This window comes from Petaurus breviceps, unplaced genomic scaffold, assembly GCF_028583685.1.
Source record: "Petaurus breviceps papuanus isolate PSGF00001 unplaced genomic scaffold, PetGlider_PUasm1.0 108, whole genome shotgun sequence".
Classification (NCBI taxonomy): Eukaryota; Metazoa; Chordata; class Mammalia; order Diprotodontia; family Petauridae; genus Petaurus; species Petaurus breviceps.
The window spans coordinates 1,641,686-1,701,243 of NW_027185593.1; the positions used below are offsets into that span (position 1 = coordinate 1,641,686).

Consider the following 59,558-nt stretch of genomic DNA (forward strand, 5'->3'; position numbering starts at 1 on the left):
GCAATTACATACATATTATGTATTATATACAGATGAGATACATTTACATGCATTGTCTAAATGTATAGCTGAGGCTCATGTATCTTATAGATAGATGTGATCTGAGAGCTGACTTCCTTCTGAAGAAAGGAGGAGAAGCAAACTTGAGTCGCCAGCAAGCTAGCGGGAGAAGAAGGGTCAGGTAAGTCCCAAGAGCTCCCCCACCAGGGCTAGTGCCCCAGACTCCAAAAAGGGAGATTGAGTTAGAACTGTAGCTATCTACTTGTATCTCTCAGGGGCAGTTGGGTGATGTAGTAGATAACCTGCTGGCCCCAGAGTCAGGAAGACATGAGTTCAAATCTAATCCCAGACACTTATTAGCTCCACGGTCCTGGGCAAATCACTTAACTTCTGTTTGCCTCAGTTTCTTCATCTGTAAAATGAATATAAAAATAGTTCCTAGCTCCCAGGGGTGTTGTGAGGGTCAGATAAGATAATATTTATAAAGCACTTAGCACAATGCTTGGCACATAGTAAGTGTTATTATTACATTAGCTATTATTGTTGTTGTTACTATCTACCACACCTCAGATACTTTACTAGTCCAGGGGTATGAAGTTCAGAACCAAAAAGTCACTATTTGTAGTCACTCTTAAGAGGGAATGTAGCCCTTAGCTTACTTTCACCAGCTCAGCTCCTTTTTGCCAGATACTGATTACACAAAAGATCATCGCAAATAGCAGATAGCATAGAAACCCATTTATTCGAGCAAACAGAAACTGGAGAAGTTATGCACATTAGATTATGCTAAAGAATACACGAATGTAAATGAGCTCTTCAGCTGGCAGTGAAAAGAGATCTCAGTTCAGATCAGGAAAGAGAATGAATGTTCTCACTCAGAAGATGTCCATCATAGCATCTCTAGAATTTCAAGTAAGTTCAGAGGCATGAGGGAACTGTTTTCCAATGCATGTCTGGTATTCCAAAATCAATCTCTTTATTTCCTGGAGCATCCTCAAGCATTTTCCCCAAGACACACTAGAATCAGCTCAGTAAATTCCTCATGCAGGTACAAAGGACAAAATTCAGCATTCTCTCTGATCAGAAGTCACATCTCCATATGCAGCACCAGACTGCCCCTCCCTTACCCCATTTGAGTGGAACCTGGTTGTAGGTAGAATGTAAGCTTTTTGAGGGCAAAGACTGTTTCTATTTTGTCTGTGTATCTCCAGCGCCTAGAACAGTACCTGGCATTTTTGTTTCTATTGAGTCATTTTTCAGCCATGTCCAACTCTTTGTGACCCCATTTGGGTCTTTCTTAGCAAAGATACCAGTTTGCCATTTTTTTTCTTCAGCTCATTTTACAGATGAGGAAACGGAAGGCAAACAGGGTGAAGTGACTTGCTCTAATGGGAATGTAAATTTTTAAGATCTTCCCTGCCCCTAGGCTTAAGTGCACCTGGAGCCTGTGGTGGGAGGCTTATTTTTCAGGAGATACTTTTTGATTAGGCAGTGGGTCAAGAGAGTTGTTACATTCTCTAACCCAGGAGAAGGCTATATAAACCCTGATATGAGGCTTTGTTTTGGGGCCCACTTTGAGAAGTGTTGTGTGATTTGATCAGATGAGACTCTGAGAAGCCGCTGAGAGCCCCCTGGGCTTTGAAAAACCCAGATGTTGATGTTTCCCTCTCTGGTAACTGTAATTTGGTATGGATGTAATGGTTGGACAGTTTGGAAACCTGTCCTCCTGCTGTTTCTCTGTCTTGATAATTTTGTCTGTATACTCTGAAGTTCGGGGTGCTGACCTTTTTACCCTGAACTAGGTAAACTATATATGTTTGACTGATTAAAGTAAGCTTGTTAATCCATTTTGAGTTCCTTTCCTTTAGCAAAGCAGATCCAAGAACCTGTGTTGGCAGCCACCCTGGGGACGCTGGGGTGCTTGCTGCTACACTTGCCCAGGGTCACACAACTAGTAGGTGTCTGAGGCCAGATTTGAACTCAGAAAGATGAATCTGGTATCTAGTGGGCAACTAAAAGTTTGTAGATTACTCACAATATATTTTTTTAAAATTTTGAGTTTGTAGATTGATTGAATAGTAACTCATATCTCTATTGCTTTAATACATTATCTCATTGACCCTCATCGATGTTGTGTTGGAAGCATGAAGATTATTATTCCCATTTTACAGATGGGGAAATAGAGGGGAATGGCTTTCTTAGTGTGACAATGGTTTTGTCTGTAGTTCTTCCTTCATCTTGAAGAGGACCAATAACATGATGAGGTGATGTCTTGACTTTTGAGCTAATTGGATTTAAATGAGGCAGAGTTGCATAAGGTCATCAGCCTCCCTCTCTCTTCCAGATTCATTGCAGTCTGGTGGCAAAAGAGAAGTCAGGACTGCTGTAATGGCCCTGAATGCAGTGGATGACCTTGGTGTTTTTGATGTCTGACCAAACTCTAAGCTATCCACAGTGCCTGCTTCAGATGTCTTCATGGCCATTGGAACAGATTGTTCTCATTTGCCCATCCTGCCAGGGGAAGTCATCACATGCTTGGGGAAGACACCCCCCAACTCACTGACAGGTGTGAGGTCTTTCAGTTACCCTCAACCAGGTTTAGCCTGTTCATCAGGGCTTTACCAGGGTGTGGCCATTGTGAATGCTGCAGCTTCTTAAAGTCACAGTTGAGAGTTGGGTGAAGGTGCCACATCAAAGGTGAATGAACAGCCCTGAAAAAGACTCAGCCATCCTCACACCAGAGGTGCTAGTACTCTCTGAACACCTCATACTCATAACCACCTTGTGAACAGAAAGATGTAATTATTATCCCTATTTTGCAGATGAAGAAACTGAAACTCAGAGAAATTCACTAAATGTCTGAGGCAGGATTAAAACTCAGGTGTTTTCTACCGAGTTGCCTAATTCTACCTATTTCTTCAGCAGCACGTCCAGAAAACCGGAATCTGTAATCCTGTATACTCAACAGCATAGCCAGCCACATACTCAACACCCCACCCTTTCATTGTCATGGACTTTAGTCCTCCACTCACTTGATCAGCACCGTGGCTAGAAGGTCTCTACCTTTAATTTTGTTCCATTTGCTCCATTAATTTGTTTGCGTCTGTGGTCTGTGACCACCATCTAGGGCCGTCCACCTGTTCAGCACCATGGTCAGAGCTCCTTTTAAAAAACTCTTCTCTTGTCTACACCACTTGAAGTAGCTCTCTACCCACAGCCCCATCTGCCTTTTCATCTACATGGCGGGAAACGCTTACTCATTCTGCCCTGAGCATAGTCAGGACCGTAGCCAGAAGCTAGATTCCTTTATTCCCTTTTAAGGATCATTCCCGTGTCTTCTTTGCCTTATTTCATAAGACTGAGACTTGGAAAGGGCTTCAGAAATCGTTTAACCTCCACACCTCACAAATGAGGACACTTAGTCTGAGACATTGTGAGAGCACACAGGACATTTTCTGTTTCCTTCCCCTTCTCTCCTTTCCTTCTAGTCTTGCTGCCCTCTATTTCTTTTCTTTTCTTTCTTCCCTTTCCCACTTTTATCTCTGTCTCCATACAGCTCTGCCTTTCTCTGTGTGTATATGTGCACGTGTCTAACCGTCTCTGTCTCTCTACCCACTTTCATCCTTCTTTTTAAGAGAGGAAGTACTTCCACACAGGCCATCCCTCTTCCCTGGGGTCAGAAGCAGCTATTTCAAGTTCAAGTTCAATTTTGGGAGTCACAACCAGCATCAAAACCAGTGTCTGAGCTGCTTTTCTGGGCTCTGGGAACAATTGCTCAATGTCTGGCTCCTCCAGGCTAAGACCTAGACAACAGTGGCTGCCTTTGGCGGGAGTGACAGGAATATCAGGGTTGACAGGAAAGTTCTATCAATGACAGAAGACAGGACACAGCAATCAAGAAAGCCCCTGCTACACACCTGGTGCTGTGCTAGGTGATGGAAATCCAAAGACAAAAAAGAAACGATCTTTCTCACATTCTAATGAGGGGGAAATAATTATTTTTTACAGATAAACAAGCACAAAGTACACATAAGATAAAGAGAAAGTAACCTGAAGGCATTGTGGGGGTGGGAATCAGGAAAGGCTTCAGGCATGGGGAGGATTGAGCAGGTCAGTTTTGCTGGAGCAGAATTTATGAAAAGGAAGAGGACTATGAAAGCAGTTTATGAGGGCACGAAATGCCAAGCAAAGGATTGTATTTTATCCTAGCATCAGTAGGAAGCCAGTGCAACTTCCTGTGTAGGGGAATAGCAGGATCAGATTTAGAAATCATGATCTGGGGGCGGCCAGGTGGCTCAGCGAGTAAGAGCACCGGCTCCAGTGTCGGGATGACCTGGATCGAATCCCAGACTCAGATACTCAGCACCACACTCAGAAATAACTGGCCATGTAACCTTGAGCAAGTTACTTAACCCCGATTGCTTATTAAAAAAAAAAGAAATCATGATCTGACAGCTGATGGATTAACAGGAGAGTGACTGGAGGCAGGGAGACCAGTTAGGAGACTACTGTAATAGTTCAGGGAAGAGATGATGAAGGCCTGAACTAGGGAATGGAGAGGAAAGGGAACTGAGAAGAAGCCTCCCATAGTTCTGCACATACTGCACTAACAGTACATCCATATGCTGTTTTTTTTGCCTCTTTCTGTATCACCAGTGCTTAGCATAGTACCCAGCACATAGTAGGTGTTTTTAAAAAAAATTATTGACCGACATTAATGCACTTAATCTCTTCCAGCCTCAGTTTCCTCCTGTAAAATGGGAATAATAATAGCACTTACCCCCCACCAAGTGGTTGTAAAACTCTTTACAAACCTTAAAGCTCTAGATGATGATGATGATGATGATAATGATGATACATTAAAATCTTGAGGTCCTGCCTCCTCCTGGTCACTCTCCTGTGAACATTCTTCAGTTTATCACCATCCTTCCTCAATGCAGTCCTCAGAACTGCCCAGTATTCCAGATTTGGTGTGAACAAAGCAGAGGGAAGAGGGTTGATTACTTCCTTATTTCTGAACACTCCATCTTTCTCAAGGCAGCCTAAGATCACATTTGATGTCTTAGCTGCTATAGCACACTATTATGTAGATAAAATTTTTATTTAGAGAAAGTGTTTACTATGTGACTGGACTGTGCTAAATTCTGGGGATGCAAGTACAAGCAAGTATAACAGCTCCTGCTCTCAGGAAACTTCCATTTGAGCAGGGAAGAACACCACCTATAGAGGAGCTGGAAAACTGAGAGGTGGGGCTTCTGTGGGGGAGAGACAGAAATGATGACTGGAGGAAGGGCAGTCTGGTGGGAAGATAGCTGGAATGTAAAACTGAGGCTAGATTCTGGGAAACAAAAGCAAACACTCATTGCTTAGAAACCAGGATGGTTCCAAGCACAGAGTTCAAGGTTCCCATGAAAGGGTGAGAATGATGGTCAAGGATAAAGGCTGTTGACTCACAATACAATTAAACCCAAGGAGTTCTGTATCACCTCTTCCCCATATCCGTGCACACAACTATAAGGGACAGACACACACACTCAGAAAGTCATATAAATGACAAAGTTTTCCCCTTAAATCTGAGACTTCTGACTCTAGACACCTGGTGCTACCTTAGCTTTGAACACAAAATATCTAAGAAAAAGGCACATTAGAGGTCAAATCTAACTCCCTCATTTTACTGAGGAAGAAACTTGAAACTAGAAAGATTAAATGATTTACCTGGGGTCACACAGCTAGTCTGAGGACAGATTTGAACTAAGTTCTTCCCTATTCCAAGCCCACTCCTCTATTCACTGTACCATGCTGCCTCACAACTCAAAATTCTCTCCTCCAGATCCAAATAAAATTAATCTGATCCCTCTTCCACATGACAGCTTTCAGAGTACTTGAATATAACTGTCATTTGGGGGCTGACCACTCCCCTCAGCCTTTTCTTCTCAAGGATTTCAATTCCCTTCAAGTGATTCTCTTATGGAATGAACTCAAGTAGACTCCTAACTTAGTTTTTGCTCTGTTTTGAGAGACAAAAGTTGAAGAAGGGATAAAGACCTAGGAAGACCTATGGACAGTGGCTCAAAAGAGAATGGAAAAGCTCACCTCAATAAATCATTTCATAATTTCCCATCCAGTCCAATCTAGTCTAATCCAAAGTGTATTTATTAAGTTCCTGCTGCATACAAAGCTCTGTGATAGATTCTGGGACTCTTAGTTCCTACCCTCGTGGAGTTGGCAATCTAATAGCAGCAGAAAACTACTTAATAGACCGAGAAGAGAGATAAACACTAACAACTGTGGCAATCAGGGAAAGATCTTTACTTAAACTAAGTCATAAAGGAAGTTAGGGATTCTAAGAAGTGGGGCTAAGGAGGGAGAGCATTCTGGGCATGAGGAAATAGCCTGTGGGGGAGTAAAGAGTCAAGAGATGGAATTAAGGTTCAGGGAACAACAAGAAGGCCAGCATGGCTAGAATATAAGACACATAAAAGGGATAATGTGAAACAAGCCTAGAATGATGGGTTTGGGACAAGTCTTGAAGTGTTTTGAACAGTGAGCTGAAGACTTTGTATTTGAGCCTAGAGACAATAGGAAACAACTGAAGGTCACACATTTTAGGAAGTTAATTCTGGCAGCTTTGTAGAGAATGGATCGGAGAGAAGAGAAACTAGAAGTCAGGCGATATCCAGTTGAGAAGTGATGAAGGTCTGAATTAGAGAGGTGACCATGTGGGAGAGAAGAAGGAGACAGGATCGAGAGATGTTCTGGAGGTAAAAGTACAAGACTACAAAGGGTTGATTAGAGGTGGTGAGTGAGGAAGAAATTATCTATGTTGTGAACTGAGGTAAAGTTTGGAAGAATAGTGGTGTCTTTGACAGAAATATAGAAGTTTGGAAGATAGCTGGGCTTAGAATAAAAATATAATGAGTTCCATTTTGGACATGTTGAGTTTAGGATGACTAAAATATATCCAGTTAGAGATAGTCAATTAGCAGTTGGAGATGTATGGCTATAGCTCAGGGAAGAGACTATCTGGATATATAGATCTGAGACTTGTCTGCATAGAGACAGCTTTATTTTTTGGAGAGGGGAAGGCAACACAACTGGGGTTAAGTAACTTGCCCAAGGTCACACAGCTAGTGTGTCAAGTGACTGAGGCTGGATTTGAACTCAGTTCCTCCTGACTCCAGGGCCAGTGCTCTATTTGATTTGCCACCTAGCTGCCCCCTGCATAGAGACGATTGAACCCATGGGAGCTGTTGGAATTATTGTGAGAGAGCATAAAGGGTGAATCAGAGAGGGCCCAGAGCAGAATCTTGGGGGACAACCAGACTGAGAACAGAACACAGATGATTATACAGCAAAAGAGCAGGCAAATCAAGTCAACAAGCATTTATTAGGTACCTAGTATGTACAGGCACTGTGCTGAACTCTAGGAATTCAAAGAAGGGCAAAAATAGTTTCTGCCTTCCAGCTCACATTCTAAGGGGGAAAACAAGGTGCAAACAAGGCATGTACAGGGTAAATTGGAGATCATCTCAGAGGGAAAGAACTAGCACTAAGGGGGGCAACTAGGTGGCAAAATGAATACAGCACCGGCGTTGGAGTCAGGAGGCTGAGTTCAGGTCCTTAACAGACACTTAACACTTACTAGCCTTGTGACCTTGGGCAAGTCACTTAACCCCAATTGCCCTACCTTCCCCCCTGGAAGGAAAGAAAGGAAGGAAGGAAGGAAGGAAGGGAAAGAAAGAGAAAGAAAGAAAGAAAGAAAGAAAGAAAGAAAGAAAGAAAGAAAGAGAAAGAAAGAAAGAAAGAAAGAAAGAAAGAAAGAAAGAAAGAAAGAAAGAAAGAAAGAAAGAAAGAAAGAAAGAAAGAAAGAAAGAAAGAAAGAAAGAAAGAAAGAAAGAAAGAAAAAGAAAGAAAGAAAAGTCAATGTTAGCAGTTAAGAGATCCTGGTAACACAGGAGAGAGTGGTTTCAGTGACTGGTAGGTTAGAAAGCCAGACAGGAAGAGATTGAGGAGTGAGTGGGCAGAAAGGAAATGGAAGCAAGTGTGGAGTTTGGCTGTGAAACAAAGAGGAAATGTATAGAATGGTCTTATTTCCACTAATGAGTGCTGCTGCCTGGATGCTAACTATTCCATGCCGATTAATTAAAGATTGGTGTGGGGGAGGACTGACACTCCTTTCCACCCCCCCCCCCATCCTTCCCTCCACACAGGTTTTCAGAGCCTCCCATCCCTCCTTGGTGCTGACGATGGGTGGAGGCCAGGCAGAAAGGGAGTCTGAGGTTGTCATGAGCCCACTTGGGGAAAGCATCTGGCTCAGAGTGTGTGTGCTCGCTGAAGTGAGTGTTCCTCCCTCCAATCCATCTTGCCTCCTAAGCCAGATTGTGTGTTTTTTCCTGAGAATATATAAACCGCCCTTCCCTGTAGCTTATGCAGAGCATACTCAACCACCAGCTGTCTGGTTCCAGTCCAACAATTAGAACTTCAGAAGCCCATTTCCAGTCATGTGAGACTGAGGAGCTGGTACTGTGGACTTTTCCTGATTCATGGGGTTACTTCTATCGCCTGTGCTTCTCTCTGCAAAGGCTGCTTCCCTGGGTATCCCAGGACCCCTATGATCCTCTAAAATTCACAAGAGTTCTTGGAGTGATCCACCTCCAGGACCAGCAAGCACGGAGATAAACAGCGATGTGCCCAGCCAGTGCCTTGTGGGCTCTGCAAGCTCTGGAGAGACCAAAGGGTGGTGGCTAGAGTGCCCTGCCTGACCCAGTCCAGCTGAGCTGCTGTCCAGTGGACTTCACTCTAACTCCAGTTGCCTCTGATGGGACTTAAGGATCTCCCAAACTTCCATGGTTACCTGGGCACTTTCATCTCAAGAATATATTCACCTAAGAGCATGAAAGACTTAAGCAGAAGAAACACAAGAGATGCCATGTGTTTAGAGACACACCAACCAGCTACCCCTCCTGGACCCAGCTCTGGTTTTCCTCCTCACTCACAGCCCTCCACTGAAGGAAAGAAAAAGACCAAGGCAGGGGCCAGTGGCTTCTTTTTGAATGCACATTCAGTTCTAGTTCAGTAACTCCTGAGGGACCTCAAGAAGCTCTGAGTTCAAATTGCATAAGGACTGGTTGAAGGAACTGGGGATGCTTCATCCAAAGTGAAGACTGAGACATGGGGAGGGCATAAGAGCTAGCTTCAAGTATTCAAAGGCATGTCAGGTGACAGGTTCTATCTGGTCCCAGAGGAAAGAACCATAGCTTGGGAAGGAGGGGGCCAGGAGAGAGGAGAAGAGGGCAGTGGCAATGAGACAGATTGAGGCTGCATATCAGGAAACACTTCCCAGCAGCTGGAGCTGTTCCCAGATGTTGTGGAAGGGAAATAGGAGGAGGTAAAGAGTTCCCCATCACCTGATGTCTTTTTCAGAGATTCTATATACTATAGTGGGAATTCCTTTTTGGGAAATGAGTAGGACTAGATTGCCAATGAGGTCTCTTCCAGCTCCAAAATTCTATGTTTTGGTGAGGGTGGTGACTGTTTTGTTTCATTTTGATGAGTGGTCTCAGCACCCAGCTAAGTGCTTGGAATGTAGGACAGAATTCATGCATGTGTGTGTGAAGTGAATCTCTTTCCATGCACTTTTCTCCCTTCATTGCAGAGGTGGGTGACTATGGGTGTGGAACATGGCATACATTGTCAAGCATGGTTAGTTCTGCCAAAGTGCTTTTTTTTTTTTTTTTGCAAAGGAAGTTTTGCAGGGTAGGGAGAGGTACACATTCTGAAACAAATAAAACATAAAAACAAAAGGTAACAATAAGATGAATATAATTTTTAATAAAAATTAAAGTGGATGTCTCTGAACCTGTTTTCTCATCTGTACTAATAACTTGCAATTACATAGATTTTCATGTGAGCTTCACAATAACCAGGTGAAGTGAGGAACGCCAAGTATAATTGCCCTAATTTACAGACGAAGAAACTGAGGTTCAGAAATGTTGGGTGATTTGCTCCAAGTCACACAGCTGATAAATTTCAGAGGAAGATAAATTGAATTTGGTTCTTCTGACCCCATGCTTATCCACTACATTCTACTACATCTCTGTAGGATGAGACCTGTAAGTCCCCATTCTCTCACAAGCTGAATTATTGTAAGGAAAACATTTTGTCAATCTTAAGGCAGCAGAGTCACGAAAGCTGATGGAATGATTAAAGGTGAGTGGAGGGGCGGGGAGCAGTGGGCGGCAGAAGAATGTACATGAAAGGGGCTGCAGCTCTAAGGGAAATGGACAAACATGAAAGGCTGAAAAAAGCAACGAACACTGACATCTAGCGGCTCAAATGCCCTACAACTCTCTTGGGGGATCAGGGAAATCAACTGTAGGAATTAAAGCTGTCCTACAGGAGGAAACACCCCAAGGGGTGAAGTTCCCTACCCAAGGACACTAGGGTAAAATGTTATCCAAACACCCAGGTTCTCTGATTACAAATACACAAGTGCCTATACCCACATCAATCTCATCCAATCCATTCCAATCTGACATACATTCATTTATAGGTACCTACTTTTAAAAAATCAAGCAAGAGACTATTCTAGAACTAATTAAACAAAACAAAACTAAACAAACAAAAACAAACAAACCCAGTCCTTAAGGAGCTTACATTGGTAGAAATACAAAATATAAAAGGGGAAGTATATAATAAGACAACTTAAGGATCCAGCCAACACTAATTGGGTGATAAATAGATATTCATGTATAAAGCATTTACTAAGTGCCATGTACTGTGTTAAGCAGTTTCTGCTCTCAAGGAACTTGTATTCTAATAGGAAAGCCAACACATAAAGGGGAACTAGAAAGTGAAGGGTACAAGATGATGGAAGCCTGGATCCTCACCAATCTGAGCCCAGGTTGGTTCCAGGGTCAGAGGCCAAGGTTCTACAGGAGAGGACTTGGAGATGATGGCCTGCATGTAGAGGAATGCCAGGGAAGTTCCGAGATTTTCAGTAACACAGAAAGGGACCACGCAGGACATCTAATTCAATGGCCTCGTTTTACAGTTGGGTAAACTGAGGCCCGGGAAGATTAAGTGATTTGCCTGAGATTACACAGGGAGTGGCAGAAGTGAAATTCCAAGACAGGTCGTCTGGCTCCAGACCCAGATCTCTTTCTATACCATACTGGAATGCCTTCCTGTAGGAGAGCTGAGCACTAAGGTGAGCTGGGGATTTTTAGAGGTGGCACTGGGGAGAGAGTACATTCCAAGGGAATCTGTACAAAGATATAGAGGTAGGAGATGGAATATTGAGTCTAGGGAACAGCAAGTACACCAATTTGGCCGGGATATGTAGTGAGGGAAGGCAAGTAAGAGGCAGAAGCCTGGAAAGGCAGTCCAAACATTTCCCAATAAATAAGCTGTTAAAGGATGTGAATAGGCAGTTTCCAAAAGAAGAAATGTAAGCTATTCACAACCAGGTAAAAGAATGCTCCAAATCACTAATAATAAAGGGTTGGCAAATTAAAATAACCCTGAGGTCTTATTTCACGCCTATTAGTTTGATGAAGGTGACAAAGAATGAAAACAGTAAATAATGAAGGAGCTATGGGAAAAATAGGTACACTGGTACATTGTTGGTGGAGTTGTGAATTGCTACAACTATTCTGAAAAACAATCTGGAATTATACTCCAAAAGTTACTAAACTTTTGACCCAGAGCTACCAACACTAACTATACAACTCAAGGAGGTCAAAGACAGAGGAGTAAGCCTCATAGATGCAAAAATATTCATGGCAACACTTTTTGTATTAGCAAAGAATCAGAAAGAAAGTGGGTGTCTATCTATTGGGGAGTGCCTGATGAGTGGCTTATGAGTCTAATAGAATATGATTGCGCTGTAAGTGATAGGAAGCCTTATACAAATGGATAGAGAGCAGGATGAGCAGAACAATCCCACAATAATTTTAAGGAAAACAAAAGTGGAAGAATTCGGAAGTCTGATCTTGGCAGAGAGGTCAGGGACTAGGGGTGAGAGATGAGACATACATTTTCAGATGTGGCTAATGTGTTGCTTTGTTTTATTTTATTATATTTATTGTTACAAGAAAGGGCTTCATGGGGGGAGTGGCTTAATATTATTGGGTGGTGAGAGTAATATAAAAAAAAGGAAATGAGCATCAATAAAACATTTTAAATAGAATGGCAAAACACTTTAAATGTCAGGCAGAAGAGTTTGCGTTTTAACCTGGGGTAATAGGGAGCCATGAAATTTTCATAAGCAGGGAAGGTACTTGAGGGTTGTTTTTTTTTAAGCAATTGGGGTTAAGTAACTTGCTCAAGGTTACATGGCCAGGTGTTTCTGGGTGGGTGCTAAGTGTCTGAGCCCGGATTCGATCCCAGGTCATCCCGACTCTGGGACCGGTGCTCTTACTCTCTGTGCTACCTGGCTGCCCTGGGACTTGAGTTTTAAGAATATTAATTTGGAGGCTGTGTGGAAGATGGGTTGGAGAAGGGAAAAACTTGAGGCAGAAAGAGTAATTGCAATATTCTGGGTAGGAGATGTTGAGGACCTGAAATTAGGTCATAAGAAGCTGTGAGAAATATTTTGTGCACCAGTCCTAGAGCCAAGGAGGTCCTGAGTTTGGCCTCAGACACTTACTAGCTGTGTGACCCTGGGCAAGTCACTTATCCCAATTACCTCAAAAAAAAAAAAAGAAAAGAAATATTGTGGAAGTAGAATTGGCAAAACTTGGCATGTGATTGGATATGAGGGTGGGGAAAGTGGTAAAGGAGAAGGAAGAATTAAGAATGACTCTGTTTTCCAGCTTGGGTGACTGGAAGGATGGTGGTGTCCTTAGTAGAAATAGGAAAGTGTAGAGAATGGGTGGGCTTAGGACAGAAGATAATAAGAATATTCAGTTCTATTTTGGACATGCCAAATTAGAGATGCCTACAGAACACCCAGAAGGAAATGTCCAATAGTCAATTGCTGATGGAACTTAGGAGAGAGACTCAGGGTTGGATGTAGACATGTAGGAGTCATCCACATAGAAACAATAATTCAGTCCTGGAGAAGGTTGATGAAATCACCAAGAAAGCATGTAGAGTTAATCTCTCCTTTTAATCTAAAGGTCCCAGGTCAGAACCCTGAGAGGCTCCCACATCTAGAAGGAGGGATATGGATGACGAAGCAGAAAAATAAGACTGGGGGGCGGCCAGGTGGCTCAGTGAGTAAGAGCACCGGCTCCAGAGTCGGGATGACCTGGGGATCAAATCCAGGCTCAGATACTCAGCACCACACCCAGAAATAACTGGCCGTGTAACCTTGAGCAAGTTACTTAACCCCAATTGCTTGTAAAAAAAAAAAAAAGAAGACAGGGGTGGAGGGGTCTGGCAGATAGAGGAGAACCAAAAAACACGTCTAAGACCCCAGTAAGGGGAGAGGGTTGTCAACAGCATCAAATGCTGCAGGGAACTAAAAATAATGAGAAATGAGAAAAAAGTCATCGGATTTAGCAGTTTTGTAACCACAGAGAGTGGGTGAGTGACAAGATAGGAAGACAGACCGCAGAAAGCTGAAGAGAAAATTTTTTCCCTAGGACTCTGGCTGTGAAAGGGAAAACAACAGCTTGAGGGGGTGGCTGGGATCAGGGGAGAGATTTTTTTTAAGGATTAGGAAAACCTGGACATGTTTATAGGTAGCAGGGAATGAGACAGGAGATAGGGGGAGATTAAAAATGAGAGGGACAGAGGGGATAATCGAAGGGGTAAGTAGCTGGAAGAAAATGGAGGGGATGGGATGGAGTATACAAACAGAGGGGTTGGCCTTGGTTAAGGAAAGGGACACTTCATCAGAGCAGAAAAGAAGAAAATAAGGGATGATGTGAAGGGGTTTTTAGATATAGAGTAAGAGAGAAAAGACAATGGCTTTGATCTTTCCAGGGAAGTATGGGATGATGACCTTTCCTGAGCGACTGGGGGCAAGGAAGCATTGTGGGAGACTTGAGGAAAGAAGAGAAGGTTTGGACTGATTGCTGTGGGTAATGGAGATAGGAATCAATTAGGGAGGGAGTGATGTGCCCAGCACTGGGGTCTCCACTATTAGATAATATGATTCATGGTTCAGTAATGTGACTTTTTTCAGTCACATTCAATAGCCCTTGAACAGAAGAGGCAGTGGATGGTAGGGCAATGGTGATGACCTGGGGAAATACTGAGGGATGGAAGGACTGTAGGGTACAGTGAAAATGAAGAAGAGGTTTAGGATTGAGGCACAGGAGAGGATGGAAAGACGAATTATGGCCAGATCAAGGAATTAGAGTGCCTACCCATGGAAGCAGCACACCTATGGGTGGTGGAGAGATTAAGGATGAGACTGAGTGTGACTGGAGCATAGTCAAGGTTTGGATCCAGGGAGTGGTGGAGTTAGATAAACTGAGAAGCCAGGTGCTTGGTGGGGGGGGGGGCATTACCTCTGTATATTTAAGCCTCCACGTAAGTTGGGATGAAGAGGAAGACTGAGTCAGAAGGGAGAACAGAGAGAAAAGAACCTATTGGACAGCAGGCAACTGACAGCAGCATCAGGATAGAGTAACCTGTCTGGATGGTGACAACCTTAATGGAGGGAAGCTTGCCGAGTGATGGAATCTAAGAGTGTTTGGAAGTGACAGTGAGTGACTGCTTCTCCTCTTGGCTGAATGTGTCAAGGAGCATGAGATGAGGTGTATTTAATTTTGGAGAGGAATGCAATGTCTTCTGCTGGTGGGGGAGCCAGGCTTCTCAGGGCACAAAGAGATGAAGGGAGAAAGAGCAGATCCCTAAGGGAAATGTGTTGTCCATAGTGGTCCATGAGAGTGGAAGCTGCTCTCTTGAATCACGAGGTCTTTACTGTGCCCAAGCTTCTTGGGTACCGTCCACAGGACCTATTCAGCCTCACAAAAGGAATGTAACCTACATTTCATGAACCTTAGACTGTATCTACATTCCAGCCTCCCCTTCTGCACGTCCCATCTCCCAGGAGTCCTTTCTCCATTCCTCTCCCCATTGGAAATGAGGTGGATCCAGAGTCCAAACATCCCGTTACAAGAATGGTTTTCACTTTTCAGGACCACTAGGTGGCGCTGATCTCCCAGTAAGTAGTAAGAGTGCACAGAGTGCTGGCCTGGAGTCAGGAACGCTCACATCCCTAAGTTCAAATCTGGCCTCAGACACTCACTATGTGACCCTGGGCAAGTCACTTAACCGTCTTTGCCTCCATTTCCTCATCTGGAAAATGAGAAGGAGAAGGGAATGGCAAACCACTCCAGCATCTCTGCCAAGAAAACCCCATACAAGGTCACAAAGAACTGGACACAACTGAACAACAAACAACCTTCTCATTTTACAGATGAAGAAATTGAGGCTTGGGGAGATTTAAGTGATTAGCCTAAGGCCACACAGCTAGTCAGTGTCTGAGGCTAGATTTGAACTCGGGTCTTCCTGACTCCGTGTTCATCGATCTTTCCCCTGTGCTACCTACTTGGAGATGAGTGCTGGGTTCCCCTAGTTTCTCTCTTAAGTGCAAGGCCTTGGTCATTTCTTCTTGATTTCTGTTTCTGATTCAGTTTCCACCATGACAAGAAGGTGACCCAAGTTCTAGACCTGGTTATGACAACTTGTTGTGTGACTTTGGGCAATCGCTTTTTCTGATTTCATCTTTCCTGTCAGTAACATGAAGGACCTGTCCAGTGGACAAAGTCATTCTTCATAGGGTCCACGAAGGAGAATGTTGAATTTGGAGAGGGAGTCTAGGGTCAGACTGAGGAAAGCTTCTGATACCAAGTTGGGAAGGCTGTTCTTTTTTCTTCGGATAATGGGGAGCCATGGAAAGTGGGAAGGAATCCATCAGGATTGGGTTTAGGGATGGTGACTCTAGAGCAGGGATCTTTACCTGAGGCCCATGAACTTGGAATAATATATATATATGTATATATATATATATATGTTGATAACTGTATTTAAATTTAACTGGTTTCCTTTGTAATTCTATGTATTTAAGTTTTTGCATTTATAAATGTTATTCTGAGAAGGGAACCATAGATTTCAGTGGAGTACCAGAGGTGTCTGTGACACACAGAAGATTAAGAGGCCTTTCTCTAGAGGGGAGACACTGGAGATACCAGTGAGGAAGTTGGCACAAAAGACCAGGTTGGCTCTCCTTGGAGGGTTCTGGCCCTGAAATGCCTCTTCTCTCCCAGTAGAGTGTGCTGCAAAGCCTCTGAAAAATATACCCTCTACTGGAAAAGGATGTTTAGGAGAGCATAGCTTTCTACCAGAAACAGCCCAGGCCTTGGTTCTGACGTGCTTGCTCTTTCCTGATGGTTCATGGGAGGAAACGGCTTGCCAGTCCACTGACCACCCCCAAGCTTCCTGGGAATTGGACTTTCTTTCTGCCAAGGCAGGACCTGGTATGAAGGATCAGCATCTCTTCACTGAATCTCAATGTCCCTATCTGTTCCATATCTCAAATTGAACCCACTGGGTACCTGGAATCTCTCTCCTCTCCCCTTCTTTTTTTCTTGGGCAAATGATTTTGTGGGGCATTAAATTTGCCCCCTGTAAGATAGGTGTCCTGGACAAGGCTTTTGTGATCCCACCCTCGTTCCAGCTTTGCTCACAATTTCTCTTGTATCTTTCCCCCCTTTGCTATTCCTACTTCCACCATCCTAATACAGGGGTTCTCAAAGTGCGGTCTGGGAACATCTATGGGACTCTGAAACCCTTTCAAGGGGTCCACAAGGTCCAAACTATGTTCATAATACTACTGTGATATCTTCATTTCTAAGACTGGAAATATTGATTGCTATAACTCACAGAAACAAAAATTCTTTGAGGGGGCGGGGTCCTCAATAATGTTTAAGAATGCAAAGCAGTCCTGAGAACAAAACATTTGAGAAGTATTGTTCTAATTCAAGCAAGCCCTCATTAACACCCAGCTAGACGATTCTGGTATTTTCCTATTTTCCTGACCCCATGCTCCCTTCCCTTCCCAATCCATCCTTTGTGTTGCTGCCAAAATCATCTTTAGGCATAGATCTGCCCAGGCTACTGCTCTGTTCAAAAAAATCTTCTGGGACTCTATTGCTTCGTGAGTGAAAAGTTCAGACTATTCTGTTTGGCAATCCAGGCTCTCTCCAACCTGGTGTCACTCTCTATTTCCAATCTTATTTCACATTGCCCTCATTTTTAAACTCCCTGTGTGAGTCAAACCGGATGACCCTCTATTTCCCAAATATGCCCTGCTCTTCCTGCATGTGCTGTTAATCTGCTGATTCTTCTATCTGTCCTAGCTCAAATGCTGCCTCCTCCTGGAAGCCCTCCCTGATTCCTCTCTATTGGTAAAGACTTGATTCCTCAAACTTCACATAGCACTATGTTTTGTACCTCTCCACTGTACTTGTCATGAAGGCTCATGGAGTATGTAATCACCCCATAATAGCCTGTGAGCTCTGGGAGGCCAGGGAACCCATCTTATTTAAAGTTGGAGCTTCCCTAAATTTCTCTCCCACCAATGGGCCCTGCAAACAGACATTTAAAGGTTTCTTGAATTGACTTGGACTTGGGGGTGAAGGTCATCGATAGTGGGAGCAGGTCTGGGGCCTGAGATGAAGATCTGAGGGGGCTGGGATGAGTTAGGATATAGGGCGGAGTGGCGAGTGAGAGGTAGGCCTGGAGGCGGGGCGTGTTGAGAGGCCTTGAACATCCGAGCACTTAGGAGCCAGCCAGTCCACCCCCACATTAACCCCATTTTAGAGAGGATATTGAAGCCCAAAGAGAAGTAGCTTCACCAAGGTCTTGGTTAATGTGTAGCAGTCAGGATTCTACCCCAGAGAGAGGAGGTTGGGGTTTAATGGGTCCTCCACAGAGAGCAGCTCCCAGAAATCCCTGTGCCCTGGGGGCTCTTTACTCTTCGATGCCTGAATTGGCCACCTCCAAGAGATCTGGTCTCCCAGAGGAGACTGAGGCCTGGGAACAGGGAACTGGGACAGTTTTTATTCCCAAGCATTTTTTTTATTGGTTACAAGAGGGGAGCTCCATCAGCCCCAGGAAGGAAGAGGGGTGGGGCACCGGCAAGTGGAAGACCAACAGAGGCCATCCAAAAAGTGAGGATGGAGGGGACAGCTAGCCCTGGAAGCTATTGAATTCCCGGGGGAAAACCGGGATGCCACAGAGCCGAAGCTCCACTTCCGGATCCCCTTGCTTCCAATCAGCCTTGCCCTCAACTTTGACTGCGGGAGTCAGTGAAACGCCGGAGGGGTCCCCCGATCGACCTTCACCACCTGCCCTTCCCATTCTTCCCCTCTCCCTTCTCTTTGCCTAGGACTGTGCTGGAATGGACCAAAGCACCAGCTAAGCCCTTCCACGTGGGGTGGAGGCTGGGGGCCCCTGAAGCAAGTTTTCTCCCTCTCACCCCTTCGGGTAGAGACCGATGCACAGAGAGGCAGGAGTCCCGAGGGTGGAGGGGCACGCAGAGAGGTGGCCAAGCGGTCGCCCTACGGCGGAGGGGCCGGCCCATTCCCTATCTGGGCCAGCTGTCCGCCACGTGGAGCCGCCGGAGGGGCTGGCAGGGCCGGGCCAGCCCCACTGTGGGGTACTGGTAACTCTTGGTGAAGTCGTCCCGCGATGGTGGGCGCTCCGATGAGGGCGCAGCCCCGGGGGACACGCGCTCCGACTTGATGCTGAGCGCCGGGGCCGGCGGAGAGCCTCCCGGGGCTGCTGGAGCCTCCTCGCCCGGACCCGGGGCGGAGCCGGGACGGGCGCTGCGAAGCCGAGAAAGAAGTGGGTGAGCCCTGGCCCGGGTCCCTGGGCAGACCTGAGCCGCAGGCATCTCCTCCCAGCCCCCGGGGCCTCTCCAGACACTTAAGGCTGGTAGGGGCCCGAGACTTCACCCAGTCGGATTCGCCCAGGGTCACGCAGGCCGCAGCATCTGGAGTCCGTGCATCTTCTCCTCCCTCTCCCACCCTGGGGAGCTAGGCAAGGCTAGGGGCGCCAGAGCCGACATTTGGGAAGCAGCCTTTTTCACCCCGACACAGAGCGTGGGGCAGAGGGCACTACCCGGCAGGGGGCAGCAGGCGCCCTGCAGAGGGAAGCCGGGGGTAGGTGGAGACCGGTAAAGCTCGGGTTACAGTGAAAAGGTCTTGGAGTGACAGATTAGTCTGGGGCTGAGGATGAGGTGTGGAAAGTGTAGGAAGATGAGATGGGCGATGGAGAGTTGCGGGGGCTGGGATACTTACCTAAGGTGTGACTGGGAGCTGGGGGATCTGTCCCCCTTTGGGGGCTGCCAGGGGACCAGGGCCATGGGCTGGAGGAGGCCCGGGTGAGGGGAGGGGTCTCCATGACCATACTCTGTAGGGAGTGGGGATAAAGTCAGCTGCAACTGTGTGTTCTAGGGGGAGACTCTGGACTGATGGAAGGAAGACAGGAGGAGGAAAGTAAGCCTGGGACAAAAAGGATTCCAATCCAAGCTCTAATCATGTCACTGGGAGTCCAAGGGCATGCAGGGATTCATTCCCCTCTCCCCCTTCCTTAGCATGGTTTAGACTCTTCCCTCCCTACCCCCACCCCTCCCCTTAGCTTTGGGTTAAGCCCCTGGTGAAACCTTTTTTTGACTTATAGTTCAGTAAATATATAAATTGACTGCTAAGTGTAGATGATTCTATGACCCAATCCCCAGGGCTGGAGCACAGCCTCTGAATGGGGCTCAGGGAGTGTGTGTGTGTGTGTGTGTGTGTGTGTGTGTGTGTGTGTGTGTGTGTGTGTGTGTGTGTGTGTGTGTGTGTGTGTGTGTGTTTAGGGAGGGTCTTACCTGCCTGGCTAGAGGAAAGGAAGGGAAAAGCCCCCAGTCCATGACCGGAGAGACCGCCATTGCCAGGGGCTGAGATGGGGCTAGGGCTCTGGAGGCTTCCGTAGAGAGTCCTCTGCAGGAAGAAGGGTGGTGGGACTGTCACATACCCATGTTTCTCCTATCATTCTGACCTGCCCCCATTCTTCCATAGCTCCCATTTCTCACTCACCGTGGCACTCAGGCTCGCCCGGGGCCCTGTCAGGTTACTAGGCAGGTCTGGCCTCCTTCCCTCAGCTGCCACATATAGAGGGGGAGGGGTCTTGTTGGCCAGTGCCCGAGGAAGGTTGCCTGGGGAGAAGAGTGGGGGCCCTAGACCTGCTGAGAGGAGAGAGGAAGACAGGAAGGAGGAGGAAGCACTATCTACCCTTCCATTCTCCCACCCTGAAAATCCTGAGAACCCCAGGCCTGTCCCCACAAGAACCCCATCACCTAATCTGCCTGCTCCTCGTGACTACTTCCTGCCCTGCCACTCTGCCCTTACTGGGGGGCCCACCCACCTTTGACTCTCACCTGGGGTCATCGGCCCTGGGGAACGGCCTGATGGGGGACCAGCCTTGGATGCAGCAGGACGGAAGGGGGATGGACGGCCCTGGCCAGGGGAGGCCTCACCTAGCCCGCATGGTTCAGGCCCAGACCCTGGAGGCGGCACTGCCCCATATGCCAGGTCAGGGCTAGGCAGAGCAGGTGTTGCTGACTGCAGGGCAAAGAGGAGGCAGGAATCACTCATCAAGTTTAAGATATAGGGTAAGAAGTATTAGTCCCATTTTACAGATAAGGAAATTGCAACTCTAAGGTATGGAATGACTTGCCCAAAGTCACATGGTGAGTAAGGGGGTAAAGCTGACATTTGAACACAATTTTCCAGATTCCATGCCAGTGTTCTTTTCCTCCTTACTCAGATGTGGGAAGTAGAGAGAAAGGAAATCTAGATATAATGAAGAGGAGGGTTTAGAGAGAGAGGAGAATCAGCTGTGGGAGAAGACACTCACATAACACCTGGGTCGAACCAGGGCTATATCAGCCCCATCACCCCCAAGACGCCGCAGCTTCTCCCCAGGCTCCACCAGCCCCTCATCCAGCTCCAGCTCCTGACTCTCTAGGCCAAGCCCCTTCCGCTTCAGTGTCTGGGGAGAGAAGAAATAATAGGATATGGATATCTCCCCACTGCTGGGGAGCTCCTGCCTCTCATCCCCTTCCAGTCTGGGGTTCTCCTGGGCTCAGGGTTTCATTAGATCCCATTTCCCCCCCTAAACGGTGTCCCTCATTGAGAAAATGGGTCTAGGAGCCTCAGGACTGAGGGGGAAGACACAGCTCCTTGTCCTAGGGTAGCCCCTAATCTGAGAAAGGATCCCTGGTCTGATGGGGAGAAAGCTGCAGCAGCCAAGGACCTGTCTTAGGGATAATCTTATGGATAATATAGTCTTATGGATAATACGTAGCCCAGATGAGTCCAAAACAATCACAGAACTAGAGCTCAGAGAGGGCTTTTAAACATAGAACACAGAATGTCAGAGCTGGGAGACCTTAGAACAGAGAATGTAGAATGTCAGATCTGGGAGAGATTGCAGACCTAAAATCACGGGAGGGACTTTAGAACAGACAAAGGCAAAGCTGAACCTGGAGTGGGGAGGAATCCTACATCCACACTGTCACAGTTTGGAGGGATCATAGCACACAGAATGTTGGGACTGAATGAGACCCGACAACCCAGAATGTTAGCTCCTTAGGATAAAGAAAGTCAGAATGGAAAGGACCCTCAGAGCACGGACTGTGGGGCCCAGCAGGGCTTGAAGGGCCAGTAGACACCTTCTATTTCTGCCTCCCAGGTCCCGAGGGGCAGGCGCTGAGTCACCTCGAGGATGTCCATGTTAGTGCGGCTCTCGTGGGGCTCACTGTATTCCGTATACTTGAGCAGCACCCGGTCCATATCTGTGCTGGCGTACTGAAACAGTCGGTTTGCACTGTTGAAGATGATAAGGGCTATCTCACAGTCGCATAGAACGCTCAGCTCATAGGCCTTCTTCATTAGCCCGAACTTCCTTTTGGTAAAGGTCACCTGGGTCCCAGATAAGGACATAGATAAGGCACAGATAAGGGGAGAGAGAGGAGGCAGGGGGAAGGTGCAGCATCCCTCCCCCTACCCCAGGCTCATACTTGGGTGACTCGTTTCACTTGCTCAATGGGGTCCATGGCTTGGATGCCTGGGCCCCTCCTTAGAACCTCTGGGCTTTGGAATGGGAGCCAAGTTATCTGGAAACCTCAAGGTCCCCCTAACTTTCTACAACTGGTTTTACTCTACCAGGGTTGGGAGGAAGGGCTTGTCACAGAGACTTTACCAGGGGATCTTAAAAGGCTAAGAAGGTTGTGGCAGCTCTTTTTGTGGTGGCTTAGAACTGGAAATCAAAGAGATGCCCATCAGTTGGGGAATGGCTGAACAAGCTGTGGTATATGATTGTAATGGAATATTATTGTGCTATAAGAAATGACAAACAGCATGATTTCAGAAAAACCTGGGAAGACTTCTGTGAACTGATACAAAGTGAAGTGAGCAGAATCAGAAGAACATTGTGTGCAGTAACAATAAAATTGTTCAATAAAGAGCTGTGAATGATTTAGCTATTTTCAGTGATACAATAATCCAAGCCAGTCCCAAAAGAATAATGATGAAGCATGCAATCCGCCTCCAGAGAAGGAACTGATATTGTTTGAATGCAGGCTGAAGCTTGCTATTTTTTTTTCTTTTGTTCTAGTATTATTGTACAATTGACCAATATGGGAATGTTTCACATATTGCAGATGTGGGATATCCTGCATCTGATTGCTTACCATCTCAGGGAGGAGGGTGGGGAGGGAGCAAGGAATAGAATTTGGAACTTAAAACTTCAAATAAAAATGTTTTAAAAAGTGAAAAATGAAAAAAAGAAAGTTGTACCACCCTCTCACATCTGCCCCTGACTCCCCCCAGCCCTTTAATCTCTCCCTCTGTGCTCCAGAGGCCCCATGACCTTGCCCTGGGTCTTAGTCTTGGCCCTGACATTAACTTGCTCTGAGACCATGGACAAATGACTCAGTTTCTCCAAACTTCAATTCTTTTTTCTTCTGAGTAAGTTGTCCTGGATCTCCTTAGAAAGGCCCTACACCTAAGGGCCGTTTTTGTGTCTCCTTGAGACACAGGTTTCTTTGAAATGCTGTATAGGTTCCGTCATTGCCCAGGGTGTTGGCCCAGAAGTCAGGAGACCTGGGCTCTAGTAACTTGCAGCATAGTCTTGGGAAAATCACTTCCCTTTTCTGCTCAGCATCCCTCCCTGTCTCCCTCCCAGGGCCAGTGTACAGTGAGCAAGCCCTCCCGGTAATGGGGAGGCTGAGAACTCCAGCCTCAGAGGAGGCCTTCCTTCCCTCCCTCCACTTTTGTACCTGACGGTTCCGTTGATCTAGAATTCTGGAGATCTGTATTTTTTTTCTTCCCATGGTGTGGACTGGGCACAAGCTGCAGAGGGAGAAAGAGAGGACTGGGTGAGCTGAAAACCTTTCAAACCATACACTATATGCAACGTGTTTTGTCCCCTGAGTAAAACTGAAAGGCATCTCCTTCTTTTTTCCTCTATTAAAAAAATGATATGACTTTTTATATTTAGGTTGTGTGTCCATTTAGAACGTATTTGGTGGTATATGGTATGAGGTGTTGGTCTAAACCCATTTCCAGGAGGAAAACTGACCTACCCAGGGTCCACTCCTGCTCCCAATTCTTCCACAGGTCCTTGTTATCTGCCTAGCAAGGCCATCCAAAAACTGCCTGTTTCTTACACACACACACACACACACACACACACACACACACACACCCCTACCTCCCTAACAGAAAAAAAAGGAACAAAGAGTTATCACTCAAGAAGGCTCTCAGAACATGGAACAGAATGTGAGAGGTGAGAAAGGTTCTCAAGCTCAAAGAATCCAACCCTTTTATTTTAATAGTGAAGTAGGCCTGTTCTCATGCTCAAGGCTTGCAGGTTTGGGCAGATGGCCATCTGCACATGAGTCTCGTATGTGCCGTATCCATACTAAACTGCATAAGGAAGGCCCAGAGCCCAGAATGGGCTCTTCTGCTGTCCTCTACCCTGGCCAGGCCTCATCTGGAATACTACGTTCAGCTCTGGGGGCCACATTTAGGAAGACCGTCGACAAACGAGCATGTTGGGGAAGGGGACAATCAGAAAGACAAAGGGACCTTGTTATAGGGTGACTGGTCAAAGGGACTAAAGATGCCTAGCAAGAAGAGAAAAGTGTGAAGAGGCAACTAGCCTTGGCCCTGGAAGGTTGAACTTAACAGACAGAAATTATATTCTGCTCATGGAGAGAATCAGGAAGACCCGAGTTCAAATCCGACCCCAGATACTTAGTAGCTGTGTGACCCTGGATAAGTCATTCAGCCCTCAGTTTGCCTTAGTTTTCGCATCTATAAAATGATCTGGGGAAGGAAATGACAGACCATGCCAGCCTCTTTGCCAAGAAAACCCTGAATGGGGTCACAGTCAGACACGACTGAACAGCAAATATTCTGCTCAATTGTTTAATGTCAGAGAAAAGAGTCCTAAAATTAGGACTGCCTGAATAGAGTGGACTGCCTTGGTAGATAAAGGCTGGGTGTTTATTTGGGGGGGACATGGGTCTGGATATTTCTGCTCAGGCTAGGACTGGATTTTGAGGCACCATCCAGATTGAGTTTTCTGAGTCTCTAGAAGTAATTTACCCAAGATTACACAGCCAATAAAATAGGGAAAAATTCCTTAGGATGTTTGGGTTGGAGGGCTGTTATATTTTGTACTTCCTCTCCCCCCAACTCCCACCCATGGAAGCTAAATCTATCCGGAAACAGAACCAGTACCAGCCACTGCAGTCGCTAAATGGAGTCCTTTGGTAGCGTGAGAGAAGCAGTGGGGGTGGGAGGAAAGGGCATGTCCTCACCAAGACTTAGCCAGTTTGGGAACCAGTTGGCTAGGGTAGGTCTGGGTATTTTGGGAAAGAAGAGCTGCCCCAGAAACTGATAGGATTTGTAGACCCTTCTGAATAGGAGAAATTCTGCATAAGAGGCCTTGAAGGGTGGGAAAGGGCTCCTGGGAAACATAGACCAAGGGGACTCCTTATCCCCTAGCATATCCCATCCACCTGTCATAGTCATAGAATACCAGAGTTGGGAAGGGCCTTTGGGGTCATCTAGTCCAAGCCCCCCTTATTTTAGAGATGAGAAAAGAAGCTCATAGACTTTTCTTAAGGTCACATAGGTATCCCAGAGTTGGAAGGGACCCAAGACCTTTTTGTAGAATGACCTCAGTCAGGGTAGTGAGCTGCCCATCACTGAAAATCTCTAAGTAGGGCATAAGTTTAGGACATGAACAAAGAGGTAAGTAGCAAAGCCGTGATTTGAACCTGGATCTCCCGTTCCCAAGACCAAGACTCTTCAAACTATGCCTGGGGAGCCAAGGGCCTGGAGGTGGGAGGGACAAGTCTGGAGCCCAGTCTCAATTCTGGGGCTGGTGCTAAATTTAACATCAGGGCTAATTTTAATTCTGGACGGAAACCGCAGTGTTCCCACGGCCCAGGGTTCGTCCCTCCACCCCCGCCTGGCCCCCAGGGGCGCCTGGTGACATGGGGAGCTGTGCCCCCTGCCTTCCCAAGGGAAAGTGCCAGTCTTGCTTCCCAGCTGGGCCCCTTCCTCCATGAGGGCCTATCACCCCCAGTCATGAAGAGGGGATCTAGGGCTACAAGCAGAAGACGGTTGCTGTCCATCCTTGTTTTCGAAGAGGATCAGTGTCAGCATGGGGCGATATGTTGACTTGCATGTGAATTAGATTTAAGAGAGGCAGAGTTGCACAGATTGTCAGCCAGCCTCAGTCTCTCCTCCAAAGTCACGGAAGTTCAGTGGCAGGACAAAAGTGAAGGTGATTGATGATGGCTCTGGATGCATTTTCACTTTCTGGGATGTTCAGGGAGACCTCGTAGCTCTGGGATGGGGGCTTGCCGAGCCCTTTTCAGGGCTGTTCATCTAATCTCAGAAGTGGAAGAGGGGGAGGTCATAGGGCAATCTGTTCAAACTGGATCTATCATCTCTTCCAAGAAATCATCCACAAGTGGTTAGTCAGCCTCTGGCTGACCAGCTCCCTACCTCCCCAGATAGACCAGCCCCCTTTAGGACAGCTCGAATTGTTAAGAGGGACAGAGTAGTACAATGGTTAGAACTCTGGAGTCAGAGGGCCCCCAGCTTGAATGCTGGCCCTGTTACTTCCTCAATGCCCTTGGGCAAATAGCTTCCCTTCTTATAGACCTCAATTTCCTCATGTGTAAAATGAGGGGGTGGCCTAGTTGGCCTGAATGGTCGCTTCCAGCTTTAGAGCTAACGCTGAAGTTTTTCCTCATGTTGAAATCTGCTGTCATTCCCTCCCATGGCCCTTGTCCTTTGTCCTGATCTCTGGGTCCAAGCAGAATACAAAGGCTTGGGCTGCCTTGATGTCCTCACCCCAGCTCCCCCAGCCTTAACTTCTCCAGGCTCCATATCCTGAGCTCCTTCCAGTGGCCAGTGAATGGCCTGGTCTTTAGTACCCTCACCAGCCTCCAGCTCCATAAGATCCAGGATGGTAGAGGCCTTTGGAGGTCACCTGTTCCATGCCCCTCACTTTACAGATATGAGGATACACAGGGGTGAGGTGACTCACACTAGGGCGGCCAGGATTTGGGGCCTGGTCTGACTCCAGGGTTCTTTCTAAACTAAACTTTCTAAATTAACTTTCTAAACTAAACTTTCTAAACTGCTGGTTCTCCAAGGGGGGAGAGGGAAGAAAAAGAGGAAAGGGACAATGGGGACTTCTGTTCCCTAGTCTTTTGGCTGCAATGGCACCACACTCCCTCACCCTAAAGTCCTGGCTGCTAGTGAAGGAGAAAATCAATGTCAAAGAGCCGTCATGTTCCAGGACCTCAGGCTCACAAGGGGAGGCCTGAGGATGGGACCCAATCTTGGAATCTTCTCTGCCTAAGTCTCTGGGCAAAGAAGGTGAGGCAAAGGGCCCTAGGTTGGACCTATTTCCCCTGACACCACCCTAGTACCCCACTAATACAGCACACACACACACACACACACCAGCCTTGGCATCCCAAAGGAAGCTTCAGGTCTTGAAACTCAGGGTTATTCTTTAATCTTCCACCACTCCAATCAGCAGAGATCTAGGTGGCACATTCACTGGCCCTAAAGCCAGGGAGACCAGAGTTCCAGTCTGGCCTCAGACAACTACTAGCATGTCACTTAGCCACTATCTGCCTCTGTTTTCTCATATGTAAAATGGGGATAATAATAGCACATCTCCCAGAATACTTCTGAGGATCAAATGGGATAATATTTGTAAGTGCTTTGCAAATCTTCAAGTTCCATATAAATGCTAATTGTTAATATGAAGAAGGAAAAAAGCATTTATTTAAGGCTAGCTGTGTGCCATATAAGAGGAAACATGGAGTCATGGACAGAGAAAGCTAGACTCAAAGTCAAGTCAGGAAAATCTGTCTAAATTCGGACTCTCCCATATCAGCGGGATGCCCCTGGGCATGTTATTCTTGGTGTTCTAGACTCCCAGCTACAGAGAAGGTGCTCACCCATATTGATAAACCACAATCTAATCCAGGGCTGGGGAACCTGCGGCCTTGAGGCCATATGTGGCCCTCTGGGTCCTCAAGTGCAGCCCTTTGATGGAATCCAAACTTCACAGAACAAATCCTTTTATTAAGGATTTATCTAAGGATTGCTTATTACTTTATTCCTAGGTGCCAGGCATGGGGGATGCAGAGACAAAAGCAAAAGTATGCCTGTCCTCAAGGACAGCATCTATATCTGCATCTATTTATGTATGGATCTAGTGTGTATAGACACACACACGTACATATAACATATACACAACATACACACATAATAGAGACATAAATAATATGTACAGACACATATATAATATACTATATTGTCTACTCTGGCTACATTGTAAGCTATGGTGTATATACACATATACATACAAAACAAATGCAAGAAAATTTGGGGAGGTCAGGAAAAGCTTCACGTGGAAAGAAATTCTGACTTCTAAGGGCTGGACGTGAGGAAAGGGAGCATCCTGGATATAAGGGACAGCCAATACAAAGGTACAGAGAAGGAAGAAGGAGTGTGTGTGTGTGTGTGTGTGTGTGTGTGTGTAAAACAGTTTGGTAGGACCATAGTATGCTCAAAGGGAAATAATGTGCAATAAGCCTGGAAAGGTAGGATGGGGCCAGGTTGTAAACTCATATTTGATGAGTAACGAGCCAATGGAGGTTATTGAGTAGGGGGGTGCCATGGTAGGAATTGTGATTAAACAAAATCACCTTGTCAGAAGGGTGGAGGATGGGTAGGAGTGGGAAGAAACTGGAGGTAGGTAGACCAATTAGAAGTCCATTGCCAAAGTCCAGGCAGGAGATGATGAGGGCCAGTATGTTTGTGACCGCATAAGTGAAGAGAAGGTAGAAATTGGAGTTAGAAATGACAGAATCTGGCAACCGACTGGATAAATGGGATGGGTGAGGTGAGAAGTTGCAAACCTGGGTAACTGAAAGGATGCCAAGGCCTTCTACAGGAATAGAGAAATTCAGAGGAGGAGTGAATTTGGGGAGAAAAGACCATGAATTGTGTTTGGACCAAGCAGAATTTGAGATATCTGTAAGTCATCCAATTCAAAATATCTAATAGGCAGTTGACGATGTGGTTACTCAAGAGGAAGACCAGAGCTGGATGTATAGATCTGAGTCAGCAACCTAATGATGATAATTAAACCCATGGGACCCCATGAGGTCACCAAGTAAGCATATAGAGAGAAGGGAGCCCAAGACAGAGTGTGGAGGCGTGACATGGATGGTGATCCAGCCCAGGAAATGGAGAAGTGGTCAGATAGCTAGAAGGACCAAGAGAGAGCAGTCACCTGGAAAGGAGAAAGTCCAGGAGGGAGTGGGCCAAGGTGCCAAATGTTTCAGAGTTATTAAGGACAAAGATGGAGAAAAGCCATCAGATTTCCCAGTTAAAGGATCACTGATAAATGTGGACAGAAGGGTTTCCATTGAGTGATGAGACTGGAAGCCGGATTGCAAGGCGATGGGGAAAGAGAGGAAGAGGAAATTGAGGCAATGAGTGGCTTTTTCCTGGGAGTTTGGCCATGAAAAAGAAGAAATGTGTAAGGGACGGCTTGAAGGGATAGTAGAATGAAGTTAGTGTTTATTCAGGACGGGGGAGGCTTGAGCATGGCTGAAGCCCTTGCTTGAAGGCGGGATCAGTGGCCTTCAAGGGCAGGCCATTCTACTTTGTGATGGTTCTAATTATTAGAAAAGATCTTCTTGCATTGACCCTAAATCGATCTCTCTACAATTTCTTCTCCTCATTCTGCCACGTGAGACCAAGCAGAAAGATTCCTCCCTCTTCCACATGGCAGGTCTTCAAATACTTGGATGGAACAGCAAGTGAAGCGATTGCCCCTTGTCCTGGAAGGTCATGAAGACCATGGCTCCTGGCTTTCAGTCTGGGACCCTTTCCATTATAACATACTATCTAATAGCCACTGGATTTGTTGAATGAATGCTTGTAGCTTCCTGCGTGCACCTCAGACTCATCATACCCTCTGACCAGAAATAATTCCATATGCAAATCAATAGAGTTAACCCTTTGAAGCTCCAGGTGTGACTGTGGGGGAATGTGGACCACAGGCCACAGGAGACCTATGCTTCTTTATAGACACAAATGCAAATCTGAGAGCCGGCCTCATGCAAACCCTTGGGTCACCTGGGTTTGGCAGGCTGTTGGCTCACAGACAGGGGCAGCTTTGGATCTGCTCTGGCCCTACATATGCCAGAGGGGACAGGGAGAGGGTGGGGGAGGGGAGTGTGAAGGCCCAGAAACTGAGATTCAGCAGGTGCCTAGGCCTCTCAAAGCTAAGGCTTCCACTTCTCTTCCCTCTCCCAACACAGGCCACAACCATCTGCTCTGATCTTTGGTAGAAGTTAGGGCCAAAGGCATGGTTATGTCATTGATCTCAAAGGTCAAGGCTAACAGTTATGGCCTGTTCTAGGGAAAGGAGGTAGCCTTATCTCTGAGGTGTTTAGGGAAAGGTCAAGTCTTAGTGAGAAGCTGATGGGCCTGGGTCCTAACTCCCATCCACTCCAAAGCCACTGCCTTGGGCTTCCACCATAGGGAGCCAGACCATTCCTGGACCAAAGGGAAGCCTGGATTTCTGTCTCTATTTTCCTATGGAATAGACCCCCTTCCCACTCCAATGAATCTTCTGTCCTCCTTAGGAGTCCTTTCTCCCTTCATCTCATCCTCATCTGCCCCAAGGAACTTATCCCCTGATAGAAGAAAGAATGCTAAATTTGGAGTTAGAGAAATTATATTCAAATCCTTGCTCCTACTCAGTGGGACCCTGGGCAGGTAATTGAATTTCCCTGGATCTCAATCTCCTCAAATCTAAAATTATGGAGTTGGACTAGCCAAATCCAGTGTCTCCCTCCATCTGATCCTGCCCTGGCTCTCTCAGAGATCTGTCGCAACAGGGCATAGATTCTGGAAGAACCAAATTCAAATCTCACCTCAGACACTTATTAAAGGCGTGACTGTAAACAAACCATTTCCCCTGTCTGGGCTTCCCTTTACTTATCTGAGCCTCTAAAATGTTCTTTCTACAATGAGTCAATGATCCGGTTAGCTTTTTCACTGAACCTGGCTCTCTTAAGAGGTTCCTTATTGCCCTCTTCCGCCATATTGAACTCCCTGACTCTGTCTTGGAGTCCTCTATCCAGTTAACCAGGCAATGATGCCCTTTTTCATTGCCCTCATTGACACCTATCACTTTGCGGTGGGCTGGCTCAGAGCCTCAGGGGGCTGTTTTCCTGCTTAGATGGAGCTGGGCTGGACCTCCCCTCCTTGTCTATCTGTCTGTCTGTCTGTCTGCCTTTGGGGGCCTGAGGGTCATGGAGTTAGAAATGGAAGAGACCTCAGAAGTCATCTAGTTCCTTCTCTTTAGTTTACCGTAAGGTCAGAGAAGGGAAAGAACTTGTCCAAAGTCCCAAGGCAGAGCCAGGATTAGAATCTTGGTCCTCTGACTCCAAATCAGGTATTTTTTCCGTTGTACAAGGTCACAACCTGCTTATGGGTCATTTTCCTTCCAAGAGAGAAAGCAAACTTCCTCTTTGTTGCCTAATTGGTACAGAGAGCAGGCCCTTGCCCTGGGGAAGCCTGGGCTGTTCCAAGCAGCTGAACCAGGAGTAGGAATGAAGGAGGGCTGGGGAAAGACCCCAGGGAAAGGGAATCAAAGGAAGATTAGGATGAGTTATTACTGATCACAGGCTATAGGATTCCCCCTTCTTGTAACTCTCCAAGGGTCTGGTGAAGTAGAAAACAAACAGAGAAAGTCCAGGCTTAAATATGGGTCTCTAGACACTTTCTCCTGTCCGATCTAAGGCATTTCCTCAAGTCTATGCCTTGGTTTCCCTAGGAGGTGGGGGGGGGATGTTATATAGAGAGGATCATTGAATCAGAGGTTTTTAGAACTGAAAAGAACCTTACAGGCTTCAAAGTAGTCTCACAGCCCATAGGGGTGAGGACCCTATAGGGAAACTGAGACCCCAGGTGGGAATGACTTGTCCAGCGACCCACAATCAATAAGCGTTGAAGCTGGCCACATATCCTTGAACCATATGGCTAAAGGCTGGAAGTTAAAGAGGGGGTCCTGGAGCAGAGCATTTCCAGGCCACCTGAGGGTGGATGCCTAGTCAGAGGCACAGTATGACTTTTACAAAGATCACTTCTTCTTACAAATGTAGAGCAGCGAGGGAAAGACCCCTGGGTTTGGAATCAGGAGCCCCAGGTTCCATTCCCATTGGTCGCTTACTAGCTGTGTGACCTAAGGCAATGACTTTCCCTCTCTGAGCCAGCATCTCAGGTTTGCTCATTTGTAAAAGGGGATTAGATGAGAAGAATCTCCAAGGACACACAGTTCGAGGCTTTCTGATCCTATCTCTGATCAGCATCACATGATTTTCGATAGCAACCATCTGTACCATCCCCTCCTTCTGCACCCCAAACGCCCTTTTCTCCATCTCATTCTAGGAGAAGTCTTTGGAAGACAGGGACAGGGAGAAGCAACCGCTGAAGGGAGGGGGGGCAGTCTCAAACAGCTGGGGTCCCTCCCCTCTTCAGGGAGCCCAGGAATGGCAGGGGAGGGGGGTCCCGCCCGGTGGCCCTTCCTGTCTCCTCTAATGAGCAGCTCAGGGATCGGCTGATGAAACTGGGGCATGGGTTGCATGAGGCAACCATGCAACCCTGATTCGCTGGTGTAGCAGCGGGGGAGGGGCTGCTTCCCCCCATCCCCTCAGCCAGGGCCCCCGGGGGGCCAGTCCTGAGCTTGCCCTCCCCTTACCAGCCTCCCCTAGAAGCCTCAGTCAATCTGTCTCTCACTTCTGCTTTTTTTTTCCCCTTCCACTCCTTCTCCATCACTATCATTCTACCTAGAGTTCACACTGTCTCCTGTTGTCTCCTCCCCCATTCTCGAACCCCCACTGAGTACCGGGAAGGGGGAGGAGGTGGCATTCAGTCCATACTTGAACTCAAACTCTAAGAGCTGTTCAGAGACAACATCTCTTCCAACCCATTAATTTTTGCTGATGAGGGAACTTAGACCCAGGAAAGTGAAATAACCTGTTTGACATCACCCAGGTAGTAAGTAATAGAGGCAGGATTTGAACTCAGGAACTTTGACTTCAAAGCTAGCATTTTTCCCACTGTATCACATGCATTTCCCTTGCCTCACCTTACCACAGTCTCTGTTGTAGCATCATTCCAAGAGGGGCACTTTAGGAACCCTATGGAACCTGAGATCTGGAACCCCATCACCTTTGAAAACCAAATGTCAGAGCTAAGAAGATCCTTAGAACATAGAACATCAGAGCTGAGAACATGGAATAGGAGACACCATAATGTACACAATGTTAGAGCTGGAAGAGCCCTTAGAATTTAGAATGCTATTTACCACATCTGTCCACTCTAGTCCCAAGTCCAGACCCTCACTGCCACCTCTCCCAGGCTCTAGAGACAGTCTCTCAACAAAGCTTCCTTCTGCTACTCCCTTCCCCCTCCAAGCTCACCCAATCTGGGATGCTGCCAGGTCCACTATTCTGAAGAAAAAATTGGGCACATCAGTCCTCTGCTGCAGACCCCTCGATACCTCCTTCTGTCTTCCTGAGCAAAGTTCAAACTCTTTCTCTTGGTATTTAAGAACGGACCACTCTCTTCTCAACACACCCTGTGCTCTGCCGTCTCCTTGGCTTTTCTCAGGCTTACCCAGTGCCTGGAACGCCCCCTCTCCCTGTCTGACAGCTGTCCTCCTAGCCTAGCACCTGAAAAGCTTCTTCCTATAACAAGGTTTTGTTGATGTCCCACACTAGGTACCTATCTCCTATCTCCCCCTTTGAATCTCAGACAGCACACTTGTCTTGTGCCTCTCTGATGCATTTATCCTGTAATAATGTGTATTCCTGGCATCCCTGTTTGTCTTACTACCTTCCAGATTGTGAGCTCCATGAGGGAACATCTAAAATGTGTAAGTCCAGCTTTAGTACAGTGCTTGACACATCGTAGGAGCTTAATAAACCTTTATTGATTGATTGATTAAACTTTGTCTGTTCCCTGGTGACCCTAGTCACCACTAGCACTGAGCCTAGTATACAGTAAGTACTTAATCAATCCTACAATCATAGACTTATAGTTGGAATGGATCTTAGTGACTATCTCACTTAACCTCCTTATGTTATAACTGAAAAAAACTGAAGCCCAGAGGAGCTCCATCATTTTACTAAGGTCACACAGGTAGTAACTGGTAGTAACTAGTTTGAACCCAGATCTCCTAACTCAAACTCAAATGTTCTTTTGCATTATACCGTGCATACCTCTTCTATGAAGGAGGTTCAGACACTGAACAGTGGGAGCTAAAAGGAAGGGAGGGTCATAGCCAGCTGGAGGGGACAGGGAAGGCTTTTGGGGAGAGGTTTCCTCTGAGTGGGGCCTCCAAGGGTGGGGTAGGGCAAAACTAGGTGGATGGGAAAGGAGGAGGACATTCTAAACAAGAGGAGAGTGTGAACAAGGGAACAGGGGTTGGATGACCTTGATGGAGATCAGTGGAGATAAGGCTAGAAACAGAGACCAGGGCCAGATCATGGAGGGCATTGAAGGCCAGCCTTAGGAATTAAGAGTTTCTGTTGAGGGCAACATGGTGACATTAATGGTACTTGACTCAGAAAAATGAGGTTCTTAGGAAGATGAACTTTTCTCGGACAAGTCCACCCTTCTCTACCTTCATATATTTCCCCTTACTCCCCCCTTCTTTTCCACCCACACTTCCCCAACCTCATGGTGACAGGTACTTCCCCCAGCCCTTGCCCTCATTTCCTGTCCAAAACTGGCCAGCAGCATGGGTCTTGGACTGGGGGAATTCCTAAAGCCCAATCATGGTTACACCTCTCTGTGTTTCCCCACCTTGGTTCATTCAGCCATTCACTCACCAACCCGTTCATTCATTCTATAACCATCAATTAAGCCCCCATTGTGCCCAAGTTCCTATGCCCCTCGATGAGGAGACACAAAGACGTCCCAAGACACAAACTTCACCCTCATGGAGTTTATAAACTGATGGGACAGGGATGAGACATGACCCCCAATAAGGCTGATACAAGGAAGATTTGGGGAGGCTTTGTGAAGAAGGTTGGTACTGGGATTTAACTGGCAGAAAATTCAGAAGGGGATCCATTCTGGGGTTGGGGGTGAACGACAGGAAAGAGCAAGGTTAAAACAGGGACCCCCAAAGAGCAGAACCAGCTTCACTGTAGAGCACAAGGAGGGGGCGGCACAAGACAGTGCTCCCTTTATCCAGTAGGTGGATTCCACTACATTGTGGAAGGCTCCAAGTTCAAGGTTAAGGAATTTGTACTTTGGTAGGCAGAGGGGAGCCACTGAAAATCCTTAAAAGCAGGGGAATGAGTGATCTAAGTTGGACATTAAGAAAATCACAGGCTTAGATTTAGAGCTGGAAAGGACCCCAGAGGTCATCTAGTCTAATTAATTCATTTTTCGGATGGGAAATTGAGGCCGACAGATGAAGGGACATTCCTAGAGTCACATAGCCATTCTATATTTGAGGGGGATTGGGACCCAGTTTCTCCTAACTCCAAGTTGGGAACTCCATCCACTAAGCCACACTGACTCTTGATGAAACCTCAGACAGCCTGGGCAGGACAGATTGGAGGGGGAGACAGTGGGTTTGTCCCTCCTAGGTTCCTTAGCCCCTGCCTCTTTGTACCATCTATCTGAATCAGCATCCTTGAGCTGGGGACAGGCAGGGTCTCAGCCCCACTTATCTTGCAGTACCTTAGAGAAGTCATGTAGGTGATTCCCCAGGTCGTTCCCATGATTAATGGGAGCCAATGAAAGGTACCAGGTAGGGATGGGCAATCAGGACCCAGTAGCTGAATGAGTAAACATAGAGCAAATGAATGCTTCCTCATCCCCTCCCAATTGCTGCTGAGCTGCAGGGGGCAAAGGGGGGGGGGTCATTTTGGCCCTTTAGGTGCTAAGGTTCTTTGATTCTGACTTAGCAGAATTCCAGCAGGGATGGGTGGACTGGTCCCACCAAAAGCAGCTGTTCTGTCTCAGGGAGGGTATGATGGGCACTCAAGCTTAAGTAGGAAAGGAGGAGAGGGAAAGTGGGCAAAGGGAGGGGGGAATGGCCACCAGATCGGGCAAAGGGAGGGGAGAATGACCACCAGATTGGCATTAGGTTCCTTTAGACATGTCCCCACTGTTCTCCGCACACATGCACCCAGCACTCTACCTGGAAACTAGCCTCTTAGAGTGGGCAGGGACTTGAGAGGTCATTCTGTTTCTCATATTACAGATAAGGAAACTGAGGCCAACATAGAGTAAGAGGAAGAACATGTGGAAAGATCAAAGATTTAGAGCTAAAAGTGACCTTAAGGGCCACTGAGTCCAATACCTTCATTTTATAGTTGAGAAAACTGAGGCCCAGGGGGCTAAGTGGCTTGCATAGGGTCACTAATTGTCCGAGGCAGGATCTGAGCCCTAATTTTCCTGACTCCAAGGTCACTGCCCTATCCCCTATGCCAAGTTGCCCTGGGAGGATGTCTGGGTATGAAGGTATGAATGAAGCATGGGCTGACCTGGGGCTGGGTAGAGGTAATGGGCTAGATGAGGTCTCACCAGTCAAGACAGCCTAGCCCCAGGGCAGGGGCATCAAAGCTGAGGGAATTCACTTGGATCAGGGGGACAAGGATTGGGGGTGGGGGCTAGTGGGGAGGGGGGAGGTTCCTGAAGGATATGGTTCTAGATGGGGAGAAGTGGGATGGAGAAGATAAATAGGAAGATGGCCCAGGTGGACTGGCTGGGTGGGATGTGAATGGTGCTGTAGGATGAGCAAAGGGGCCTCGTGTGAAACAGGCTGGAAAGGGTATCTTAGAGCCAGCCCAGGGCTGGCCTTGCATTGGACATTGCATCTTTTGCTGGAGGCGGTAGGTTTGGGTCAATATTGGCAGATTTGTGAAGGATGGGAAACAGAAGAGAAAGATGGGAGAAATGGGCATCAATGATGAGGCTATTCCAGTAGTCCAAAAGAAAGGGATAAAGGCCCAACTAAGAGTACTCGCCTGAGTGAATAGTAGGAAATGGATGCAAAAGATGTTGTCAAGGCAAAGGCCATGGGACTGATCAGATGTGGCAAATGAAGGCAAGGGAAGTGAAAAGCCAAAAATATCTCCAAGATGCTTGAGTCCAGGGCACTGGAAGGATGGATGTACTGTTAGCAGAGACAGGGAAGTCATGGGAAAGGCAAGCTCAGCAGAGAGCCAAGAGAGGAAGATGCTAAGGTCAGCTTTAGATGTGGAATTTGAGGTGCTGCTGGAGAGGATCTCAGCATCATAGACTCAGAGTTGGAAAAATTCATCCAGTCCAACCTCCTCACTTTACAGATGAGGAAACTGAGGCCCACGGAAGTGAAATGATTTACCTACAGTCAGTGACACAGGCTCCATCCAGCAGGCAGCATGGACTGGAGCACATGTCCCATGATCGAAAGTCCCTCCCAGCTCTGATATTTTGTTCTGAAAGATCTCTCTCTCTCTCTCTCTCTCTCTCTCTCTCTCTCTCTCTCTCTCTCCCTCTTCTCTTCCTCCTCTCTCTCTCTCTTTCTCCTCCTCCCCCCCCCCTTTTCTCTTCCAATGTGTAGGGTTGCCATCTTTGCCCATGGGCTCTGAGTAAGAGCCCTCCTACCCCCCTCATCCTCTCCTTTCTGAAGAAGACTCCTGTTACCAGAGGCCCCTCCTTCCACCTACACACCCACCCCTACCCCAAGGGCACAGCTACATTCACACTGATTGGCACATGTGTGTGTAGATTCACATTCGATGGACAGCACGAAGAGTAATATATTCCTATGTCTGAATCAGCCTCTCCGTCCCACTACACTCACAAACCTCTCCCCCAAAGCACATGCACTTCTGGGCACATCCAAGAATGATAAACGGCGCCCTCTCTCTTGTTTGGGAATATTTTTATGATTCTCTCACTTACAGGAAACTGCAGTGAGAAAGTCATAAAAGTATTCAAGTAAGAAGGTGCAATGGGTACCCAGGGCTCATCATGTGCGCACACGTGCGCCAGTGAGTGTGAGTGTGTGTGTGTGTGTGTGTGTGTGTGTGTTCTCGAGTGTGCTTGGGAGGGGAGAGATCCTTATGGGAACCTGCTAGAGAGTCAGGTATTACTGGATAGTGGGCTGATCTTAGTCAGGAAGACCCTTGTTTAATTCTTGCATATATTAGTGACGTAACCAAAGGAAGTCACTTAACTTGATTCAGTGCCCTCAGACAATTCTCTAAAACTGAGAGGGGGTGCTAATTTGCACCCATGGGGTGAGTTTCCACACTGGGAGCTCCACATACTGATAAAACCATAAGTTAAAAAGAAAAAGGAACCTAAAGACGACTGAACCATCCACCAGTCAGCTCCCCGGACCTGATGTACCTGAACTTGGCTTTGGCCAGGTGAATCAGTTATAGAAAACCGTTTGGGTCAAGCATCTCCCATCTCTTTGTTCTAGAGAAAGCTCCAGCAGGTGGCAGGAGAGAGGCCCAGTGGGGCCCCAGAAATTAATCCCTAGGCTGTCTCCTCCACCTTGCTACCCTAAGAAATTAACAGACCTGTTGGGGCTCTGGGTGGGGCCTCAGGGCTGATTAGCCACTGACTACCTCTTCTCAGCTGAAGGGAAACAGGGTCCCCACTGATGCTCCCCTATGTCTTTCCCCAACAGGAGATGGCCTTCCTTCCAGTCTCCAAACTTGGGGCTAGAGAGGGACCCCGAGAGTCAACATGTTCATCCCCCTGTTGCTGGTGCTGTTTTTGGTTTCTCCCCACCCTTCTCATTACTGCACTTCTCTCTCAGGACAAGGTGTGAGTTACAGTCATTTGATCAAAAAGTTCCCACTATATGCCAGTCAGTTTTTGAGGTGCCGGGCTTACAAAGACACAAATGAATCCATTTCTGACCTCATGGAGCTTATGTTCTATTGGGGTGGTACAAAAAACCCTTCCCTAGGAGTCAAGAGCCCTGGCTTCTAATCCAAAAACTAACACTGCCCTAGAGGAAGCCCCTTCCCTCAGTTTCCTCATTTGTAAAGTTGCCTTTGCAGAGTCAGCTAGACTCTGTAAAGTTGGACTAGACGATCCCTAAGGCCTCTGTCAGCTCTGATGTTCTATGATTTTCTAAACCGCCCCCCCCTATTTTCCCAGATAAATCAGGCTCCTCACTACCCTTGTGGAAAGAATACTCAGGAACTAGCTTCCCATCTTGGCTCTGCCACCAGGTGTGACTTTGGGCAAGTCACTTTCCTTCCGTGGGCCTCAGTTTCCTCATCTGTAAAATGAAGGGGTTGGAAGAGGTGAATCCCTTCTGGCCCTGAATCAATGATCCTATTATCACTGGCAACACCAGGTATGATCCCCTTCTCTCCAAATCTCTGCCCAACTTTCAGCACCCAGCTTAAGCCCCTCTTTATCCTGCAAGCCCCTTATGATCATTCCAACCCACAGTGTGGTCCCTCCTCCATTTCCTCATCTATAATATGAGGGGTCCTTCCAGCTCTAAGTTCCCTGGTCCAGGGTCCTCTGGCCTCCTGGAATCCTTCCAGTTCCCACCACATGCTTTAGCCCTTAATTATTCTCTTACAGATTCCTGCATATGACTCCTGTCTCCTACCCCCCCCCCCAAGCGGTGAGCTCTGTGGGGCAGGAACTGGCTCTTATCCTTAAGGGCTAGGTTCTCTGCCTTTCTTTGCCTTCGTACCCCATCATAGCCCACATTTCCATGACCGGTCAAGATTTACAACTTAGTTTCCTCTTGAGAGCCCTAGGACATCTTTAGTACAGGTATCATTATGACCATTTTACAGATGAAGACACCGAGGCTCACAGAGGTGAAATACTCACCGTTAATCACTGGCTAGTAAATGTTTGAACTGGATCTGTAGTACCCCTATGTGGTACCCCTGTTTCACTGCAAAGGCTCTTTCCTATGCACTACTTTATCCCATCTGTATAATGGAGTTGGTTGTAGGCAGAAAGAATCTCCCTTGACAGGAGTCTATAGGCTGTGACTATAGTTACAACCTTGGCCCTCACAGGCCTGTTCCAGTGACCTTGTAATGGAGGGTCACTCTATCAATCACAATATTCCTCCCAAGCACAGCATAGCCCCTTCTCCTGATGGAGACCTTGGGTGTCGATGAGGAGTGCCACCTTTCTTAATCTATTCTTATCGCAGTCCAGCATAATTTTGCAACCTGGACCAAGTCAAAGAACCATAGGATGTCAGAACTGGGAGGGCCCTTAGAACCCAGAATGTCAGAGCTTAGAAGGTCTTTAGAACACAAGACGTAAGATCTAGGAGGGCCCTTAGAACAGAGACTGTCAGTGCTGGGAGGGAACGTAGAACACAGAATGTCAGAGATGGGAGGGCCCTTGGAACAGAGTGTCAGCACTGAAAGGACCTCGAGGACCAAGATCATCTAAAATTGAATGTGTCTAAATTGGAAGACGTTCTCTTTTCCTCTAAACCTGTCCCTCTTCCAAACATTCCCATTCCTGCTGAGGGCAGCACTCTCCTCCCAATCTGTCAGGTTCAAAACCCTAGTTGTCCTGGCTTCTTCCCTCTCCCTTGCCCCTGCCCCCCCCCCCCCCCCCCTCCCCCCCACCATACCGATTAATTAATTTCCCCTTCCACAACACAACAGCTGTTGAGGCCGTACTTTTGTGGACCCTCCAGGCTGCTCCTCACCTCTCACCTGGGCCACTGCTTTGGCCCCCTAACTGGTCTCCACTGACCCTTTCTAACCCATCTTCTGCCTAGCTTCCAAGGACTGCTTCTGGCCATGTTTCTCCCCCTCTCAAGAGCCTTTAATGGTCATCTATTGTTTTTTAGGTCGAAATACAAACTCTCCAGCCTGGTATTTAAAGCTGTCCATACTCTGTCTTCAAATTGTCTTACTTCAATTCACTCTCTTTGATGTACTCCACGTTAAGCCAAGCTGGACCACTGGCTGTTTCCTGCACAAGACATTCCATCTGGCAAATGCCCTCCTCTGGGCATTTGCACAAGCTGGCCCCCATGCCTAGGATGCCCTTCCTCCTCATCTCATCCTCTCAGAATCCTTTTCTTCCTTCAAAGCTCAGTTCAGCTGCTACCTCCTCCATGAAGTGTCCTCTGATCCTTGACATCGTTGATGTTTGCTCTCCCTCCACAAATCACCTTATCTGCATGCACGGCTTTGGTAGAATGGAAGCCTCTTGAGAGCAGGGGCAGCAGAATTTTTGTCTTTGTATCCCCAGGTCCCAGCAAAGTACAACGCACACAGGAAGCCCTCAATAAATGGTTGATGAATCTAATCTAACACCTTCGTTTTATGATGCAGGCCAAGGTGGGGAAGAGACCCTGCCCATAGTCACAGCAGAGCCTTCACTAGACCTACTGACTCTTCTCATTACCCAACAGCAGTTGTCCACATCCAAGGAATGAATGCTTTTTCCTGAGAAGAGAGTCACTAGAAAACCCTGTGCCAGGGGGCTGGATTGGTCATGTCCCCTGTCCCCATCCCAACTGATACTCATTTCATGCCCTGGCCTAGCCACCCCTACTGGGTAACTCAGGAGAGAGGTCCCACCTGCTCCCCGGACAATTGAGGGGTAGAGCTGTTGGAAATAGGAGAGGTCCAGACTGACATAGTCACTGTCTTTGGTCTCTGAAGGGCCGTCAAGAGACAAAGAGATTAGAGGGGTTTTGCTTGACCCCAGTTTCTGGAACTGGGACTAAGGACAGTGGAGGCCAACTATAGATTCTAGTTCAATAGGAACAAAAGCTTCTTAAGAATTAGGGGTGTCGGGGCGGCTAGGTGGCACAGTGAATAGAGGACCGGCCCTGATATCAGGAGGACCTGAATTCAAAGCTGGTCTCAGACACTTAACACACACACACACACACACACACACACACACACACACACACACACTAGTTGTATGACCTTGGGCAAGTCACTTAACCCCAACTGTCCCTCCAAAAAGCAAAAAAAAAAAGAATTAGGGGTGCCCCAAAGTGTAATGGTGCCCACAGGAGATGATGGGCTCACATTAGGAGGCTGGATGCCCCCAAGTTCTGATGTTGCCGGGGGAAGGGGTATTCATGTGCAAACATTGGCCCAACTAGACGGCCCCTTCCAACTCTGAGATTTTCAAATTTAGGATTCTACACTCCCTCCATGCCCTACAGCTGCCACCCCCCACTTCCCCTGCTCCTTTCCACCATGAGACTGACCCTGGTGGCAGGAGGGCACAGCTTCCATCAGAGTTCCTCAGGACTCTGCCCATAAACTGGCATTAGATCCCTTGCCTTTTGGTTAGTGGCTGAGGCAAGTCCCCTCCTCTGCTTCTGCCCTAATGGGCTTTGGACCCCCGACCCCAGCCCACCTCAACTTTGTACTGTACAGGTCATCAAAGGTTATGAACCAATTACAGCCTCAATCACTGAGGATCCAGCTTGAAGGATCGCCAGCCTCTCCAATCATGCATCCTGGACTGAGTTCTGGCTTGACTGCCTCCGCCCTGGACCCTTATCATCTTCTGGACTCCTTCTAATAGGCACTAACCCTTTCATCAGTCACCCCCTTCCCAGTGACTGTCCCAAAGCCTCTTCCTACCACCATCTGGAATGGGGGTGGGGTGGGATGTTTCGTGTGGTGTCATATTTGGACCCACCCAGCTGCTTGCTAGTGTGGGGTTTTCCACTTTACAGCAACCCAGAGCTCACTTATCTCGGGAGGCCGCTGACCCTCTAGGGGCAAGCACCTTGGCCGTGGCTGAGAGATCCTCAGTCCTTTTCCGGTCTCTCCCACCCCCACGCCCCGCGCCCTGCCGAACCTGACAGTGCCTATATGTTCTCAGAGACACACTCAGACAGATTCGGACACCGGCACACACCAGTACACACACACACACACACACACACACACACACGCGCCCGCACACGCACACACACGAAACACACACACGAAACACACCTGCTCAGCGTTGCCCGGTCCGGAAACCCCCTGAGTTAAGACTCAGGGAATAGGGCTTCCCGGGGACGCGGGTCCGGTCTGGGGCCAGGGCTCAGAGGCAACGTCAAGGCTCCGAGAGCGCAGCGAAGTCTTGGGGCGATCCAGATTACGGGAGCGGAGCGGGCCACCGCCAGGTGCATTCATAGCAGGCTGCCTCTATTTGCATGGTCACACCCCCTCCAGGCGTAGATTGGGTTGGACCTCCGGGATTGATTTGCATAAGAGCTACTCCTCTGATTGGTGGTTGGTCAGCTCCAGGGTGGTTCGGGCGGAGTTCGGCCCTCCCACCGCCCACTCACTCTAAAGGGGCGGTGTTTGCGAAGTTGCTGCCCCGGGCCCTGGCCTCTGTCCCTGGGTGGATGCCGGCAGGACCCCAGGGCCCAGGGAACGGCTGGAGGCCAGAGCCCTGGCCTGGAAGAGGCCTCTCTGTGACTCTCAGGGCCGCAGAATTAGGGAGAACTTGAGGGTGGGAAAGGTGAAGCATGGTGGGTATCAGGCCTAGGAGTTAAGGGGGAGGTGGTTTAGGAATGGGCCCTGGAGATACGAAGGAAGTGGACTTGGAACTGTGGGACTGTGTTAACCCTTTAGACTCTAAAGGGAGAAAGGAATGGAAGTCATCAGGGTCTAAGCACCAACAGGGAACCTGGGTCCAACTTATGCTGAGGATGTCTTAGCTGGAAAGGAGGCTGACGGGATGGACTGGAGAAATCCCTGGCCTTGAAGTCAAAGGTCGGTGGCTTCAAAGCCAAGACAAGAATTTCTTAGCTTCGTGCCTCTCTGGGACTCAGTTTCCTTATCTGTAAAACAGACGAGAAGATACTGAACCAAGTCCCATTCAGTTGTAAATCCTATAAATGTCAGCGCTAGAAGGGACCAGTGCATGACTAGAAATGGAGGAATTTAGAGACCACCCTTTGTATGAATCTATTGTCTTAAGGATGAAGGAATTGAGACTGCTTCTGACAATGGCACTCTTATATGACCCCTTTTGAAAACCTCTCCCTACATTCAGTCACTGAGGAGTCATGGAAGACCTCCCTCCTCCTCCAACTCCAAGGCCATTTGGAATGAGGCAGGTCTTTCATCCCTTGTTGTGGGCATTCTGTCTCAGTCTCTCCTCCATCCCTTCTGCAAGATTTGCTGGGGCTCAGATCTGATCACATCCCACCCTATTCAGATACCTCAGAAGAATTCCCAGCTGCCTGTCCAATGAAGTCCAAACAGCCTGATATTCAAGGCTCTCCTCAATCTAACTCATCTGGGAAACATCCCTGGGCATTTCCTCAGTTCAAAGTCACCCTGGGTGTTCATTGTAACCAGATTTTACTTGGCTAGGGAGCAAGGACTCCTCTCTTTTACAAATATGCTTCCCACCCTCCTCTCCTCATCGGTTTATTCCTCCTTTCCCTTCCAAAAAGTCTGAAGAGACCTCATAGTGGGATTTCCAATCACCATTCCTCTATCCACCCCAAAGCTTCGATTACTCTCTAGGACTCCTCCCTCTCATTACTATACCCCTCCCCCCACCTTGTTGTAACTCACCTCTATTTTAAACACTAGCTTTACTGCTAATTCTGACCTGACAGCTAATCTTAAACACACCTCTGACTTCATCCCTAAAACCAGCCCTAAAACAACCCACACTGTTAAGGTTAACCTTTAAATCTTAATTTAATCTTTAATTTTCCTATAATTCTAACCCTAAAGCTAGTCACTAAACCTACCACTAACTTGATCTCCAACCTTAGCCCTTGAGCTAAACGTGACCCTTATCCTCATCTTAACCCTGGCCTTCACTTTCTTTATCACCTTAGCACTAACCATTGGATTAACCCTAATGCCTGCCAAAGCTCTGTCCTTATCCCTAAAACTAAATCTAGCTCTTCACCGAACACTTATTCAAATCCTGTTAACTCTATCAATAAAACTGAATCTTAATCCAAAAAATAATTTTAATCCTAAACCTAATCCATAACCCTTACTTTAAACTTAAATAAAATCCTAAAATAAATTGGAAAATTGACACAGAGCAAATACCATGTCCTAATGCTAATCTTTAGCTAAATCCCCAAATAGCCCTAGTCCTAGTGAGGTACCTCCCCACAAGAACTAGACCTAACCTAGTTCACTTTGAGGTGGAACTCACTGTTTCAGTAACAAATCAAAATTAACCTTAACTCTAACCTTGCTTCTACCCGAAGTCTTGACCTTAATCTTAACTGAAACCGTAAATAAAACTAACTACAAATGTAATTGCGGCTTCATACTGAATGTCCTCATCCTGCCTTTTATTTTGTGACCTTGGGCATGTCACTTCTCTAAGGAGCTTGATCTTTTCATCTGAAAATGAGAGAGTGGAATAAATTATTTCTAAGGTTTCTTCCATCTCTGACATTCTGGGCTCTAAGAGATCTTCTAGTTCTTCTAGAATTCTATGTTAAGAGATGAGAGTCACCTTAAAATATAGAATATCAAGGCTAAAATGAGACCTTTGAAACCATGAGTCCAACTTCTGCATTTTACAGATCAGGAAACTGAGGTCCAGAGAGGTTAAATTACTTAACCATTACTTAGTTACTTTATGACCTTAACTAAGGTCACAAAACTAGTTTATGACAATCAACACTCCAACCCAGTTTTCTTGTTGGTCTAATTTTTTTTCCTATACTGCCTTCCATTCGATCTTAATCTCAGTCTCAGATGAAACTACCAAACTAGGCCCAGTCCAATACCTCACTCTCTCCTCAATCTAGGTTCAAAATTTATGGGCTGTGTGACTCTTGGAGAATCACTTAACTTCTCTGAGGCTGTTTCCTCATCGGTAAAATTCATCTCTGGGATTCTTTAAGTAAATCATGACATCATCTTCAAACAGAGATGATTTTGCCTCTTCTTTACCTAAGTTCAGCCCCTCAATTTCCTTTTCTTGTCTTCTTGTTTTCACCAACATTCCTAGAACTCCATCTGTTTTTAACCTGCATTAACCAGAATCCTGGGTCTTCGGAGCTGGAAGGTAGATCATTAGTCAACCTCACCATCTGTGCAGGAATCCCCTTCATGGTTTCCCTGCTAACGGGTCCTTTAGCCTTTCACCGGACCTCTTCCAGTAATGGAGAGTGAGGTTGCCCTTAAGGCAGGTGGTCCAGCAGTGGCTGATAGCCCCCAGTCAGGGGAGCTGGACAAGGGATTCCTGCAGTGGTGTGATGACCTCTGAGATTCACCTCTGGTTCTGAGAATCCCTGATTCTGAGGGCGGGAGGGAAGAAGGAGGGAATTGGGTTAAGCTGGCTGAAGCTGGAGTTGGGGCTGGGGAACGGGTGGGGACCCCAGGGAGCCCCGGTGTTTACCTCCCACAGCACAGGGCTCTGATGCAACCCGCAGGCTCTGGTTACATGAGGGCGGCAGATGGAGAGGCCCAGGGACCAGCTGGGGGACTTGATTGTGAAGGACTAGGTAGGGAAATAGGCCCCAGCACAGACTTTCCACACTTTCCTTACCCCCACCTCCACCCCATCCCATTACCCCAAGTTTTTTTCTGCCTTCATTGGAAGGGGATGCTCCCACTCCCATTTCTTCCCCCTTAACCTCCTCCTTCCCAGTTCTGTTTCCTTGTTTTCTCCCCTTTTCTCCCTCTTTAGTCCCTTTCTTTTCCTTTCAGTACCCCTCCGCTCTTGCTAGCTGATCAACCCTAGGCAAGTCACTTAACTTCACTATGAACTAGTTTTCTCATCTGCAAAATGAAGAGGTTGGAATTTATGATGTGAGGGCCCCTTCCAGCTCTAAATCTTCAATCCTGATTCTCCCATCCTTTGTTTCCATAACTTTCCCCTATTCTTCCTCTACTAGTTCAGAAGAGGGGCTGCTAGGAGAGGGGTTTTACATCTAAGAGAGCTGGGGGGACAGGAGCAGGTAGGCTTGGGAGAAGGTTGGTTCAAGGATGGAATCCTGAGGTACACTGGGGGTCAGACTACTGAAAAACCTGGTGGTCCGGCAATGGATACCACGAGGAAGCATATGCCTCCAATCCCCAGGCAGCACCTGGGCCTAAGCACTTTTTGTCCCTTGCTGGTGATGGCTCTGCCTAGTCTTCTTTGCCCTCACCTCCACCTCACACTGCCCCATTCCTTTCATTTTAGCCTTTCTTCCTCTTTTCTTTTCCCTTCAAACCTCCTTCCATTTTCCTCTTTTTTCACTCTATCATTCACTTTCATTCATTTCTTTCGTTCACTTCTCCTTATTCCCCCTCCCCTAGTGTTCTCCTTTTAGCCAAAGCTCCCATCTTCTTCCTTAAGCTTCTTGCCCTATTGTCCCTGCCTCTGTTCTTTCCTCATAACCTCCTCCCCAATCCTCTCTCTTCTTCCCTTCTCTTGAACTGCCCCCTGGAGAAAGAGGGGGAGGGAAATGGAAGTGGGATCCAGGGTCTCTCCTCTAGACCTCAGAGGGCCCAGGATGGAATATTTTTCCCACCAGGCACAGTGGGATGTGACCCCTTTGGCCCATAGCCAAAAAGTTGCTTTGAATTGTCTCATTATTTCCTGGGGCAGCCCTCTTCCATGACCTTTCTTCCTTATGGACTTCATGATGGAGGACCCCCAAGCTCTCCAATGCCATGAGATTCCATACCAATGAAATAAACCAGGGAGGAATGTCCCCATATGACATATGGGGTCTTGAGAGTCCAGAATCACCTTTGTCTTAAAAGTTAGAGGGAGAGGATTTTAAGGACCCCAGAATGTTCCCTTTGGTTGACAGGGTTGGGAAGGACCAAAAGACACCCTGTGACCTCCCTGGCTCAGGATCACTGAGAGGTGGTGCAGCAGGATACAAAGAGCCCTGGACTTGGGATCAAGAGAAATCTGGATTCTAATCCAACCCTTTAATATTTACTAGAAATGTAATCATAAACGAATCCATTTTTCCCTGCTGAGCCAGTTTCCTCATCTGTTAAATGGGGCTAATCACGCCTGTTTCTATGTTACCTCATAGAGTTAACAGAAGGATTAAATGGTGGTGTGCTTAAGACTTCATAAATCTTACACCTGATATAAATAAATGCCAGCTCTTTTTTTTATTATTGTTATTAGAGAAAACAAGAAGAGCCCTAGACCAGGGGTGAGGAACCTTCAACCTCAAGACCACATGTGGCCCTCTAGGTCCTCAAGTACAGCCGTTTGACTGAATCCAAACCTCCCAGAACAAATCCCCTTAATAAAAGGATTTGTTCTGTAAAACTAGGACTCAGTCAAAAGGCCGAACCCAAGGACCTGGAAGGCCACATGTGACCTCGACGTCACATGTTCTCCACCCCTGCCCTGAACTGAAGGCCAATTAATTAATCAATAAACATGAATAAGCACCTACTATGTGGCAGACATCGTACAAAATACTGGGGCTACAGAGACAAAAGGGAAACACTCCCTTCTTTTGAGGTACTTAACGTTCTAATTTGGGGAAATAGACGTATATGGGTGTCCCAAAAGTCATAGTCTAGTTTTAAGCTATTAAAATAAATATTTTATGTAGTTATCAATAAAATAAATGTAAGAAAAAATTTCAGAGGCGGTAGGGGAACGCTAGCAACTGGGGAGATCAGGAAGGTGGTATTTGCATTGACACATGAAGGACAGTAGGGGTTTTCAAAGGCAGAGGTGAAAAGAGAGAGCATTCCAGATATGCAGGACAGACCGCTCACACAAAGACACAGAGGGAGATGGAATGGTAAGAGGCCACAGGGACTCGAGCTTTAGCTGTAAGCCCTCTGTGCGACTCTGGATAAGTCATTCCCTTCCTCCAGGCTTCTATTTTCTCATCTAGGATTTAGGCATAATAATATACTCATTCTTCGGAAAGTGCTTCAGAGACATTCTGGTTTTGGACACGGTCAATGCAGGAATATGTTCAGCTCCATTACACATGTTTGTAAAAAGGGTCTTGTTTCTCTCGGTAGGGATGGGGCTGGAAGGGGAGATGGGAAGGAAAGAAAGCAGGTCTTCATTCGAATAGAATATATAAATATAGGAAATAGATATAAGATAAATTTTCATTCCAAAAAAGAAAGCTGTTCATAACCTGTCGTCTCATGAAAATATGAATGATGATCATATGACAATCATTCCATTGTTCCTCCCCCAATATTGACATTTCACTTCAGTTCCATTTAATAAGCACATAACATCTACCAGGTGACTCAGCATTTATTCAGCTTACTGTATGCCAAGCATATATTACATATTAAATACTAGATTACTTACTAAACTTACTCTATGCCAGACACCGTGCCAAGCACTGAGACTCTAAAGAAAGGCAAAACCAGACCCTGTGTTCAAGGAGCTGTCAGGATGATGGGAGAGACAACAATAAATTTGCAAGATATGTACGGAATTAATTGGAGATCATCTTGGAAGGAAATCACTAGTAGTGAAGGCTTTGGTGGTGGTGGTAGTAATGGGTTGGGTTATTCCTTTGTTTGTTTGTTTGTTTTGAGTTGGGGTGGATCAGGAAAGACTTCTTACAGAAAATAGGATTTGAGGAAAATCTTAAAGAAAGCCAGAATGGTTAAAAAAAATTAATGAAAGTTAAAAATTGTCTTTACATGTAACTGAGGAAAAATAAAATATTATTTTAATGTTAAATAAAAATGATTTTAAAAAGCAAGCCATGAGGGAAGAGATGAGGAAGGAGAGGTCCATTTCATGGATGGTGAACAGACAATGAAAATAAGGGGATGGACGGGGTATCTTATCTGAGGAATAGCAAAGAGGCCGTGACACTGAATGGTATACTATTGAGAGGGGAGGGAGGTGTAAAAAGACTGGAGAGGTAGGAAGGGACCAGGTGATGAAAGGCTTTAAAAGGCAAACAGGATTTTACATTTGATCCTGGAGATAACAGGAGCCACTGGAGTTTTTTTTTTTTGTTTTTTTTTTGGGGGGGGGGGCGCTGTGATCTGTGCTTTAGGAAGACCACTTTGACACCTAAGTGGAGGATACATTGGAGTTGGGAAAAGTTTTGTGGCTGGGAGACCAACGAAAAGGCAACTGCTCAATTCAGGTGTGAGGGGATGAGAACCTGTACCAGGGTTGGTATCAGGATCATAGAGGAGAAGGGGCTTTATAGAAAAATTGTTAAGGTAGAAATGATAGAACTTGTAACAGATTGGCTATGTGGCATGTGCATAAGTAAAGAGTCAAAGAAACAGGGCAGTTTGGAAGAGGAAAGGCTTTGGGGAGAAATCGAGAACTCTGAGTTCTGTTTTAGGCATGTCCAGTAGGCGCCTGGTCAGAAGAAAAGCTGTTGTATTTTTGTTGCAGAGTTGTGTTTGATTCTACATGACCCCATGGTAAAGAGATCTGAGAATCGTCTTCAGAGAGGATCATTGGAGATGGTATTAGGGGATCATGTTAGGACAAGAGGAGAGGGTTCAAGAAAGACCTTTAGCAGATAATAGGCATGACCTGGAGGAAAGGCAGCAAAGGAAACCAAAAAGAAAGGATCAAACAAAGGGGAATTTATGTGCCAGATACTCGGCTAAATTCTAAAGATACAAAAAACCAAGAGTCCCTGTCCTCAGGGGCGTGTGTGTGTGTGTGTGTGCGTGTGTGTGTGTGTGTGTGTGTGTGTGTGTGTGTGAAATACAACATGGGAGGAAGGAGGAGAGAGAGAAAGAGGGAAGGAGAGAGAGAGCATTAGCATATCTGAGGGCTCTAGAAAGGTCTCATGTACAGGGAAACATCCAAGTTATGCTGAATGGAATCATGAAACTATTTAGAGTTGGGCCAGACCTTGGAAAATCAACAGCAAATGAACAATATATAGAGAATAATATGAAGGAGAAGGGGTGAAGGACGGAGAAGAGAAAGAGAGGGAAGGAGGGAAAGAGAAGAGGAAACAGAGAGAGAAAGAAGGGAGGGAGGAGGGAGGGAAAGGGAGAGAGGGCATGAGGAAGGAGGAGAGAGAGAAAGAGAGAAGGAGAGAGAGTACTAACACATCTGAGGGCTCTAGGAAGGTCTCACGTATAGGAAAACATCCAAGTGATGCTTAATGAAATTATGAAACTATTTAAAGTTGGTCCAGACCTTGAAAAATCATCTTGTCATTGGGCCTTTGGGAGGTCTGGGTTATTGTGCCATTCAAAGATGGGGTTGAATGTCTCCCCTGGTTGCTAGAGCTTTTCCTTCTAAGGTTACCGTCTGTCTACTTGTACGTTTCTATTTATTTACGTGCTGTCCCTCCTGTTAGAATGTACATAGCAAGCTCTTAGAAAACTCTCGCTGATGGATTGACTGAACCAGGGAAGATTCAGCCTGAAGACAAAGCTTGTGATACCTGGCTCCAAGTACCTAAAGGGCTCTCTGTGGATTTTCTGCTTAGCCCCACAGGGGAGGTTTAGGAGGAAGGGATGAAAGGCAGAGAGGCAAACCACACAAGGAAACAATTTGCTCGATTCCAAGCTATCCAGGAGTAGAATGGGATTCCTGAGGACTTGCTCCTCATTCCTCTGGATGTTGTGGAGAGGATTCCTGCTTAGATTGGACATCGTGCCCTCCGAGGGCCCTTCCAACTCTGACACTTGGGAAGACTGCATGAGTCACATTCTAGAAAGACATTTAGCACAGCTAATTCTGAGCAGGGACTATCCTAGGTTATGTGGTCGGGAGAGACATGAGTGGATGGAGCCCAGTGCCTGCCCCTATCAAATTCCTCACAGCCTGGCAGGGAGAAAGTGAGGCTGGTGACTTTGCACAACCCCCCCTCCCTTAAAATCCAATTCACTTGCATGTCATGGCACCACCTCCATGATGTCATGGTCCTCTTCGAGAATGAATGGCAAAAAACAACAAAAAATTACAGTCATATTCACATAAGTTGGATGAATGGTGGGATATTATAAGAGCCACAGGAGAGGGATAAACTTAGGACTTTGGGTATGCAAAAGTAGAGATGCTCTCCAGCCTTGCGATGGGGAAGGGGATAGATCAAGAAACCAGAGTCCTGTGTGAAGGTATATGGCCAACATAGGATCAAACAACATCAACCAACAATTTTCAAGAAGGAAAAGATAAATTCTTAATAGTCATTTTTAAAAATGCTCAACTTCACCAATAATAAAGAGATACAAATTAAAACTATTTTGAGGTGCCACCTCTCATCTATTAAATTGGCAAAAATAACTTAAACCCATGAAACTCAATGTGGTCTGGGTGATGGGGAAACAAGTATACTTTTAATTGCTGGCAGATTTGCAAAGTCATAGAACCTTTTTGGAGAGCAATCAGGAGGTATGCAGTAAAAGTTACCGAGATAATTATACTTTATGACAATAATTCCATTGTTGTGAAAGTAAATTTTTTAAGTGCTAACTGTTCAAAGATTTTCATAGCAACATAAGTACTTAGAAAAAACTGGAACCCATACCAATGCTTAAAGATGAGGGAATGTTTAAGTAAATATGATATATTAATGCAATGGAAAAAGAAAATGTTAAATAATGCAATAAGATCAGTAAGTAATTTACCTGTATGAAATAATGCAAAACAAAGAAACAGAAGTAGAATAATAATAATAATATTAATAATAGCCACATTTACATAGCAGTTTGTAAAGTTTGCAAAGCACTTTACAAATATCTCATTCCATACTCCCAACAATCCTGGGAGTTAGATGCTGTTATTAGGTAAGATTATCCCTATTTTACATATGAGGAAACGGAGGCAGAAGTAACTAGACCAGGGATACACAGCTAATAAATGTCTGAGGATGGATTTGAACTCAAGATTTTGCCACCCAGCTCTAAATGCAACCATATTAGAGGAAAAGTTAAGGAGAATAGAGAAAGAATTCTGATGGGGTTTTAGAATACTTTATGTGTTGAAATTATTTCATTTAGATGTAAATTATTACCAAGCAGCTTTAGTTGGTTGTATAGATAGATGTTCAGTGGTAAGTTTTACATGAAAATTGGAGAAGTGCATGACTGCTTTGTGTAAGTATTTAGCAGCTGACATTTAAACAATACTTTTGAGAGAGGAAAGTGGATTCAAGCTGGCCTTAGGTCCAGAAGATCCAGGTTACTTAATATCTTAATGCTACCAGACCTTCCTCCCAAATATGCAACTACAGCATTCTGAGGTTTGCAAAATGCTTTGTGTGCAGTGTCTTATTTAATCCTCACAACTACCCTGTACGGTAGGAATTATCAAGATCTCTGCTTTACAAATGTGGAAACTGAGGCTGAGAGGTTAAATGACTTACCCAAAGCCACAAAAGTAGAAAGCATCTGAATTTGAAGCCAGATTTTTCTGATGACAAATCCACCACTCACCACTAAGCCCCAGTTGCCTAGACCCTATGTGCCTGCCCTCTGCCTGGGCATTTGTTAATGTCTTTGTGTCATTTGCATGGCTGAATGTTTGTGCATGTGTCTCTGTCTATATGTCTGCTTGTGTTTCTATTATCTCTTTCTGGTTGTATCTGTGTCTTGTGTGTGACTTACCTATTCCTTGTGCACCTATGTGACTGTCTCTGTATTGTCCAAATCTGTGTCACCATAATTAGGCTGTGTATATGTGACTTTATAGGCTTTGTAAGTGTTGGATATGTATATGTGGTTGTCTGTCTGACTGTGAGGGTATGTGGCTAGATGTCTCTGTATGTCCTTTGAATGTCAGTGTCTTACTGGGACTGACTGTTGTCTTATGTGTGTGTCTGTGATTGTAAGGATGACTGCCACGTGACCCTGTATCTTTGTGTTGTGGTTGTTGACTGTGTGGACACAGTGTAATGTGTGTGTGTAATGGGTCTGGGTGCTGGGAAGGTGCCTCCTAGCCTCTCCACCCCTCAGCCCTCCAGCTTCCCTGCCCCCCAGTGCCCCAACTCCTCACCTTCCCAGGGCCCTGGTTCCTCAGCTTCCCTGCCCCCCAGTCTTCCAGCCTCCCAGGCCATCTCTGCTGAGCCTCTGCTGCTGTTTGGAGGCCGCCTGCCAAATGAAGGAACAATCTGCTAACCTGGGTCCACTCCCTAACCCTGACGCCCTCAGCAACCCAAAGGAAAAAAGTCAGGGTAACAGCAAAAGGGACGAGAAACAGGGCGGCGGGTCCCAGCCTGGAAGGAGTGGGGTGAGGGGCAGCGGGGGGCAAAGAGGTAGCAGGAAAGACCTGAGATGCCCCCTTATCTCGTTGCTGCCAGAGCAAGATCGAGGACTGAGAAGGGTCAAAGACTGGGGGGGTCTGAGCCTTAGAAGGAAGAAGCGCCGGTCTAGCTCCCGGGGCGTGAGATCTCGGTCCCTTCCACGCGTGGGAACGTGGAGAGTGCCGTGCAATGGCAGTCAAAATCCGGCTTCCAATGCGAACTCGCTGTGATGCAGGGCAAATCCCCTAGCCACAGTGAGCTCTTGAACCTTAGGGCCAGACCTCTTACCAGCGCACCTGGCGGCACTGACGGCACCCAGCATGCAAATTACAGGCAACTTCAGCCTCGCCCCCGCCTTCTCGAGCAGTTTCGGCGGCCAGGCTTTTTTTAAATCCTGCTTTGGGCTGGATGCCCAGAGCTCCTAAGATCTGCGGTGGAGCAGCGCCTCCCGGCGTTGGTCTGGGGAACGAAGCTCAGCCAGGCCGCCTTTCCCTCTCCGCCCCTGTCTTGTCTGCTGCTGTGCCCCGCCCTCTCACCCTCCCACCCGACCTTCCTTCCATCGGAGCCAGATCTCCATGGGAACCGTGGGAGGAAAAAGCGGAGGCAGCCTGCAGGAGGGTTCAGACAAAGGCAGGGGCACCAGCTGGGAGCTGGACGAGAGACAGCGAGTTGAAGCTGGGCTCTCCCCCCTCCTTCCCGACTCTGCCACTCACTACCATTGGATCATATAGTTTAGCACAGTAAGAGACCTTAGAAGTCTATGAGAACAATCTGTTCATTTTACACACGCGGAAACTGAGGAACGAGTGGTTGAGTGACTTGTCCAGGGTCACACAGCTAGTTAATGTCTGAGGGAGAACTTGTACTCCAGCCTTCCTGACGCTAAATTCAGCATAGTCTTATCCAACAGCTACCGGGATGACCAGCAACAAGTCTGTCACTCTCTGGGTCTCAATTGCTAAGGCCCCTCCCGATTCTAAAATCCTCTTCTCTACCTCTCCAGAGGTCCAGTTCTGGCCCAGAAAACCCAGAAGAAGAAGGGAGAGAGATAAGGAGAGGCAGGTCTAGGGGCGGGGGTGGGGCCTGCCGGAGCATCCAAAACCAGACTGTCTTCATCTGGGATACGGGCCAAGGCCCAGGCTGCCAACGGGGGAAGGGAGAGACAGGGAGCTGACTCCAGCCAGAAGAGATGGGCAAGGTTTCTTTCAAAGATTCTAGGGCACTGGCTAGATTAGGAGAGCCTCATCAACAGGCTGGCCTCAGGGTGATTAATTTTTCATCCAGGGCAACCCTCCAGGATTAGGACTGTCCAGCAAGATGCAGAAAGACTCTAGTCTTAGTCTCTGGAGGGAGCATTCACATTGATGAAAAATCACAAATCCCTGAATTTAGTTTTGTTCGGACTGTTGTTGTTTATAATACAATGTATCTATTTTTTTAAATAGAAAGGGGGGAAAGGATTCTTAGGTACCTGGAATTCTCCCCTTTCTCCTGCTGAGGATCACACCTCAGAGAGTCTTTGGTGAATAAATAAGAATGTGGAGATTTGTAGACTAGAGGCTTTTATACATGACTTCAATTCCAGGCAAAATTCTAGACCATATTTCTAAAGGGACTGTTACTGAATATTTAGAAAAGGAGACAGGAATTACAGAGACTTCATCAAGAGCAAATTATGCCAGATTAACCTTGTTTCCTTTTTCTGACTGAATTAGTGGACTGATGGATGGGAGAATGTTGCAGATAGCATTTAACCTAGATTTAAGCAAGTGTTTAGCAAAGTTTGTCTTGCTATTCTTGTGGAAAAGGTGGAGCGGTGTATAATGAGGTGAATTTGGAACTAGTTAAATGACCAGACACAGAGAACTTATTAATAGTTTGATGTCAGCTTGGAAAGAGGCCTGTCTCCAGTGGAAGGCCCCAGGGATCTGTGCCTGGCCCTGTTTAAACATTTTTGAAGCAAATTATTTAGGTGAAAATAGCATGCTTACTAGTGAATTTACAGATGACATAAAGTTGGGAGGGATTGTTGACTCAATGAATGACAATTAGGATTCCAAAAGATCTCAGTATGATAGAATCTTGGGCTGAATCTATTAAAATGAAATTTAATAGAGGTGAATGTAAGATCTTGCACTTGGGTGTAAAAAAAATGACTTCACAGGCACAAATGAGGGAGGTGTGGCTAGACAGCAGTTTGTTTTGTCTAAAAAAAGATGGGAAGGGTTTGGTGGATTACAGGTTCAACATGGTCAATGCTGATATGGCAGGCAAGGGAAATTATTTTATCTCCATCTTCATTAAAAGAGGCATAATGTCTCAGGATGTCATACTTGACTTATTTTCTCTCATTCCCCACCCCCAACTGCATCCATATTCAATCAATTATCAAGTCCTGTTATTTCTACCTTCACAAAATCTTTTCTCCCTGACCACCGGTCCAGACTCTCATTACCTCATGCCTGAATTATTACAATGGCCAGCTCCGTTTCCCTGCCTAAATGTCTCCGAGGTCCAGTCCCATTTTCTACTCAGCTACCAAAGTGATCTTTGTTTGTTTCAAGTATTTTATTTTCTCTAATTGCTTGTAAAAACAATTTTTAACATCCTTTCTTTAAAATGTTGAGTTCCAAATTCTCTCCCTGCATTGAAAAGGCAAGTAATTTGCTATAGGTTATACATGTGCAGTCACGCAAAACATTTCCACGTTGGTAATGTTGTGAAAGAAAACACAGACCAGAAAAACCAAGAAAATTCAGCAAAGCGAAGAAAAAGCCTGCTTTGGTCGCCATTCATACCCCATCAGTTCCTTCTCAGGAGGCAGATGGCATTTTTCATTACAAGTCCTTCAGAATTGTCTTGGATTGTTAAATTGCTAAGTATAGGTAAGTCATTCACAGTTGAACATTGTACAGTATTGCTGTTACTGTGTACAATGTTCTCCTGGTTCTGCTCATTTCACTCAAAGTGATCTTTGTAAAACATGAGTCTGATTATGTTCACTCTCTTACTCAATAAACTCCAATGGCTTCCAGTCACCTCTAGGATCAATTATAAAATCTCTTGGTTGGCTTTTAAAGCCCTTCAGTTTTAGGGCATCTAGGTGGCTTAGTGAATAGAGCCCTGGGCCTGGAATCAGGAAGAGAGTCTTCCTGAGTTCAAATCTGGCCTCAGATCCTTACTAGCTGTGTGACCCTGGGCAAATCACTTAACCCTGTTTGCCTCAGTTTCCTCATCTGTAAAATGAGTTGGAGAAGGAAATGACAAGACCACTCCAGTATCTTTGTGAAGAAAACCCCAAATGGGGTCACTAAAGGTCAGACATGACTGAACAACAACCTGACTCCTTCCTACCTTTTCCAGACTTTTTATACTTTACTTCCTTCCACACGTTCTACCATCCAGTGACGCTGGCCTCTTGGCTCCATCCCCTGACTGTGCCTTTTCCATGGCTGCCCCCATGCCTGGAATGCTCTCCCTCCTTCCCTCCTGACTTCCTCTGGCATTCAGCTCAAATCCTATTTTTTAGGGGACCTTTCATGTCCCCCCCCATAAGAGTGCCTCCCCTTCCGCACCTTGTACATGCAGTTTTTGGCATATTGTCTCCCCCATTAGAGTGTCAGCTCCTTGAGGACACAGATTGCTTCTCACTTTTCTTTGGATTCCCAGCATTTATCAAGGTGCATGACATATAGTATATGATTAAAAAATGCTTGCTGACTGATTGGCTCATTTTTTTTACTACATAGAATACTGCAAAGACTATTTTGGCAAATATTGGACATTTGTTTCTGTCTTTGACTTCCTTGAAGTATATACCCAGCAATTGTGGGTATGAACATACTTCCAAACCAAAATCCAGAACAATTGGATGTCATAGTTCCACCAACAATGCACCAGTGAAGCCTGACTTCCCAAAGTTCTACCACATTTACCATTCCCATCTTTGGGAATTGACTGTTTTATGACTGCGTTCATCTTTTCCAGTCTGCATGATGTGAGGTGAAATCTCACCTGGTTGATTTTTAAAATATTGATTAATATATTTTCTTTTGCCTTTATTCTAAATACAGCCCTCCTCTCCCTCCCACCCATCAAGCCATCTGTTGTAACAAAATAAAAAAGAAAGAAAGAACCATTCCAGGAAAAGCAACCAACACATCATCCTGAATCTTACAGTGCCTCTAAAGGTCCACAGACATGGTCTCCACTTCTTCAAGGAAAGGAGAGAGCTGCATTTCCTCATCTTTCTCTGGGGCCAAACTTGTACGCCGCTTTCAGTTTTGTTGTCGTTTTCTCATTTATTTTGTTGAAGTCATTGTGTACATTGTTTCCCTGACTCAGCTTACTTCAATTTGCATCAGCTTATATAAATCTTCCCATACTTCTCTGTAGCCAGCCATCATAGTCATCATTTCTTTTAGCATAGTAATAGACTCAAGCACCACAATTTTACTTAGTGATTCTTCGGCTGGTGGGCATCTAATCTGATTTTCAAAAGAAGTCTTTCCCTAGAATATTGGGCGCTCAGTCCTGAGAGAATGCTCTGACTTCACAACTGCTATTGACTTCCACTGGAGAGTGCTGGGGAATGTGAGTTTCAGTACATCCAGTGGAAGTCTAGTGAAATGCCAATGTGGCTAGTGTGGGGTTTTTTGGTTTGGTTTTGCTTCTTGCTTTTTCAGGTCCTCCCCATCCCCTGTTTCCTTCCTTCACTGAAACATCTTTGAGAACAGATGAGAACAGAGGCCTTGCATTTTCCCCCCTCAGATCTAGAAGAGACAGAGAGAGATAGAGACAGGAACATACAAGCTGAGACACGGACAAAGAGACTGTGAAGCCACTAAGAGATATAGGGAGAGACTGGAAGAGAGGATAGAAAGAAAGAAAGAGATACAAAGACTGAGGGTGCGACAGAGAGAACTAAAAGAGAAAGGGGAGGGGGAGGAGGAATAGAGACATCAAAGCAGAGACAGAAATGGAGTTTAGAAATAAAAGGGGAAGACAATTTTCTCAGGCTCATTGTCCTTATGGGTAAATAGGAAGAGTGCTACATACCAGTTGTGTGACCTTCGTATCTCTGAGCCTCAGTTTCCCTATTTATAAAATGAAGTGGTTGGATTAGAAGATGATCTCTAATAGTCCTTCTAGTCCTAAATCCTACAGTTTAGAAGACAGGGAGAGATAGAGACTCCCACAGATGCAGACATAGAGAGAGGTCAACCCAGGCAGAGCCGAAGCTGAGACAAAAGCCCGAGTGCTCTGAGGCAGATGTGGCAGCCGCGGCAGCACTGGTGGCTGCCCACCCCTTCCCCACCTCCTGGCCCTCAGCCTTCCGTAGTCTCGGTCCCCTTCCTTTTACTGCCCCTCCTCCCTTCACGGCCCCCTCCCCCCTCCCCTTCACGGTCCTCCTCCCCTTCAGGTGGCTCCGGCTCCGCCCTGCGGCCGCCCAGAGAGAGCGCTCCACTTCGGATCGGGAGGCGGGGGAGGATTGCAAAGTTTCGGGCAAAGTTTCTTTGTCGCTTTCTCGGCTCCGCTTCTCCGGTCGCCGCTGCCCTCGCCCGCTCCTCCCTTTTCTCCTGATCCGGTCCCTGCGGGCTTCTCAGCTGTTCTCTCTCCTTTCCTTGACCTTATCCCCTTTTCTCCCCAACCCCGAATCCTGACCTTCCCACCCCCTCAACCCCCAGAAGCCTCTCCCCAGCCCGGAGCCTGTCCTTGACGCCCCACTGTCCGTCGGCACCCTCAACCTCAGAAGCCTCTCTCCATCCCGGACCTCCCCCCCCCCCCCCCCCCCCCCCCCCCCCCCCCCCCCCCCC

General features: G+C 46.6%; 1 protein-coding gene across 3 annotated transcripts; it reads right to left on the reverse strand.

The window, feature by feature from the left end:
• Positions 1-18,017: 18,017 nt before the first annotated feature.
• MEF2B (myocyte enhancer factor 2B) lies at positions 18,018-42,801 on the reverse strand. 3 transcript variants are annotated; one of them, XM_069079357.1, is made up of 9 exons: positions 42,578-42,801; positions 23,288-23,360; positions 21,726-21,929; positions 20,863-20,997; positions 20,384-20,567; positions 20,043-20,188; positions 19,835-19,946; positions 19,263-19,374; positions 18,018-18,788 (listed from the first exon to the last, which is right to left on the reverse strand). In XM_069079357.1, exons 2-9 carry the CDS (start codon positions 23,339-23,341, stop codon positions 18,548-18,550), a joined length of 1,188 nt encoding a protein of 395 aa, XP_068935458.1. In that variant the 5' UTR covers positions 23,342-23,360; positions 42,578-42,801; the 3' UTR covers positions 18,018-18,547. The 3 variants fall into 3 exon arrangements, with proteins under 3 accessions (XP_068935458.1, XP_068935372.1, XP_068935546.1); XM_069079271.1 differs by having other exon boundaries at positions 20,043-20,191; positions 42,578-42,800; XM_069079445.1 differs by having other exon boundaries at positions 18,652-18,788; positions 19,263-19,432; positions 20,043-20,191; positions 42,578-42,800.
• Positions 42,802-59,558: the final 16,757 nt, after the last annotated feature.

Excerpts from the sequence above, each read along its gene's own strand:
- MEF2B (XM_069079271.1), bottom strand. The coding sequence starts at position 23,341 with ATGGGAAGAAAAAAAATACAGATCTCCAGAATTCTAGATCAACGGAAC. Across the intron at positions 20,998-21,725 it reads CTAACATGGACATCCTCGAG|ACACTGAAGCGGAAGGGGCT; the intron begins GTGACTCAGCGC and ends TTCTCTCCCCAG. Across the intron at positions 20,568-20,862 it reads TGGTTCGACCCAGGTGTTAT|TCAGCAACACCTGCTCTGCC; the intron begins GTGAGTGTCTTC and ends TTTGCCCTGCAG.